This window comes from Ammospiza nelsoni, chromosome Z, assembly GCF_027579445.1.
Source record: "Ammospiza nelsoni isolate bAmmNel1 chromosome Z, bAmmNel1.pri, whole genome shotgun sequence".
NCBI classification, from domain to species: Eukaryota; Metazoa; Chordata; class Aves; order Passeriformes; family Passerellidae; genus Ammospiza; species Ammospiza nelsoni.
Genome location: NC_080669.1, coordinates 78,029,540 through 78,101,628, shown reverse-complemented (window position 1 = coordinate 78,101,628; position 72,089 = coordinate 78,029,540). Strand labels below are relative to the sequence as shown.

General features: G+C 42.5%; 1 protein-coding gene across 1 annotated transcript; it reads right to left on the bottom strand.

The window, feature by feature from the left end:
• Positions 1 to 39,124: 39,124 nt before the first annotated feature.
• GOLPH3 (golgi phosphoprotein 3) lies at positions 39,125 to 69,956 on the bottom strand. Its single transcript, XM_059492211.1, has 4 exons — positions 69,605 to 69,956; positions 50,150 to 50,281; positions 46,281 to 46,395; positions 39,125 to 42,903 (listed from the first exon to the last, which is right to left on the bottom strand). Exons 1-4 carry the CDS (start codon positions 69,818 to 69,820, stop codon positions 42,479 to 42,481), a joined length of 888 nt encoding a protein of 295 aa, XP_059348194.1. The 5' UTR covers positions 69,821 to 69,956; the 3' UTR covers positions 39,125 to 42,478.
• Between the last annotated feature and the right edge of the window lie 2,133 nt (positions 69,957 to 72,089).

Here is a 72,089-nt window from a genome sequence, read left to right as displayed (position 1 = left end):
GAAACCTGTTTAGAAACTGTTTAGAACTACAAACCTCTGAAACCTGTTTAGAAAAGCCACTCTGGAGCAGGAGGTAAGGAATGGCCACAGCCAGCCAGTGACAGACTGACATGCAGCAGGGTCCCATCTGGCAGCATGAATTTTATTTCTGATTACAAAAAACACAGCCCAGAGGCGCAGCAGCTGGACGACGATCTGGAGCTCAGACTGTGACCCCCCACTAACATGACAGCTCCCAGCTCCTGGGATAGAGGTCTGAAGCTGGTACCCTGCCCTGGTCCCAGCAACACCACAAAACGGAGAACAGAGCACTGAGCTGAATTTAGGGGAGATTAAAGCACAAGACACAACTTTACATGAGCCTGACCATTCTCAGATCTTCACTTGTATCATGAAATCAGGAGCAGGGGGGAATCCTTCCCTGACATGCAGTACGAGCACAAACAAGTTATTATTTGAAAGGCTGTACAAAGGTTAAGTCTTTAATCCCCTTAATCCAGACGACAAACAAACAAAACCCCAAGAATGGGATCCTGGAGCACAGCTGAGTGCTGCCAGGTCTCTTGTGGGGGGTCTCTATTCACATTGCTGCAGCCAGTTATGAGCCTCCAGCTAAAAAGTTGCTGCAATGAAAATAGATGCAGGCATGGTTTTATTCCCAGTTCTTTAAAGCTTATCACAGGCAATTTGGCAGCCTGGGCTCATGTTTCAGTGAGCAGGGTTTAATCCTGAGGTCAGTGGTACCAGGGTTACTGGATTTCCAGGTCTGGCTGCCGTTGCCCTCCTGCCAACTCTCAAGTGCAGTGACTTCTCCTGCTTGTTACTCCTGCACGGGGAAGATGCAGATTCTGCTGAATGAAATCAAGAGTGGTGAAGGCAGGGGAGGAACCACATAGTGAACAGAGCAGCATCAGAAGATTAACTGCAGTGTGTTTGGGGGCCAAGGAGAGCTCCTCTTTTCGTGCACCTTACGGAAAAAATTCGGGTCAATGCAATGCATGCCAGCATTTGTACCACTTCCAAACCATGACTCTGTGGTAAGCAGACAGCAGAGCAGGCACTCAAAGGGTTAAGCGGATTTAGGACCTGACCTGGGTTTATAGAATACTGGGAAATTCTTCCACTTATTTCAGCAGGAATTGGGTCAGCTGCAACCATGCATCCTAAATGAACCGCAGGAAGAGTGTTGCTAATTTCAGCAGTAGTATTCATGCAATTCAAAGTAGATGTGTGGTTATTTACCTTGCTGAATCAAGTCTGCAGGAAAGGTCTAAGCCAGTGAAATAAGCAGCACATTTAAAATGGCACCATCCTCTCTGCCTCTCTATCCTCTCTGCCATACAGCCCATCACAAGCTGATGAGCTACCAAAGCAGGAGGTGCAGGAGATTGTAATTAAAAACCACATTTCCTCTTAAAGTTTTTCTCATCTTTTCTGTATCTGTCTTACCAAGTATGAGCCATTCAGTGCAGAGTCTGTCAATTTAAAGAGAAGAATTGGTGCACATGATCTAAAAGATCAGAACTTCAGCAGTACTTAGATAAGCCAGAAGTAGAGTTAACGGCACTGGCTCAGCGCAACCCTTGACAAGAATTTCTAAGTGTCTTTTTGGAAATAAAATGTCCCCTTTCTCCTCATTTTGAAGACTCTTCAGATTGCTGCAACAGCTCCCTCGGCCTCTCCCCACATTGCTAGAAGTTGAATTGGACCCAATGTCTCACTCTGAGCAGAGGTCAGCCCAGTCTCACTGGCAGAGCAGCAGAGCACATGGAGGCTGGAGGCCTGTGAATGTTCTCTGGTTGTTGAGCAGTCGCTCTGGTGAGTATCAAGCACACCAGATCCACATCATCCCTGCAGTCCTGCTCACTGTGTCCCCACCGCAGACAGAGCTGCAGGTCACACACAGAAAAGAAAATGCAAAAGGCAATTGCACGATGCAGACAGAAATTATGGGATCCAGACTCCAAATGCCAGCACACAGGGCTAGAAAAAGAACACAAAGGCCCCTACCTGAGCTGATGAGACCAACACTAACCAGATCCAAAGGGATGTGCAATGACACAGCTGTTCTCCGCACAACTCTCTGTCTCTGGTCCAGCAAATTCTACTAAAGCATGTTATCCATTTGAGATTATATGTGCAGTGAGAGGAAAAACTAGATGGGAGGAGGTAAAGAAAAAGATACTCAGCACAGATCCCAGTTTGTAACTGGGCCCTGAATTACTGTTGGAACAAGGCTCTGTCTGCCATGAGGATGGCAAGTGTCTGATCTCATTTTGTAAAACTGCAAAGGTCACTGTGAAATTACAGTTCAGTTCTGGTTTCATTTGGAAAGAAAAAAATTCCATGGCTCATTTAGATCATTTGGGAGCAGTCAGTCTTCTCCCAGCACAGAATCCCATCTGCCCAGTGTTTCACCCCACTTTTGCAGAGCCCAGCAGTTGTGTTTCAAGATGCATTACAAAATCGAAAGGAAAGGGGCAATGACTGTAGAGCCCAGAAGGGGTGAAAAGGACTATGAAGGGCAATAAAACCCCTTATTTACAGGGATACTGCTCATGCCATCCACTATCAGGCTGGCAGGCCCCCTGCCTGCCTGAGTGCTGACAGCGTTTCCATCCCTGACAGTTCACAAGGTCGTGGTCCCTGCTGACATTTCATTCCACTCACCAGCCTGGTTTTCCTTAGCCCCACCAATTCCAGGTCTGATCTCATAGCCAGTAGCTCAAGAATATGACAATTAAAGATTAATGTTATAAGTGCATGGGAAGTTGAAAAATCCAGATTTTTTCAATGTCAGGCCAGACCTATTCGCTTTTAAACCTTACCCTCGTGATTCAAGACACCAGGCCAGGAGTGTCACTTTTCCCCAGCAGACTGCAAATGCATTCTTCCTTTCAGCTGCCAACTAGTTTTGTGAGCTAATATATTTTTCTTTATTTAATTATTCACTGCAACACATGAAACATTAAGCAGCTTCTTTCCATGAAGAAATGAGTGCTGTTTCCCAATGACAATATGCTAAGTATCCTTAATAACAGGAATAAGGAAATGAGTTTACTAGAACAAAGGGGGAAAGGGCAGGGAAAGCTCAGAGCAACTAGAACTTACTAAAATTTAAAAAAAACACTAAGACTTCGTTTCTAAGAAAATGGTCACAATTAGCTGATCTGGGAAATGAAAGCAAAAAGAAACAGACCTTTAAAGTGCAAAAAAAAAAATGTTTTCTGATATGAATTCTGGGCTACAATTCTTCTCTTTCTCAACACTGGTGGCGACGGGTCAGTGAGAAAGAAGCCACAGATGCGATGTTACAATATGTAACAGTTGTGTTTTCTTAATGGCGCTAAACTCCTGATAGCTGTGAGAAATGTGTGTTCTCCCAAAGAACAGAAAGTTAAAGGCTGAAGTCATCAACAAAAGCCTATCCAAGCCACAGTTTTTCCTGTGAAAGCAGGACTGCAAACACAACTTCCAGTCTGTGCCCTACTCATTTAATGTCTTTTGCAGCAGCAGCAGCAAAGAGATGGTCTTATCAGGTTACAGAGTATTGTGACCTCCTGAGAGCACCCCACACCACAGCACTGCCAGCTCACCATCGATCCAGGGTGGGACAAACCTGGACACCTTGGCACCTCCATGGGCTCTGATGAAACTCCTCACTCTGCCCTTGAAAGCCTGGGTAGGATTGTGTGGGCGAAAGGATTTTTCCTGATTCTGGTGTTTATTTGTTGGGTCACAGAGGTAAAATTATCTCTGTTTGATTACTTAAAGCTGTTGGCTGTGGAGATAATCTGTGCATTAGCAGCTGTACGGTGGGTGGTTTGCAGTTCTGAATCTGTGGCTGGAAGCAAAGAAGTCATTTTGCACAGCACTTTAAAACCTAAAATTGAGCACACAGGACAAAAAGCCCTCCACGGCACCATGCAGAAGCTGCTTTCTGCAAGGAGAAATCCTCTCATTTTCTGGAGATGAGGAAGGTGAGTGTCCAGCCGTGTCCTCCTGAACTCCCCCACCTCCCACGGCAGCACCCATGGAGAAAGAGCACCTCGAGCAAACACTCAGTGGAGCCTTAACTCCTGCATTGCAACATCTGTCTCTTTATGCTTTCACAAAAGCAGGCTGATTACCAGCAGCACAGCTTAAAACAGTCCTTCTCAGCAACTTTGTTTAAGAGCCACAAACTTGCTATCACAAATCTAAATCCCATTACCCTTGGGAGGAAGGGGGGCTCAAAGCTCCTACCTGAGCACAGCTTCTCTGGGAAAGGTGGAACAATGCTCCTGGGCACAGTGGATAAATATTTAGAGTGCAAACACTGCTGGAAACAATGATCTAAACTCTCCATCTGCTAATCCACCAAGCACTTGTGTCTGTAGGAGAACCATAGCAAGCTGCCCCTTCCCAAGGCATTACTTCCCAAGCATTACTTTGCTTTGCACATTTTTCTCCAAGGATTTGCAATTTTTCTCCTCTTACCTTCACTTTGTCTGCAGCTGCTGAGCTTTAGTCCTGCCAAGGAGGAGTGGGGGCAGTTCTGGGCAGATTTCAGGCTGGAAGATTTATAAAGAACAGACATCAAAACCAAAGAGCAGAAAACTGATAGAAGATAGCAAGGGACATGAAACTTCCCAGGGACAGGAATGACAAGAAGCAGAGATGCATACTTGTTTTATTAAAAATCTGCATATGAAAGCAGAGAGGAGCATCCTCACACACAACAGACCTGCTCTGTGCTATCTCTTCACTTTGGCATGGCCTGAGACAAAGCAGAGACACACAGCTCATGTTAAAGTTTAAAGTATCACCTACAGGGGGGTTTTGGTGGTTTGGGATTTTTTTTGGGTGGGAGGGGGCAGCAGTTTTGCCAGCACCCTATGCACAAGTGCCTTACTGTGGTACACAGACACGTGCAACCTCCACACAGCCACAAGTGCACCAAAGATCTGTAGGCACAACTGATAATATCTGGAACACATTAAAAAATTAGAATATATAGTTCCCTGAGCAGCTGTACTACTTTTCTCACAGTCTACTAATTAACATACATTGAGGAGCTCCCAACAATCACAGGCCCAAGGTCGTGTTTAGCTTCCTTTCTAAACAAGGCACAGAAAAATACCTTCAGCATTGGCAACGCTGCAGTCTCACATGTCACAGAAATAAAACTTCAAAGAGTTTCTTTGCCATAAGCCCCCATTTTTTTTTTGTTTGTTTTTAATTTTAAATCACATAAATTAATCAAATATGGCATATTCGTGGATTGGTCCACCACCTCTCTTTTTCCAACCTCACCCATTAAAATCCTGCCTGACTTTGTGAGCGAAACTGGAGTAAATTCATCCCTGTGTATTTTATAATGCAAATTATCACACTGAAAAATGCACCTCAAGGAAGACAGCCAACAGACAACTCATTTTTGTGAAAGGGGTGGGAATGGAGGACAGGGAGACAGCCAAGGCAAGAAACTGCTCAGGTTTGCAGATCCCAAAGGCAAGCATTAAAACACATTTTGATGCCCTCCCAACATTTCCACTGCCATCCTTCGCACACTTTAAAAGCTATCTCCACTGTGGCACCAATTTTTATCTTTTAGCAAATAATTTAAGATAGTTTTATCTGCTCATTACCATAAAGAGTTAAAAGCGACATGGTCTGTAGTGTCTCAGGATGAGAAAAGGGACAGACAAGGCAAATGTTTTATTTACGCTTTAAAATTGGATGTGGAAAGATTTATAAATGGATTAATTTTAATTAGTGTCCTCATTTTATTAACAAAAAAAAAAGCATGCCTTAAAATTAATGCATTGCTACCCTGAGTATTAACAAATATGTCAAGTCTTTGCTTCTTTTAAAGCTCCTTTGTTGCTTAGAGTTTTTTTTATTATTTATCTAAAGCAGCCTCTGATGAGGCTAATTTTCAAAAACCATGATGGAATACAGCATGGCACAAACACTTTTCTTGTTTTTTAACAAGGCAGACCAAATAACCATCATTCTTTGGGGTGAATGTTTGCACTGTGGCCTTTGTGCCCCTCCTCGCAGCCTGGTGGAGGCAGGTCCATCCCCCAAACTCATCCCAAAGAACCTCTTTGCTGTTTGAGAAGTTAAAACTACGTACCCACCCCAGAGCAGAGGCATTTGAACAATGGCTTTAACATTTGTGTTTCCTTGAACTGTTTCTCTGGTGGCTGCAGGAACTGGATTCCTTGCAGATAAAGCACAAGTGTGGTACCTGGGAAGAATTTTAGAAGCCCACATGAGATGCCTTGGCATTTGTGCTGTATTTCATTAAGGCACCAAGCAAAATGGAGTCACAGCAAGGCCAGAAGTAGACATTTCATTTCTCTGGGGCTCAATAACACAAACTCTGCCTACCTGAGTTTCTTCTGCAGATGCCAGGACCACAGACAGCAGAGATGCCAACCATCAGCCTTTGTGCCCACACTGACTTGTGACAAGCACAGGGAGGTGTCTGCCTTAGGGGGTTTACTTGCTGTACAAACCACATAAAAGATCTCAAGCCATTTGCTATCTCCATGATACCAAGGCTCAACCACCTCAGACACAAGTTCACTTGCAATATTCACTTGTAGTATTTTTCACATTTTAGGACCATGTCTGAAGGCATCCCTTCTCCTAAACACAGAGTCCTATGAGTAAGCTCTCTCATCTGAGCTGCTTCTTCTTGTGGAAGTTCCATCAGATTCAGCCTTCCCCCCACCCACACCACCTGCACCCAGCACTTAAGTTCTCTTCAATTCCCATTCGGTCACTGCAACCTCTTCCCTCCACACTGTTAATCTGACTTGCCTCCTCTACAGCCAGCACCACAAATGAATTAATTAATTTTAAAAATTAACACCGCTCTATTCCTGCTTTTTTTTCTTCTTCTTCAGCTCCTTGCTCCAAGAATCTTCCAGTGCTGAACTTGACATGTGCTTTGACTCTGCACACGAGGAGGGCTTGGCCCCCTCAGTCACTGCAGCCCTTTTCTCACTCAAGCCACTGAAATTATTTCCTGTGCTGGAAGGGGCTGGAGAGGAGCTCCCATCAAACATTCCTATATCTCCAATGCCTCCATGGCCACCATGAGCTGCCTATGTCCACACCAGGTGGAGGGGACCAGCACAATGACACAATGCCCACACCCACACAAACCGGGTCGTCTCTTCATTGTCTTCTTCTCTCCCACATTTATCCTGTCAGCACCCTGCCCTCTCTGCACTGCCCAAACATGTGGATGTGACTGCTCTCTAGCTCCTGGCAGCCTGTCTTCAGGCTCCTGCTCCTATTCTGGCAGTCCAAGAAGGAAGAACATGAAACCCTGGCTGTTCTGGAGGGCGTGCTGCTGTTTAACAGCCTCAACAGAACCCACCTGAGCATTTTAGGGTATCACAGCTGTGAATGACTGGCTTGTGAAGGATGGAGTCTGGCACCTTCCTGTGCTCCAGCCAAACAAAAGGGAGGAGGAAGAGAGAGAAGTGACACTTTCCCCTCCACTCAATGAAAGCAAAATCTGATGGAGGCGTGGAGGGGGGAGAAACAGTCTGGGGCACTAAGCCCCTTATTAATTAATGCATGTTTTGAATAAAAGAAATGCAACAGTGCACTCATTTCAGCTGGTTTCTAGGAGCTTTTGTGACCTTAATAATTCATGTTTATGCAAGCTGCTTATAATGTTAAGCAGTTGGGTTTTCTAGATTTTGTCCATTGCATTTAACTGAGATGAATATATCTAGCTGTGAAATGAGGTTGGTCATAATACTCACAGGGAAGCTTTAAAAAAAATTAGAGTGTTTTTAGAAGGGCTAACAAAATTCACAGCTTTGTCTGAAATAATTTTCCATCTATTAATATTACACACAATATAAGAAACAGAAAATAACTTTTTACCCAGACTTGTCCTTTCCCTTTGCTTTTCATGTTTTGGCAGCACTTCCAACACCATTTAATTGCTTCTTGAGCACATAATCAGCGTCTCCTGCCTGTTTTGCCTTTCTTCATAGCAACAGGAGCGTAAAAGGGGGGATTACAAATACTAAAGTGGTCAGGAAAACTAAGGGGCAGGTGGAACTCATATTTTGGATATCAGTTTGGGCTCCTGCAATGCAGAGCAATAAATAGCAAGAGCACTGCTAGCACAGGGAGAGGGTTTACTATTCCAGGCTTGTCATCTGCAGACACACAGCTCCTCTGGGACACCACTTCAGACAGTGGCCTGGACTGAGCAGCAGGTTACACCTGACACTCCAGGCAGTCAGAAAAAAGCATGCCAGCACCCAGAATAAGCAGCTGCTTATTGTCCTGAATATCTTCATAAGCCTTTCCCAACACACCAGGAATATGACTATTCCTACACACTCTTCACTGGAACAAGCAGGTTTCTGAAAAAAATCTGCATTCACTTTTTATCAACACAAGATAGGCCACTTTTCTCACTATCCCTTCAAAAATTTGGTGATATTTAAGGGAAATTGAGAACCTGCTCTTTCCTGAACACCTTCAACAAGGAGACAGGGACACTGCTGTAAGGGGTCACCTCTCTGAAATGCTGGCAGGTTTGTCCATGTCCCTGCCAGGCCATGTTTAAACTGGAAGCTCTTCCATAAAGACTCTTAGTTGGTTTTTAACCTGACTTTATTTAAACAAGTTCTTATTTAAAAGAAACAGTGTTCATTTAAACTGAAATCACAGCTTGCTCCCCAATGCAAACTGCCAAGGGCACCTCCCAGCAAACAGAAAGTTTCCGAGTGCAGCTGAGGAAGAGCAAACTGTCCCTGCAGTGCCAACAGCATCATGAAATAAATGGAAGTGGGAGCTAAAAGGAAAAGATGACTGCAAAAGACATGGGGTTTTGCTCCAGGATTGCTCTGGCTTTATAAGAAATGCGCCCCAATGGGTCTTCATTCCCCCCTGCCCCCAAATAAGGGATGTTGACTCTTGACACAACCTACACTCACTGACACTCAGAGCCCACACAATAGGCTTGAAATACCAACCATTTTCAGCAGTCAGGGCAGCCAGGTGAACTCCAGGCAATTACAGACCAAAATGAAACCTGGTGATTTTAAGGCAAGTATTAGGTTTTCCATAGAAAACCTCAAGTTCAGTTTTAACAGACTAACTAGTTTGTTAAAAATAAAAAAATAATACTGTAATCAGTTTTAGCAGCTTACAGTAAGCCTTGGAAGAGCCACCTTCCTCCTCCCCACAACAAAAAAACAATGGATCCAGAGATCCCTATGAGTATGAGCCCATGGCAGTAACATTGCCAATAGCTAATGTAATGTCCACTGTCTGGACTATCAAATAGTACATAAAGTTCAAAATATATTTCCTTGCATACCTACATGACTCAGACTAATAGTTTTACTCATTATAGATTAGATACCTAAATCAGTTGTCATCTAATCCAAGCTCCATCAAATTTAAGGCCGTCCCTAACCCCAAGGTAGGATTAGCCCCTATGAACACTGAAGGGAGGCATTAAAGATGTCATATCATGCCTTCCAAACAGCAGGACCTCCTGCCTCCCATCAGAGGGATCAGTCCTGAGCTATCCTCCCATCTACAGGAGGTATTAAAAGGCCACAGATAAAATCATTAATCTCAAAGCAGGCTTTCTCCAGTCAAGGCTTCCTACTCACAGGCTCCATTTTTCCAGTGTCTGTATGTACTGAAAAGCTCTTCCCTTAGAGGATCACTCCAAACAAGAAACACCAATTCTGAACAGTTTCCCCATGTTTCTCAAGCTGAGCTACCATTTCTGATGCTTGCCCACACCCACAAAAGTCACGTAGGACAGACTGCTCTTCAGACAGACAAACTTGAAAAAGCATTTAAGAAACTTGCAACTGTGACACCTAAACCTTTCCCTACCTCCCAACCCTAGATGCACATGAAAAGAGGGCAGCTACCCCCTCTTTGGCTGTGATTCCACAGTGATCACAACCAGTGATTTCACATCTATCAGATGGCAGACTGGAGCACTCAGGCTGCCTCCATGCTGGGAGCGCCACAGCCAGCCAGAAGACTCTGACAATGAATGTTCTTTCTGCAACTGCAACTACAGGCCATTACCTTTCACATGGAATACATCTAAATGTAAATAAATATACAAAGTACCAAATTATTTACTGGGATGCTCTGCAGACAAACAATGCTACCTACCCCTAAGAATCAAAATTAATTGGAGGAGGAAGAATCTTTTAATTGATACAGCTCTATATTGTAAAATGGCATTTGAGTGACAGGCAATTACACTTTAAGCAATTTCTATGATATAGTGTCTAACAGAACAGATACAGGAGGAAGTAAAAAAACCAGCAAGCCTAAATACCGCAAGAAATAAAATTTGTGTGCACTCTCTGTGTGATCAATGCAAACATAACCACAAACATTTGCATTACAATAGTGCAGTAAATAACAGCCTCACAGCTGAGACATTTACAGGCACATTAGTAAATACACTTTCACATCTCACAGAGAGGACAGCAATTTATTCAACCACCCAAATAAGACACCTTGCATCACAAGTCAGCTTTAATTAGGACGGATCCTCCTGAAAGTAAAGCACAGGTGACCCAGCAGGTCCTTTCCACCCTACACCTCCAGGAGCTGTGATTCACCACACTTCAGACTACTCACGGCACAGAGGTTTAAATCCTTTGATGAGCATGTGGACGTGGCCTGAAAGACAAGGCTGCAGGCCAAGCTGAGCCCATCACAGCCTGCTCCCCAGAGCCCACACCTCTCAGCAGCCACGGCACACCAACCTGAATAACTGTGCATTCTGGAATGGTGCCACCCATTTGTTTGCTGCATTTATTAATTTCCAGCTGAGCTACAAGACATAGCTCGTTTTCCCATACAGGAATGCTCGTAGTTTTATTCAGAAGATAAACAGGAGGATGTTTTCTACTCCATAATGGATTCCTGCTGGAATAGGATGTGTCACATGTCATCTTGCAGCCCAAACTCCATCATAGCAATGAAGACATTTCTCTGCTCAGTTCCTCAACCCAAGATGTCGAAGATTGAAATACAACCCATGTGGAGGAAGGTTCCTCTGTGGTACAGAACAATAAAGGGTGGGGAAGATGATTAAGAGAAGGGGAATATAATCTATGCTGCTGAGAGCCTGGGAAGAAAACTGAAAGCTGGCCTGAATTCAGCATATTTGTATTCCCAGATAAACATGGTGAGCATGTTTCCAGCAGAAACACCTGTGAGGAAGGCTTGAAAATTGGAAACAGACACTGCAGATCTGGGATGACCACAAGACAGGCAGCCATCACTTGTGAAACTCCTTCAAACCCAGGCACACTGGGAAAACAGGTAAGAGCATAAGAACAGGATTAATATTTTAAAGATGAACAGCTGGTTAAAGTTTAATACCTGCACCACTTGTCATCTGAAATCCTTCATGAAGGGAACTGAGTTCAGATGAGACAGGGACTTTACTCTTTAACATGAGGTCAGTTGCCACTGAGGCTCCTGCCAGCCTTGATTAAAGCTGATGTGCCGACAGCCAGGCACAACAATGAGCAGAGGTGGCTGCCAGGGTCCCATCCTCCCTCCTCCCCAGCACAGGGGACACAGAGGAGCTGCACCGTGTGCCTCAGAGCATTGGGGTGGCATCAAGAAAGCAGAGCCTTTGGGGGTTGTGCTCTGCTGCAGACTCTGGGCAGAAGCTTTCTCAAAATCCATGGATGCCAAGTGTCTCTTCGATCTTTGTATTGAGAAATGCACACCCCAACAGACCGCAGTCATCAGTTTTCATTGGCAACTTATCTTCCCACATCCCTCAAGTGGATGGACAGCAGGATGGAGACTGTGGGGGACCAAACACACTCCCGCTCTAAGTAGAGATCAGGTCTATGACCACCTGAATACATAATGTAAATAAGGCACCACCACATGTGTAAGCTCACAGGACCAGTGAGGTGCATCCCTGAGAGAGCTGACTGATGTGGTTTGCAAGACACTCTCCATGATATTTGAAAAGTCATGGCAGCCAGGTGAAATCCCAGGTGACAGGGAAAGAGGAAACATTGTACCCATCTTTAAAAGGGGAAGAAAAGAGAACTGCAGGAATCACCTGCCACCCTCACCTCTGTGCCTGGGAAGATCATGGAAGACATTCTCCCGGAGACTGTGCCAAGACACTTGGAGGACACGGAGATGATTTGGGACACCAGCACAGCTTCACCAAGGGTAAGTCCTGCCTGACCAGCCCAGTGACCTTCTGTGATGGAATGACCACATCAGCAGAAAAGGGAAGGACTACAGATGTCATTTATCTGGACTTCTGTAAAGCCTTTGACATGATCCCCCCCAACATCCTGCTCTTTAAATTGGAGAGACATGGGTTGATGAGTGGACTGTTAGATGGATAAGCTGGTTAAAAGGTCGCATCCAGAGAGTATTGGTCAGTGGCTCAGAGTCCTGATGAACATCAGTGACAAGCGGAGTCCCTCAGTGGTCTGTACTGGGACCAGTGTGATTTATTATCTTTATTTATCACACAGATGAAGCGATCAAGTACATCCTCACCAAGTTTGCAGATGACACCAAGCTGAGGTGTTTGACACACCTGAAGGACAGGATGCCATCCAGAGGGACCCAGACACACTCAAGGAGTGGCCCATGGGAACATCATGGGGTTTAACAAGGCCAAGTGCTGGTGCTGCCCCTGGGTCAGGGCAGCCCCTGGTACCAGCCCAGGCTGGGCATGAGCAGCCCCAGAGCAGCCGTGCCCAGAAGGGCTTGGGGGTGCTGTGGGTGAGAGGCTGCACATGGCCCAGCCATGGCACTCCCAGCCCAGAGAGCCAAACGTGTCCTGGGCTGCACCCAGAGCCCCGTGGGCAGCAGGGCAGGGAGGGGATTCTGCCCCTCTGCTCTGCTCTGCTGAGACCCACCTGGAGCCCTGCATCCAGCCCTGGGCTCCCAGCACAGGAACCACAGGGACCTGCTGGAGCCAGCATAGAGGAGCCACCAAGGTGATCAGAGGGATGGAACAGCTCTCCTACAAGGAAAGACAGAAAGACTTGGAATTGTTCAGCCTGGGAAAGAGAAGGCTTTGGGGTGGGACCTAATTGTGGCCTTCCAGGACCTGCAAGAAAGATTGAGTGAGACTTTAGTGGCATCCTGTAGTGACAGGACAAGGGGGAATTCCATCAAACTGAAAGAGAAAAGATTTAGATTACGTATTAGGAAAAAATTCTTTGCTGTGAGGTTGGCAAGGCACTAGAACAGTTTGCCCAGAGAAGCTGTGTTCAGGGCCAGGTTAGATGGAATTGGGAGCAACCTAATCTAGTGAAAGATGTCCCTATCCATAGCAGGCAGGTTGGAATTCCATGACCTTTAATGTTCCTTCCAAACCTGGCCATTCTATGATACTAAGACTATCAGTAAAAGACATAGCTCAGTATTAAAGCCAGACTTTCCCCACACCACCAGGCAACTGCTTTTGCCCCGTAAGCAGAGAGAGAAGCAGGAGTGTGTTTCTTCAGTCATATCACAGTTAGTGATTTATACAGGTGTTGCATTTGCATACAGCTGGGGGAGTGGAAAAGCCCTGCTCCAGCAGGAAACAAGCTGTTTTTCACCCATCTGGGAGGAGGAGAGCATGGCTGAACTTACAGACAACATGCAACAGGACGGCGGCACGGGTGAGAGGACACCTAGGGAAGTCCAAAGCACTTACAGGAGACCAAGCAGCTGGGTCTCATGCAGATCTGCTCTCATGCAGATCTGTAATACCAGGAGGCAAAAGCAGGATGTTTTCCCTGGAAGGTAACAGTGAACACAGTGGGTTTGGCATCAGCATCAGGAGGTCCTACCTCTGTTGAAATTCTGGACAAAGCCTGTTTGTCTGAGAATTTGCAAAGAGTGGAGGAAGCATCAAAGGTCTCCTTCGTTTTGTAGGTCAGGAAGGCTTCGGGTTTGGCAGGGTGTCAGCTCGTGTATTCTGTAAAGTGCACTTTAATTTTTCATTGTAGCAGCACCTACAGACTTTGATTGAAATAAATAATGAACAAATTTGTATCATGAATCTAGGAATCACTCTCTTCTGGTCCCCATCATGGAGAAGATTTTCTTCCCAGTGACAAGTGTTAATGCATTTATGCCCTAGTTTCCCACAGTGGGTGTCACTATTGAAGTGTCAGGAAGGAAGGTTAGAGCTGCTTTTTCAGACTTTCCTGTCAGCCTCAGCAGTCCGTTTTGGATGAAAACATCCCGGCAGAACACAGCCTGAAAGAAAGCTGGATTTTAAACAGCACAGCAAAAGTCTTTGTGTTGTATATGATTAAAATGTAACATTGAATAGGTCTTTTTCCCTCTCTGAGTCAGGGAGGACAGCTCCACTGTGTAAAAATTACAGGGTTTTTTTGCAGCATGACAGAAGTTTCACAAGTGTTTAATGTAGTTAAGAGACCATTTTCCATGGTTTTCTCATTTTTCAATGCTGTTCTTTCTGACAAGTCCCCCAGCACAAATCCTGGCAGGTACTGTTCCACTTGTGAGAGCTGACAGGGGACAGCTGGCCATCCACCATGATGAGGCCCCAAAGCAGTGCCTACCTTCACCTCTCACATAGCAAAAATGGTCAGAACCAAAACCCAGTAGGATCCAGACACTCTGTTTGATTTGAACCGTTCTGTGTGAGGTCATGACAATTTTAATAAACACAGTTAGTTGCGGGGGGGGGGGGGATGACTCAATTATCAAAAGCAGCCTGTAATTTCAAAGTTTTACTGAATTACTTTAATACAATTCAATTTTGAGAGAAATTTAGATTAAGTGCACACAGTAAGTGCTGTTACCCACCCAGATACTAACTCCCTTTGCAAATTGTCTAACACTGCAGAGAAAGTGAATAAAATGCTGGCCAAATCGAACAATAATGAAATTAAAGCTCAACAGCATGGCTTACGACAACACTCCAGCAGCATCCTTGGGAGGCTGCACTGAAGAGGAGGTGCCATTAGGCAGGTATCAGAGGAGAAGTATTGGATTGCAGCATTACAGCTGCTCCCACCTCCCTTGCCGAGCTTTACAATGTCACAGCAAGGCAGCAATATCAGTATGCTGATACTGATTAGGAGCCCTTTTTAGACAGAAAAGGATAATTGTTTTCTCCTGGAGAGGACCTGTAAATTAATTTTATTCACCCAGACCACCTCTGTCATTGCTGGAAGCTGCTGCTGAAGGACCACAGACTCTGCCCTAGATGACACTGCAACGCATGCAAATCTCCAGCTCAGAGCAGTGGTAACTGCACAAGATATAATGTCTTGTGACATGGTGAAGGTCATATTAGACTATTTGACCTTCAGGCTAAATTTATCAATTCAGTGAAATATATTAATAACACAGTCTTTAATTAAGACAACATCATAGAAAGAGCAATACTGCTTGGTCCATTGCAGATCTGTATTAAAGTACAATATTCATTTAATCACTTTGGTACATGATCTAGTTAAAATTAGCCGGGAGAGCTGTTACTATAACACGTGGGTAATAGAAGCAGAAAGCTGAGGTTCACCAAAGCAAAGCCACTGCATCCATTACAACCACAGCAGCCTCAGCAGGGCCAGGCACGCCAGTGGGGAGAGGCACAAGGGGAACGCTCAAGCATCATACATGCTGCAACTCAGACCTTAAAGAACAAAATGCATTACCCTGCTATTGTTTTGACAGAAACAGGCCCCAAATTACTCATTTGCTGCTGCTATTCTCACCCCAGCAGCAGTCGGGTATGCCTGAGTCAGCGATGGACACGCTGCCCAGCCTGGTGTGAGGCAGTGCCAGGCTTTCCCAGGCTCTGTGCAAGACCCAGCTGTCACAGGGACAAGGGGGGCAAATCCATAAAAACACTCTTTTCTTTTCATAAAAGCACTCCTTCTCTGCATACGTTAATCTACGTGTTTATTCCTGTTTACATTATGAGGTGTATGTCTTGAAAGAGCTTACAGGATGTGTACTGCAGCCAAGTTAATAGTGCTGCTGGAGCCTCAGCCTCTGTATTTCCTGACTTAACATGGCCAAGTTAAAACTACTTTTTTTCTTTTTTGTTTTTTAAATTCTACACTTGTCTAATGGAGTTTATGAGGGCTTGGAATTCATTTCAGGTAAGAATGCTACATAGAGCACTCAGAAACACCTGCAGGAAACCCAGCAAGAGAGCAAGTTCCATACTGGAGGCAATAATGATATACAGAAATAATAGCTATTATAGAAACGTGTACAAATATAGTAAAGAAGCTACTTTTAGCAACAACATTCAGAGCAGTTTAGAAATGTGTCTGCACTGTAAGACCTTTTCACATATTACTGCGGTGAAACCCAGACCTTTTAATTTAGGGCAACTCAGCTGTCCTTTCAGGACACAAAGTGTGCAGTGTACAAGAACTATAATTCTTTTTTTAAAGAGTTTTTCTCTACAGATGTAATGACTTGGATTTTAAAGGCAGGAAGCATTTCCCAATGCTTGTGCAGATGAGCTAAGGCAGATGGACCTCATATTAAAGCCTTCCCTACCTCCCAACACAAGCGTGCACTCTTGCACCCAGCCAAAATCCTGCCCAGAGATGTTCCCTATTTCACAAAGCTACTGAAAAGCTAGTAAAACACGCATGGCAATAGCATGAAGATATGCAATAGCTTTTAAATTTGACCCTTACAACATTAAGATTTGATGTCACCAGCATTGCCAAACAACCCTGCAGCGGATACCTGCCACACAAGACAGCTGCAGCTCTCCACATTCCTAGGAAATCCTTTGCAATACCACTTAGACTCCAACCTTCTCTCCCCACTTCCAACTCATTTGAGACAATCAGTGCCTTGATTTCCACCCTGGGAAGCCTGGGCATCCCTGGCTGGACCCAGCTCTGCTGTGCTGCTGGCAGAGCTGCTGGCAGCTGCATTTGCCAGCTCAGGAGCTGGTACACCAGACTAAACATCTACTCACACGTCAAGATTTTAAGACCAGCATTCCCCTGTCAACATTTCAGAGGGAACATATAAAAGACCTCATGCCATGAAAACCAAAATACTTAAAAAAAAAAAAAATAAAAAAAAGAAAAGAAAATAAAAGAAAAATAAATCCTTCCCACTTCTGTAAGTTTTATAAAAGTTTAAAAAATAGGTTTCCTCCAGGTTAGGCACTGAATAAATTTAAAGAAAAAAAAAACTTCAAAGACACATTTTCCATTCTATTTGCGTTCAGGCATTTTGTTTTTCAGAAAATTATTAACTCAGTAATATCGGTAATATCACAGGCTGTTCTTCACTTGGCATGAGCTTTGGCTACCCAGATAATTCATCGAGTGCAAAGACCCATCATGCAAGAGAGGGAGAAAGCACTCTACAAAAGTTTGTGAGTCATCCCAAGGGCTTAGCACGGTATTTGCAAGGACAGGCACCCTGCACACGAAGGTGAGAGCTGCAGAGGGTGTACAGGCATTGCAGTGTGCCTTAAAATGAAGGCAGAGGAACCTGCACCAAGGTGGCTGAGCACTCTGGTAACAGCTGCTCACAGCCACTCTGCCAGCAGTAAAACGGAGCCCCAGCCCTGATGTCTCCACTAAAACCATGAGACTGGAGCAGGGACAGTGCTTGAACGTGCTGCCCCTGCTCTGGCCAGAGCGCACCAGCATCTTGTGCCAGTGCCCCACAAAGTCCCGCAGCACTGGGGAGGAGGGACTGAAGGCGGTTCTGGGACCATTCCTCTCCCAAGGCTCCACAGCGCTCTTTCCCAGCCAGAAGCAGAGAAGGTTTGACAGCCCGTTGAGAGAAATTCACGAGCATTGCTGTTCATTAAAAGGATACCGAGGGAAAGCACTGAGGTTAACGGGATAGGCTATATTAAGCGCATTTGCAGCTTTATGGCGCCTTCAAAGGGGCATCAGAGCTTTTTACGGCCACGTGGAATGGTCAGATAGTTACAAACGGAGACAGGTTTAATAGAGTACCCCAGGCCACCCGAAGGAGAGGCAGCACAGTTAACTTCAGAGTTTGAGGTCAGCTCTTGATGTTTTCCTGTTACATATCTCATCCTCAACTGCTCCCCGGCTTACAATACTGCATATATCACAGCCCGCTTTGTGCCAACAGGAGTATTTAATGACACAGAGAACCACCTTCTGATGATTGGGGGGGAAAAAATCGGCCACATGCTTCATGCTGTCTGATTTTATTAAACTGCTCTGTACATGGAAGTGGGGGGTGGTTGCTGTTTTTTCTGCAACAGCAGCCCCTCTTCCTCACATCCCCGGGTCCTGTGCACTGCAAGACAGTAACAGGCACTGTCACAACATGACCTAATCCACGCCAGGAGATAGGACAAAGTGTCACAGCAGGCGATGGAGCTGCCCCTCGCCCCCCCAGGGCAGGCAAATCGGGAATAGCAGAGCGAGGGCTGGTCAGAGACCCTACAAGCACCCCCAGATCAGGGGATATGGCCCACTAACCCCCAGAGGAATGAAACCCCACCAACCCCGGCAGGATGGACCCTATCAACACCTGTCCCATTGACCTACAGAGCGATGCACCCCGGAGGCCCTGGGCATGGACTCCAGCAACTTACCAGCCCCGTGGGGATGGAGCCCCCAGCATGACGGGGTGTGCATTCCCGAGGGGATGCGACCCTCAGCCCCCCTGGGCATGGAGCACGGGGGAGGCATCCCACTGACACACGGAGGAGGGGCTGCTAACCCGCACAAACAACTCTGGGTAAGATGAAGAGCCTTAGCCCCGGGGTGGGGAGATGCACCTTGCCCTCCCGCAGGACACAGAGCCCCCACGCAACCGGGGCAGGCACCCACGACCCCCGGCAGACGCAGCCCCGGTGGCAGCGGCGAGGAGGCTGCACCTCACGGTCCGCCGGGGCACGCAGCCCCCGGTGCCGATGCCGGGATGACCACAGCGACCGCCGGGCGATGCAGCCTCCGCGTCCCGCTGCGGCAGCGCGGGGGGAGCACCCAGTCCGGCCCGGCCCGGCCCGGCCCGGCCCCGCGGGAGCGAAGCCGCCGCCGGGGCAACCCCGGCCCCGCCGCTCCCGCCGCCCCCGCCGCCCCCGCGCCGCGCTCCCCACTCACCTCGGCGGGACGGGGCCCGACACCTGCCCGGCGTGCCCGGGGCAGGCGCTCCCGGCCCGGCGCCGCTGCCTCGCCCGTGGAGCGCCCGGCCCGGCCCGCGGAGCGCGGGGGCGGCCCCGGCGGGGCGGGAGCGGGGGATGCCGCGAGGGGCGGCCCGACGGGGCGGGCGGGGCTCCCTCCGCCCGCGGGGGCTCCCTCTGCCCGCGGGGCTCCTCTGCCCGCCCGCCCTGCGCGGGACACCCGGGCCGCGCACGGAGCGCGCTGCGGGAGCTGCCCGACATCTGCGGCCCCCGCCGAGCAGGCGTTGCTCTCTGCCAGGGTTTTAATGTTTTAGGGCACATCGGGATTTTTTCAAGTCTTTTAAACGTTTTCCTTGTATCGCTTTTATCTTCGGTTCTCGCTCAGCGGGCAGTGCTGGTTCCAAGGATGATTTAAATGAACAGTGAATTCACTTTTTTTTTTTTTTTTTAATCTAAGCTGATCCGTTCTAATATTTTTAATAAAGTTCTTTTTTTTTTTTCCCCTTAGTAGAAACCTCAAGATTATCCAAATGAAACTACATTCTAAAGTGTTTAGTTGCTTTTTCAGGTTCGCGTTCCTTAAGCACTGCAAAAGGGAATGGTCAGTGTCTCTGCTTTCTTTCAAGCCAGAATCCTCTCCTGACTCATGGCCCTGTACAAGGCTCAGGGAGTGTGTTTCTATCACTGCTGTTCTAAAATTAAATTTGGAAAAACAAAAAAAAGAAGAATTCAGATCAACCAAAGTGTCTCTAAAGTATTGTCTTTATTAAAGACTCTGTCAGGTAATCATGTTACAATTTGACCCAGATGCTCTGCCTATCACTTCTTTGAAGATGATTGCTCGTGATGGCAATGTCTGGGCTGATAACTAAATCAAGCTCAGCGTTTAGAGCAGAGGGTTGTCTACAGGCACTTGTTGCAGTGACAGGCTCACCACAAGATACCAGGCAGTGCCTTAGGACTCTTCAGCCCGGGAAGGACGCTGCGAGCTGAGCAGAATTGTCCTGTGAATGCATAATGCTTCCATGCAAACAATACTGCAGAGCACACCCCGAGCACCCTCCGTGCGGAGCAGCGAGCTTTGCCTGGTGGCGCCGAGCCCATGGCCTGCAGAGAGAGAAGAAACCCATTCCCTCTCACACGGATGAACTCCAGGATGAGGCGCAAAACACCAGGTGTGTGATTCCTGTGCGAGGGAATCCCAGGCACAGGAGCGAGCAATAACTGCTGGGACTGGCGCCAGAGCAGCTCCCAGCGAGGGGAGGATTTCCCACCAGCACTGCTGGCAAACAGGCTGACACCTCGCCAGACCCCACTAACCTACAGCACTCAGGAGGACCTCGTCCCACCCTGGTTTTCCCCTGCGTCTCCCCTCTGCAGTGTGAGCCCATTAGGTGGTTCCCTGTGGGGCCAGGGTTAATCCTACACACAATTCAATGAAATGACAGCAGCAACAGATTTGGGGCTGCAGCAACTTCTGCCGCTGCCCAAGACCCCATGTGGTTAATGCTGCCTTGTGCCCCTGCCAGTGTAAAGTCACAGGGTATGAAGGCCTCTCTAAAAGCACTGTAACAGGAAACTAATTCAGCCCCCATTTGTGACTTTTCCTCCCTGTTTCTAGGAACCTGCCTCTGAATGATGCTCAGTTCATTATTTATCCCCATGAGAACAGACATGCTTGCAAATCACTCCTCTGTGCTGCCAGGTAGCTCTCTGGAAATGGTGCTGGCTCACAACAGCAAGGTGGATGGTGAGGTGAAGGAGGGTAACTCTGAGAATTGTACCTTTTGGCTCTCCCGTCCAAAACTGTGATTATATCCCAGTGGGACATGAAAAATTCCCAGAGGGCCCATGGCAGCCAGAGTGCTGACCCCTTATTTCAGAGTACAACTTTTCCTTGTGATCAGTTCTTCTGCAAAATAATATCCAGTAGCCATGCAGATGTTATGATTAACTTTAGCAGCAGTGTATGGATCAGAATCACCAATATACACATGCACTAAATTCTGATGACTCATTATCTTCATTTTTTAAAGATACACAAGTCCAGCCTATTTGTACAGCTCACTAAGGCAAAAGAGCAGATTATGCCTGAATCACTTCTTATTCAATCAGAGGAATTCTGTTCATTTCAGGGGTTACACCAATAGAGAAATGGCATGGAAAGGGACTGCTTTATCTTTCTTTCCTCCCATATAACAGTATCATTTAAATCTCTCTAAAGTCAGTTGTGTCCGTTTTCCCCATTTTCTGCATCAATTACAAAACAACAATATAAAGCACTGAAGGCTGGGTGCTCCTGCTGCAGGGCATTTGGCCTCTGGCAGGATTACACACTGGAGTCAAAACTAATGCTCATAAACAATGTCTTTTACTAAGCTTTCATAGGCAACTGTTGGCCTTTGGCTTTGTGATGTAAATCAATCACCGCTTACATCTTCTGATTTCAGGACAAAAGGTGGAAAAAGATATTGTGCTATATGTGTTAGGTTTATTCTGCAGATCTCTATGGAAAGGTCAGCTTTATCTACCACCAGAATCAGTCATTCTGGAGGCTGACAGCAATATTTTACATTCTCCTGTTATACCTCTGAGAAACACTGCTTTTCCTGCTGCTCTTCCTGAAGGTTATGCACCTCTTATGCAATATAAGCATCAAAATCCTAATTAAATGGGGTTTCAGGAGTATGGATCTCCCAACACTGATATATAAGAATTGCAGTAATTGTATTTTGCAGCCTGGTCAGATGTTGATAGCATCAGTAGCATTCTGTGTTCTTCTCAGACACCAGCTGAGTAGAGATTTAATATATCCCTCAATGTCTTTCATACTTCACCTCCCAGAGAGTGCCCAAAGTCCCATTTTGAATTGCTTTAGATAAGGGAAGAATGCTGAAAGTAAAACAGTTATCTGGAAGCCAGAGGAACCTTAAAGAGGTTCTAGAGCCCAAGGAAAAAGAGAGAACTCAGAAAGCAGAGAGTAAGATCAGATTAGGCCAATTGAGTAATATTCAGCTTTTGAGATCCAAATGATCCTGAGATCATATAAGGTTGTGTGGCTGTATCAGCAGGACTAAACTTCAGTAGCATATTTTCAGAAACATGGAGTACTTTCAGAGTGGCTACACAGCAAAATTTCGTCATCCTAACAACATTTTATCCCAATGCCATCTTCAGCAATCTGTAATTTTGTCACATTTTCCAAGACCAAGCAGGATTTTTCTGCCCTGACCAAGCAGGATTTTTCTGCCCTGACCCATGCCACCCTGGCAGTGTCCATCTTCTGCCAAGCTCTGGGGATGGCTGGACAGCATCCAGCAATTCAGGCAGATCAGCTGAGCTGTGACCTGCCCTCAGCTCTCCCTGAAGTCCCCAGATGTGAGGGGTTTACATTATTCTGAAGTTTTCCTGTGGCTGACTTGATAGGGCTTTTTTAGAGGCTTGGGGACAGACTGTCTAGCAGTAGGTACAGAATAAGGTGTAAATGAAAAAGCACAGCCTCATCATATCCAGGTAGGGTGTACATAATGCTGCCACTACTGACAGCAAAAAGTGGGGCAATAAGTATCTGGGACTGACTAACCTGAATTATGACTTTCCCCCAGCAGCTTCCAAATTTCAGGCTGTGATTTAAAAACCTCAGCATGAGTCCTGACACATTGTGAGCTCCACTGGCAAGACTTGGGTTTGCTGTGTTTACAGAACAAAACTGGTACCCTTCATTTTTATTATGATATAATAATATTCTCTCTCATCTTATATCTGCCCTTTACACAAACTCCCCCATGGACATAGCTGGTATGAAATAGACCAAGGATGAGCCACCACTGGCTGTGCTATTGTAAATTCCATTCACAAGGAGGCTGAAATGAACTATTCTACACGGAAAAATTAACCAGCATGATTACAGTAATAACCCAGAGTTATCATGGTCCTCAGGAGGGCACACTGTTCCAATTTTATTTGGAAATAATTGCTTCAAAAGCAGAGCAATTTTTCCAGGATGCTGTCTTACTTTGAAGGAATGTATCCGTGCTGCTTCCTCTGCAGCAGCAGTGACAGTGATTTTCTTTGCATAAGCAAAGCCCAAGAGAGGGAACACATTACATATGTCTCCTCCATAATGTGCTGGAGTAAATATGAGACTAAAAGGGCTGAAAAAGAGAAATCTTGGAAGTTGGATAGAGCCTTGCACAGAAAATGAAGAGTCACACCAGGCTGGGAGCCACAGCCTTGTGTCACTTGTAGCAGTGACATTCCACTTTGTTCCAGCTTTGATTTGGATTATCAACCACAAACAGGAACAGCAATAATGAAAAAACAAGGATCCTGCTCCAAAATTTTTTCACTCCTTTCTGAAACCCTACATCTTTACAGCAAGGGGGAAAAACAAGCAAAGAGCTGTGAATCCATCAGCAGGGATTTCTCTCCATTTATGCCTCCCCTGGGTTTTCATAGACAAACCACAAGCCTAACTAGGATGTAAAATTCTGCAGATACAATGAGTTTCCCTCACAGCACAAAAGTGGTCAACCCCTAAGAAGTATTTAGTTTTGATTAGTGTGAAACAAAAGCATAACTGCCCTGAACATATGGGATGGAGAGGTAAAGGCAGGAAGCAAAAGGGCCATTATCAACAAGCTTTAAAATTTAAAATGGGAAAATATACACTAGATACACTTGCTATATATTGTTTGTGGATATCATACATTAAATTTTCATTTTCTGCAAAACTCTAAGATATGTATTCTATATAAATACTTTAAGGGACCAAAGTCAATATTACTACTCAGAGAGTCTCAGATTCAAACATGCAGCTACAACTTTTCATAGAAATATTATTTTTCCAAGCCCCTGAGGGTAAAAGCCTTAGATTATTTTGGTATACATAAGACATAGTTCTCTAAAGACCTTCTTCCATGGAATTCCAAGACCAATACTTCTTCATGTTCAGAGGACAAAAGAACCCACTGGATGATCTTGACTGTAGACAAGAGACCAAAGAAATAGATAAATCCTAAGGTTAAAATAAATCAGTCACTAGAGATCTTAGAGCTTCTCATCAAGGTAAGACTTTTTGCTAATTCCTTCAACAAATTAGTCATGCCCCTCTTTGTATGGTGCAGTGTTTATCAAGTCTGCTGTGACACTGTGTTTGTTTTCCTTTGATTTCTGTTATTAGGTAATCAATTCCTCCCTTTGCCTACAGCAATGCCTCTGTGTGTCACAGAATTCACTAGATTTCATGGTTAAATATATGGTCACATATATAAAACCATCTACCATTTCAAAAGCACCTTCTTCAATTTGAACTTCATCTTTGCACAAAAATCTTTATCTGCTCATACCTATAGGAGAAAGCAGAATGTTTTATTTACAATAGTTGAGTGTGTGCTGTCTCGACAGGATGATAAGAAAAGCCCTGATTGAAGCCTTTCTGCAGAGCTCCGGCACCAAGGAGTTATCAAATAACTCTGCAATAGATACCAAGCCTTGCTTAAACATTTCCAAAGGAATCCGTCAGCAGGGAATGTCCACAGCCTTAATGCACAAATAGCAGAGGCAGTGCCTAGTCAGTATCACATTAATCAGGGGCTGTGCAAAGAGAAGTGTTTCAAGAGATTAAGGAGTTCTGGAGAGGCACTGCCCCAAGGGTACCCGGCTGCCAGCACTTCCCTGCTCCTGGGTATTGGCACTGCTCCTGCTTTCCCCCTGCTTTATCCAACACGGGCCACAGTCCACCAGAACCAAAGGGATCATCCTGATTTCATAACACAAACAACCAGTCTGATGTCCTCTCCTTGCAGGAAGCACTTGCTGCAGACAAATCCCTTAAACAGTCTGCCCGTTGTTCAATAAAATGCTTGTCACACATGTTCATCATTATAATCCTTTGCAGTCAGATAGTACCATTCTTCTGATGAGCTCAGCCTACAAATTTAGCTTGAATCTGGTTTGACATCTGCCTCCAAGTATGCTTTGATTTGAAAAATCACATTAAAACCCAGCCTAGAATTGTCTCTGCTCATGCATGTGGGTCTCTGTGTGCCTGGACACATGGATAGAAATTCCTAATATTTCAGTGCTGTTTGAATGAGTGCTGAGCACTGCAGGCCATCTGCCAGTAACTATTTTTCTAAACTTGGAAAAAAATAAGAAAGGAAGAGATATTTTAAAGCTTTTGCTCATAACAGCAGTGATTTTTCTGGAAATTCAAGCAGATCTGAAAGGGATGTACCATTTCCAAAGGCAGCTCTCACTCAACAGGTTTTTTTGAGTTCTCCATATCTATATGTCTTCATCTTCTACCATGTCAAATAAGGACAAAAAATTACATCTTCATCCCCAGGGTCCATATGGCAGATGCCTGTCCAAGGCATTTGGAATCTCAGATGTAAAGTGTTGAAGAAAGGAAAAATCATCTTGTTAAATGAGGGCAAGGCAGAAATTAGGTGCACTGTCAGATTGTCTGAGTGGATCAGGAAGGTCTCTGTAATATTGCATATAGATGTTCAATATTCACGAGAGACTTTTTAGTTTAATCTGTCAGTTTTTAACAGTATAGTATATGCAGTTTCTTTTTTTGTTTATATTTTTTGTTCCTACAGGTTTGTCCCCAAATTTCATTAGTTACAGTTAGAAATCCTTCATCACAAAACTTTTCTGGGAAAGAAACAATACAAAACACCCAGAAGAGCAAGAATATCACTAACTGCGTGGGCTGCATTAGTATTTATCAGACTCCCATTGCACAGGCACAGCAACCTTTCTGAATATCTTTTAATTGAGGCATTTGCACCGTAACATTTTGCTTTTGTATTTATTCTACGTCATTGTTAAAAAACAAACAAACAAACAAAATCCCTAAAAATAAACACGGGGGAAAAAAAGAGAGATCCAAGGCTAGCAAAATACTAACTGGCTAATGAAAAAAACTGCACGTCAGAGTTCTGTAGTCCTCAGAGCATATGATATGGAGACCTGTGAAGCAGCAAAAATCTCTCAGAGCTCCCAGATCTTCCCTCAGTGGTCATTTCTAGCAACCAATATTTGGTTTCCTTTTTTGGGGTCAAACATGTTGTTATTCAGCTTGAACTACCTGGGGTCTAGCATTCTGAAAAAGTTAATAAAAAATGTTTTCTATACAGTTCTATTTTTGTATCATATCCAAAGCCCTTCAAGCCAGAGCTGTTACTTCAAATAAATGTTTTTCTGTGCCATTGGGACACAGGTGTGTTGTAACAAGCATAAGAAATCCAAAGGACCTGTGAATCAAATAAATCTGCAGAAATCCTGATAGAGAGGAAGAGACAAAAAGACAGCCCTAGAAAATTAAACTGCTACACTGCTCCTGAAGGAGTGCAATTTGCAGTGATGAAAAATGTCCTTGCAAATAACGTCATCAAAAAACTTCCAAGAGATGAAATGTCAAATACTAATGCAATATTGCTAAATATCCCCCATACAAATCTCATTTCAGTCACATTAAAGAGTCAGAAGGCAGAGAATTACCATCCAGAGAAGGGTGGAGTGAAGATATGCCTGAACAGAGACGGGTCCAGCTGTGGGCCAGAATCAGCAGCACATTAGGCTCGCCAGCCTGGTGAATTCCCACATGGAAATGAATCAGCACAAAAGATGTTTATATGCCTATTTCTTTCTGAGAGTGGGAAATGAACAAGCCTTGTCCTTATCACGAATCTGCCAGGTTAATGGAAGGCTTAGACTGATTTTGAGTTAATTTGCTTGGAGTAAAGGAGCGTAAGTGCCATAAACACCATGAGTATCAAAGGCGTCTAAGTGACACTTGTGTGATCCAAGTGGCTGTTATGCAGGCAGCCAAAGGTCTTGCATCAGCTCATTTCTTTTTTTTTTTTTTTTTGAAGATTTCCTTGCCAATGTCAATCTGAGCAAGTATCTGGTGCCAAAGGGATCCAGGGACACCCAGGTACAAAGCCATCACTCCCCACAGCAGCTCAGTGAGCAGCTGCTCCTGCCCCACTCCTTTAGGGAGCTGCAGCACCACAGATCTGCCCACAGAGGAGGAAGAGGCAGCACAGCAATGTGTTGGTAACTCCCAGGTTATGTCCCATGTACCCAGTCTGCAAGCTGGTAATGGGGCAGAGGCACAGGAGCCTCCTGCATCTCACTTGGTCTCCCAGTTGGAGGCCAGCAGAGAAATAGTTCCCATCAGGTCTTTATTTCAAGGGGCCAGGCCTGCTTGGGAACACCTACAGCCTTGGCCTCTGGGGTCTTGCATGACAGTCCGGGCTCTGCCAAGTTTCTGTCTTACAAACCAGACAGGTTCCTGTCTGCATGCAGACCACTGGACCATGGGCCATGTCTGGGTACAGATACAACTTTTAAAAATAATATTGACTGCAGTCTTTTTCATGTCGTAATTACAGGGCTGGTGGAAGGTCATTGAGCAAATGCCATTTCTGATGGTGCCAGATTACATACTGGTAGACCTCCTTCTGACAACTTCCATCAGTCACTTTTATATTCCTCCCTAGCTCAAGATGTAAAGTGCCAGAGTCCTTCACATTCCCTCCTGGCCTGGCATGCTGTCTACTCTGGGGCACCTGTGTGGCTGGGGCTGCTGAGCACACATATCTGCCCAACCTCATCTCATCCTTTTCCTGTGCAGAAACTCCTGCCTGTACCCATCTGGATGGTGGTGGGGAAAGCTCACACAGCCCCAGGACCATGGTTCACCAGCTTAGATCAACACAGGTACAGCAATGAGGACAGCTGGCATTCATTCACAGCACCACAGAATCATTAGGGTTGGAAAGACCCACAGTGTCATCAAAGACAGCCTTTGGCAAACACCATCACACCAACCAAGCACCAAGTGCCACAACCAGTCATTAAATATTGTACCTGTGAGTGTAAACTTCCAAAGTCACAGAGCTGCAAACCACATCTGTCTAGGAGATCAATAAGGGTTTTCCACTCTGCATTTCTGCATGGTGCCCAGACATAGAGGACAAGGCATCAAGGCAAGGAGCCTGCTGTGGGCCACCATCCTGACTGAAATGCCAACCCAACTGTGATTCAGAACTCTTGTTCTGCTGTCATGAAAAAGTGAGGCTTTTGCTGAGAAAAATCTCATTGAGAGCAACACCAAAGCTATTGCTGGGGGCAGAGCCCACCTGCTGTGGCAGGTACAAGGCTTCCCAGCTGAAGTGGAGGAGCCCACATCTGCTTCACTTTTCTCTACAGCTCTCCCTGTAATGCAGAAAGGAAGAATATGCCATGTTGCTTCTTGGACAGAGAACTTCAATAGGAATTCACAGCTTGACAGCCGAGCACTACCCATCGTCTGTTTCTGCTGGCATTTCTTTGAGCTGCTGCAGCTCTGTGTAGACTAAGTGGGGACTGTGAAGCCCTGACAAAGAAGAGGGAACCAGTGGGATATTTCTATTTCTGGAATTGCCCATTAGAGAAGCTATTCTATGGTACACAGCATGCCAGCACACTTTAAAAAAATAAATAGGAAGAAGAATACTAGCAGAGGAGAGGAAGCATATGAGGCCTCAAGACCATGACTCATCAGGTTAAATCAACCAGCTGAGGTCAGTGCTTCTACTTATCAGCTTTTAGTTGCAAGAATGGCAATGGGGACAGTGATTCTATTACTTAAAATTTTACATGCTGTGAAAAATACGGCAGTGATTAATGTCTGTAACAGGCAGCTAGATGTGCTGCTTTTAGAATCTAGAAGCTATTTCAAGGTCAAGAGTTTTAGTTTTCTTTCTAAAGTGGGTTTTCAGCTGGTAAAGGGAACTTCCCACAGATTTCAGGGTCTGTATTTATGGGCAATAAAAGTATTTTTTGATCTCATCATCATCCAAAAACAGCTGAACTACAGCTTGATAAGAAAAGCCCCACTAATTGCACTTCTGGAGTCACCCATCCCTCGTGAGCTGTGGGACCATGAAAGCATTGACTGTAAAAAGATTGACAAACATGAGGCTATCTTAACAAATACAGAAAACATTTCTGTGGTGTGCTGTTGAATTTCTCAATGATGCCCCAGAATTTGGCTACCTAGAATCCTCACCTTAGCTAGTCTGTACCCTGGTATTTATACCATAATGTGGGGGGCTCTGGACTCAATGCTGCAGGGACAGAGGCCCTCGCCTTGGTTTGCTCATGGGCTGCTGCATCAGGGCACGCTGAAACTCAGGCTTGAATAGCTGGGGGAAAAACCGCCTGTCTGAGGAAGGTCCATTGTTGCTGCCCGGATATTGCATACAGATCATCATGATAGGTGCAAACAGCCTTACATTCCTGCTGTCTTATATGTGAGCTGTTACCATTTTCGCTGTGAAATTATCCCATTCTGGTCCTTAGTGTGAATTTAAAGAAAATAAAACAGAGGTATTGTTGATAGGAGGACAGAAGTCTGTAGACATGTCTGGGTATCATGTGATTGTGCAGGAGGAGAAATGTCCTGCTCTCTTCCCTTTCACCATGAAAGCACAGGACGATGAGAGGGCAAGCCCAGAGCTGGAGAGTAACTGCATTATCTGCAGTTATCTCCGATTCCCAGCAGAGAAGCAGAGGTAAGTTAAAACCAAGTGACTCATGACTCTGATTCACCTCCCGCTGCCACTGCCCTTCATCCAAGCCGCTGCCGCACAGGCAAACAGGAGCTGGGCAGATCTGCCCAGTGAAACCCAGACGGATTTGGCAGGGGAGCTCACCTCAGGCTGGCGTGGCAGCCAGAGACTGGGGCTTGGTCTGGTGTCTGTGGGAAAAGCCCAGAGCAGCAGCCCAGGGAGCCCAGCCCAGCAGCTGTGCAGAGCAGCCGGAGGCAGGCCGGGCCTGGCCCTGGGCAGCATGGCCAGGCAAACACCGATGGAAACACACCAGGATGCAAACACACCAGTGGAAACACACCAATGGAAACACACTGGGATGCAAACACACCAGTGGAAACACCCCAGTACGGACAGGCCAGTGTGGGCCCAAGGCCTGGCCCACACATGGCGGAGCTCCCTGGCTGCCAGCCCAGCAAGGAGCAGCCTGAGGGGTCTTTTGGCTTATTAGCCAGGCATTTGGGATGGTGCTCATATGTCCCCCTTCCCAGGCAGGTGTTGGAACACCAGGAGTCAGAGCTCCAGCAGGCATTCCTGTTGGAACACCAGGAGTCAGAGCTCCAGCAGGCATTCCTGTTGGAACACCAGGAGTCAGAGCTCCAGCAGGCATTCCTGTTGGAACACCAGGAGTCAGAGCTCCAGCAGGCATTCCTGTTGGAACACCAGGAGTCAGAGCTCCAGCAGGCATTCTCCTCACTGGAGCCCTGCTCCTGCAGGGCTGCTCCGGGGACAAGCCCCATCCCTGCAGCGCTGCCCAGCCCCGCACACCCATGGCTGTGTCTGCCCACAGCCTCCCAGCAGCCAGACACAGCCACTGGAACAGAAACCTTCCACGGTAATTACAGCAAACGGTGGGGCCGGTTGGGCCTGTGCTGCAATTGCCAGCAGCAGAGATAAAACTTCAGTGCAGGCTCTCAGAGCAGCTTGGATGATAACCCCACTCAGCTCAGGGCTCTGTGCAGCAACATCCCTCTTTCAGCAATGTCAGCTGGTGTCCGTGCAGGGATTCATGCAGAGCTACCTGCTCTCTCATTCTTCAGGTGCTTTGTTTGTTTGTTGAATTTTTCTTTCTGTTTTCTCTTGAGGCTAACTTCCAAATGAGGTACTTTGGTAAGATTTTGTCCCATAAAACTCTCACTAGGCGCCACTTCCAAGGTTCACACTCATGAATTTCATTATTTCTGATGGAAACTGCATGCATCCCAGGTCCCTGGAGCATTGAGAGGAGGTGATTTAACTACTAATGTCAGTCTGATAATTTTCTACCTGGGTTTGGAGGCATACTCTGTGGCTGGCTCTCCACTAAGTGCTTGGTGTGTTGAATTTTTCATGGGTAAGACATCTATGACTAAGGCATCCAGAAAGATTATTCTTTTTAAATACAGGTTAGCTACTCTTTTATTTGATTTGTGTGGGTGTTATTTCACTCAGCACTTGTGTCTTGTGACCCACTTACAGGCTGAAACAGGCTCTAGTGAACTTTCATGGTTTTATATTCCTATTGCTCTTAACTTACCTCAAAAAAACCCCCAAAACAAACAAAAAACCCCACCCAAAACCAAAAACAACCCAACAACCTAAACCAACCTCTGAGGCAACTATCTTTGAGGTATAAATCAGAAGTGGCTCTTCTGTATAAGTGGTTGTAAAAGTGTTCAACCTGTGTGTCTCTTGGGCTGTGACAGTGAAGTGGGGTCCCAGCAGGTCTTGGGGTGTTGGGCTTTTCTAGAAGGATAACTAGTGGCAGGGACTGTCATGAGCTTTTGTCAGCCCTTGTAAAAACTCATTTCCCACATCCAAGAGGATCCATGGACCCAGGGCATCTCCTGATTTGCCTGTGGCATTTGGGGTGAAGCCATGGCAAAGGCTCAGGTGCTCCTCACCTACCTCCAAATCTTCCCCCAGGCAGAAGAGAGCCCTGAGAGAGCTTCCAAGATCACTTTGGAAGGAGTTTAAAAGAAAAGGAAAAGAAAGCCTATTTCTACTCCAAAACAACAGTGCCCTTGTGGGGAGCTGTGTTGGTGCCTAGCACTTTATTTTACTGGTATAATTGTGCCAGGAGAATGTGTGTGCTCTTCTGCACAGACATGTTCTTAAGCAGTTCAGTCTGTCTTTGAAGATGTTCTGAATTTACTTCATTTCAATGTCAGTAAATCTTCAGAGGGAAAATATCTCAATATAATGGCTGGAAGTTACAGTCAGGATACTTGCCTTGGAAATGTAGAGCCCTTGCCCAGTATCAGCACCACAATAATCTAATCCAAATGAAGTTAGTGAAGCATGAAAAAGAAGTGTAAGGCTCTCAGTTTCCAGCCATCTCCTTTTCTCACGGCAGGATGTCTCACCAGAAAATCTGATGTAGCCAAGACCCATGATACACAGTGGGTAACAGATACAGGGTTTGGTGAGGAGATGGGACTTGATTTACTGACAGTCTCTGCTCACCTTCAAAGTAACATTCTTAACAGCCATGGCACAAGCTGCTGGAGCTTCAATGAGAGGCTTATCCATTTCAGAGCATGCCGAGTGATGATGTAGATATGTAATGACTCTTTACAACTTGGAGTACCTGACTTGTGTGGAATACTGTACATTTTACTTTGGTTTGGGTTGGGTTTTTAGGAACCACGTGATACAGCAGATCATGAAGGAAAGCTAACAAGAAAGCAAAGTGACTCATTTAGAGAAAACAGAGTGGAGACTAAGAATTGTCCCTTCAGTCCCAAAAGTAAGAAGCACCTAAGTAAGGTGCATTTAATGTAAAAATTTGAGAAGTTCAGCTCATGCATTAGAGAACGCAGAAACTTAAATGTTGGGTGTTTACTGAAACATCCACATGGTCTGTCCTGTGATAAAAGCTGGAGACATCACATCCACATAAACAGAGGCAACAAGGATAAGAATTGAACCAACATAACATTTTTATAATCACTTACAAATAGAGGCAACAAGAACAAGAATTGTCATGGTGTAACATTTTTACAGTCACACAGAACACACTGTTTTCCAAAGGCAACAAATGCTTTCAGAGCCACTGATTTCCCTGGGCACTGGGCTCAGCCTGTGGTTCCAGTGAGTTCAGTTCAAAGCTCTACCCCTTCCTTTCTGTTCCATCCTGTCTCTGGCACATCCCACTGTGTAGCCAGGGATCCAGTTTCCAGTGGCTGCTGTAAAACACTCTTTTAGAAAACTTGGAGCACCTGTTTTAAAACTTCCCCTTCCTTTTCCCAAAGATTTGGAAAAGTTGGTTCACATGCCCTGTGGCTTAAAGCGGACAGTAAGACTGAAAGTGGTGGGTAGTTTCTAAAGAAATCTGGAACGCCTACATGCTTTTTAATTATATAGCTATGTGCACTCTTAATTTAATTAAAAAACAATTACCACAATTTATGATATGAGTACAACTGTTTAGCAAACCAGAATTGCAGCTGAGTTTGCTTTTTAAGTCTTCTTTTTTTTTTGTTTTTGAGTGTAAGTGATCCTGGCTGATGTTTCTCCTTATGGAATAATAAAAGTTTGTTAGGACAGGTGCTCTGGCTGCTAATTTCTGAAGTGGCATTAGACTTTTTCTCTTCCTGAGGCAGGTTGGACAGAGGTGGCAATTTGCTTATTGGACTTCAATTATGTTGAATTGAAAAACAGGAGACTACAAGAACTTGTGCTGAACATTATGCTGTAAATGAAAGAGTCTCTTACTGTGCAGAGCAGAACAGCAGGAGTGATCCCTGCAGGGAATACAAGCTCATGCTACACCACTAAATTCCTTGATATTCATTCATAGAAATGAATGTGCAATAATTAGGAAAGAAAAGTATTTCACCAGTGCAGATATGCTATTCTGTCTTTGAAGAAAGCAATAGGTGCATGTATTTCCTGAAAATACTCCAGAAATTCATGTTTTGAAAAATAGTTTCTCACCTCCCTTTATTTAACAGAAGTATCCACAACAATTTTCTTCATGAAGAAGTGAAAATAACTATAAACAACACCCATGGATTTGAAGGACATTGCAAAAGCTCAAAAAACTTCTCAGCTCTGCTGTTCTGACAGTAGTGGGCAGAGGTGCAGCGTTTCTGCCTCTCCCCACATACTTCATGCCAAACCACAGTCAGGTACCTTCCTTGGGGTTTGCTGCCTGGATGAGACCTCTTGGTGCATTACTTGCCTGATGCTGTCACCATCTTGCAAAAGAAGTATTTATTGTGGCAGTTTAGCTGGCAATAACTCCAGCTTATCTGTCAAATTAGACATTGAAAATCTGCATCTAAATCCAGTCCCATGAAAGAACTGAGCAAAGCTTCTGGCACATGTGAAAAATTGGGGCATTCAGGACAAAGCTGAATAATATTGTGAGGACTGAATTTCTGCTGCTCTAAGAAAATGAGCAGACCACCCTCTGTTTCCCTGCTATCTGACCAACCTTTTGAGCAGGAAGCTTGTTGGAGTATCCAATTCAGCAGCCACAGTCCAAGCAATGAAACTGATCACAGGATTACAGAAATATTAGCTGAGAAGGACCTTTGGAGGTCATCCAGCTCAACCTCCCACTTGGAGAAGGGTTTTTGCCAGCACCGAATCCGGTCAGCTGTGGCTTTGTCTAGACCAGTGCACAAGACCTCCAAGGATGGAGCTACCACAGCACCTCTGGTTAGTCTATTTCAGGGCTGTAGCACCCTCCCAGGGAGGAAATTTTCCTGAAATTCAATCTGAAACTCTAAAAGTGCAGTTTGATGTTATCACCCACTAGTGTATTATCTGCTGCTACTACTAGTTGTGGACCCCTAGTCCTTCTCTTCCCTAGACTAAAATATCCCAGCTCTTTCTACCTCTTCTTGTAACCATGTCCCCCAGGCCCAGGATCATCCTGACTGCCCCTTGCTGGACCTTATTTCCGCAATTTTCTTTCTGAACCAGGGTACCCCAAGCCACACCTCACATGGTATTGCTAATGTTGATAAGCTCTTCCACAACTTCCTTCCAAAAAATGATGAGATGGTGTCGAAAGCCTCTCTGAAGCCAAACATCCATTGTTACTCCTCTCCCAGTCCACACAAGAGGCATTTCATCACAAAAGACAATTTTGTCAGTCAGGCCAAGCTGGATTTAATGAATCTTGGACCATTCTGCATGGATCTGTACACCCAACCTCCCTGAGCAGTCCCTGATGCTGGCTGCCCGCATCCATCCCAAGCTCTTGGGGCACACCCTGAGCTCTGGGGCAGGCAGAGGACAGCACACATCAGCGTTTCCTCATCTCTCATGCCATTTGGTTGTCTCCCTCACTTTCAGACTCATAGTGCTCACTATGGGCTGCTTCATCTGGGAACACCACACGTGGTGCTGCCTTGTGAACCTGACAGATCCCCAAGGCTGCAAGATGGAAGCCCAGGGACATGAGGCTTCTAGTCTTGCAGAGAGGAAGAGCCTGGGAGCAGAGTAGCTCCCACGGCAGCCTTGACAGTTGGCTGCAGATCTGAAACAGGCAAGTGGCAAATCTGCAGAGCCCTGGGCAGCTCAGAGACATTGACATGGGAGAGCTGGGACTCATTTGACTGTATAAGCGAAGAGCTGAGGACCAAGCAGAACTAAACCTCATTCATTACTGCAACCCCACAGGGTTTCTGAACTCCTTTCTATGCTGCTGATGAACAGAGCCTGCAAGACACCAAGAGGAGCACAGTCACCAAACTGCTTGTACCTCTAGTTATCTCTGAAGCAATTACCTTCAGAGGACATACTTCAATTAAGGCTGCTGCTTCTCTCTATCGCTGTGCAGAGAAATTGAAAATGTGCCAGACATATCTGCTGTGTGTGGCTCACAAATCCTTAACCCTTGTGCTGACTGTTAGCCATATATGATCTTGGCAGAAAGTCCTATCCAAGAAGAAAAAACTTAAAATTTTAAGAAAAGGATACTTCAGTACAATCAAAAGACAACTTTGTCTCCTCTTAAAAGATAATGCTAGAAGGTGGTTCAAATGCTGTGTGCAAATTTCTTTGCATATCAGTACTGCTTGTACATTCTGATGTTTTTTGATGAGCATCTCAGATTTGGGTATTTTAAAATGGGTGCAAATCTTCAGCTGGATCTCAGAAGGAAGCTCTCAATAGCTAGAGCCTAACATCAGGCAACATCCTTGCAGTGAGGCATCTACTAACGCAGCGAATTTAGCTCCGTTTCCTGTTTGCAATGTATCCAACTAACAGACCCCAGCTGTTATTACGTGTTTATAATTGCATTTTATTTCAGGCCTGTTTTATTTGTACGTATTCCAGGTTGGGGAAGGTCACATGCACTCCCTTGTTTCAGGCAGAGCCACTCGCCCGCGTGGCGCGGCGCTTTCCGGGCTGCGTGGGACCTTGGTGAGCAGCTGCTGCTCCCTCCCACGCAGGCACAGGCGCAGCCCCAGACACATCTGCAGCACACTCACTGGTGGGCACAGCCAGACTCTCACTGCACAGCTCTCCCGCCTCCTCTGCTGTGCTCCAGGATAAACCCCTGCTGCAGATGTCTCCCTGGCACACGGAGTGGGACCGCTGCGGGAGCAGGCTCCAGGGGAGGATGCTCAGGTCTGCCATGGATGTGCAGCTCACGGCCTGCCTGGATGGAGACCAGCTGCCACATCACCTGAGAGAGTGCTCCCAGCCTCTGGCCCACAGCCAACGCCAAATGCACTGAGAGTGAAGAGAAATGAAGCATGTATCCATGCAAGATCTTAGGAACACTGAGGGAGGGTAATGACCAGAGGAATCCTGAATCTTTCCAGGACAGGAAGCTCCCTTGGACCAGTTTTTGTTCAGTCAACAGTGTGACTTCTCTGCAAAGGACTTGGCTTACTGTCACTGCTGAGTGGGTTACCATAAAATTCCTGCTTGGAAAAATGATCTGGCTTTGATAAATTTCTTCTGCAAGTTCTCAGAAAACATAAGGTTTGAGATTTTTAATAGTGTGCAGAAGTTGCTCTGTTTAGCACTGCAAAACCTATTCATGACTTAAAGTGTATTTTTCAGAAGTGTCTGAAGTCCTGAGAAGTTTAAGGAGTCAAAGCGAGTGATTTGGTTTCATTTGAACAGTCAGGAAACAAAGAAAGACCTATAAAGATGCCAGGGCAGTAGCAAAGAAAGCTTATAAACTGCCTGTCATTGCACTTTACAACCACCAAAGCCTTCTTTAACATCTACCTTCAAGATCAATCCCATGTCAAAGGGACAAAAAGCCAAGATTTGAATAAATGTAAACAAGAAAGGGGCAGCAGAATACAAATCTTGAAGGACTAGTGCATTAGATGATGGCAAACCCTTTTTGAGCAGATACCAGATTCACTAGATGAGAATTAACTGAATGATGAATTGGTAATCAAGAAAACAAATGGAAGACCAAAATATTTCAATTCGTTGTGCCACAGAAATTACTCATTCCACCATACTGTTAGTGTAATTATACCTTTTTCTTCTCCCACTTAACCCTTTTAATCACATAATATACACATAAAGTAACCTTGTAAAAATGTGTGTCTACACCTTTGGAAAAATAAATACCCAAACAGAGCTGCTTCTTTGCCCTGCAGCACACACTCAACTCTTTTAATAAGCAGAGAGCCCAAAAGAGAAAATTACCATTGTATAGAATTCTCTCACTGTAGAAAAAGCTTGAGTGAGAGATAGCAAGTCCTTGAAGCGCTGGCTCACAAAATCTACTTATATTAGAGAACTAGTAAAATCATTACTCTCGGCTGCAAGTTCTCCCTGCTGCATGGACTATAACTCGCTTTAGAAGCTGGCAAAGAGAAGTTTCAAGGTAAATTAGCACCAGGTTGTGCTCACCTTAACAAACCAGGTGTTATGAGTTGTAGCAGGCCACCAGCTGCTTCCGTTCAGCCATCAAGGCTTTTTGACAAACTCATTTGCTGAAAAAGAGGAGGCTCCTTGAGGCTTTGATGGGCAATCAACTCAGGTCCTTTAATTAAGCTAGGACCTACCAATTTACTAGACAGATGGGCTTTGACCCCATGACACTATAGTTAACCGCTATATGCCCTAACCATCAGGCCTCTAACGCACACCAATGAACTTGCAACTCACTACGAACCCAAAACACAGGACTAAGTGCCACATCCAGGTGTTTCTTGAAAACTTCCAGGAATGGTGACTCCACCACCTCCCAGGCAGCCCATTCCAGTGCTTAACCACCCTTTCAATAAAAAAATTCTTCCTGATGTCCAACTTGAACCTCCCATGGCACAACTTGAGGCCATTTCCCCTTGTTCTGTCACTTTTTCCCTGGGAGAAGAGCCTGATGCCCACCTGGCTACACTCTCCTTTCAGGGACTTGCAGAGTGACAAGGTGCCCCCCTGAGCCTCCTTTTCTCCAGGATAAACCTCCCCAGCTCCCTCAGAGAATTTATGTCCCAGACGCTTCCCCAGCTGTGTTCCCCTCCTCTGGACACACTCCAGCACCTCAAATGGCCCCACTGAATTACAGGGTCCAGAACCGGACACACAACTCCAGGTGTGGTTTCACCAAGGCTGAGTACAGGGGGACAATCACTGCCCTGGTCCTTCTGGCCACACTTGCTGAAGTCACCAAGCAACAAGACAAGAAACAGAAACCAGAGTCCAGAGTCAGGGGAGAAAAAGTTGAAACAGCAAATTATCTGGAAGAACAGAAAGGTGGAGGTTAGGAGGAAAGCCAAAGGCTACTATTTATCAGCATTTCTTTCCCTAGTTTTGTCTGCTGTCCTGGGAGCCAGGTTTTCCTGTGTTTCTACAGCAGCTTTCTTCAGGGTCAGAAGACATTTCTTACCATCAGCTTTCCACAGGCTTCATGCTGCTGTTCTGTGGGCAGGAGAAAGCAAGACCCACTGTGAGGAAACTCCAGATCTTATTCAGAGATTAACAAGGACAGCAGCTTCAACCAGGCTTCTTCCCAACCACTGCCCCAAGGCAGTCACCCCATACACACACCTGAGATCTCACTTTATATTTAATACTTACAAAGCACCTGACAGCATCTCATTTCCTAAGTAATTAAATTGTTAAATGCATTAAGCATTTCCACAGAATAAACTTACTTTTTCCAAAATTATTTTCAAAAATAAATTACTTTATAAAAAAATTCATACTTCTCTGAAGCTGGAAACCCCTCCTCCACAGAAAAAGGTGGACAATAGGGATAACTGGGACATAACAGAATCTGGCTGCCTGAATTGCCTAGAGCCCAGCTGAAGGAGAGCTAAGACTTTGATGAAAACCTTTAAAAAAAGGTGTTTCTTAAAGTGGTGAATAATGCAGCCTGAGGAAAAACTGGAAATTACTGACCAAATGAAAAAAAATATGTAATTTAGGTATTGCATGCATGCGATACGCAGTAACCATCTGCAGCTGATAGCATGAAAGAGTGCTTTATTTTGTTACAGTACAGATTCAGTCCAGTTCACAGAGAACACATCAGTTAATACATATCTTCACCTTGTAGGAGAAATGGGCATGAACACACGAGCACACAGTCAGCAGCCTTTTACCGCCACTTATGCAAATTTTGCCTCAAAAGCGTAATTTATGGTACACACGTTTCACTACCAGTCCATGTAACAGCACTGTAATGCCAGCTCTAGAAACACAGGAGAGGACAATGTCAATCTCAAGACTGAAAATATGTGTGTGTGTGTGTGTGTGTGTGCACACTTGAAAGTTTGTTTTAAAAGAATGTGTCCCTGAATAATACATGCTGTTCCTTGAGGCACGTGTTCAAGCTCAGGCTTTGGAAAGAGTCTTCACTTGAAGCAGCCACTGAGAGCCGAGGGTTTGGAGTAGACAGAACTGTCTGGAAACCAGGGAGGTCTCCGTGAGCTGCAGTAGCAGCCCACAGGTAGAAGGGGACCTGAATCTCATCAACACGGTCTCCCATGTTTAGCCATTTTTTAAAACCTGAAATTGCAACAAATGCAACAATGTCAGCCAAATCAGTTCCTGTTAACCGACCAAACTTACCTTGCTGGAGGGTTTTGGGCTTTTGGAAGCACAATTTTAGGACTCAGGACTCCAAAAGCTCATCTATTTCCCCTGCACATCCAGGCTTACACCAGGTGGTCCAGCAAAAGACACTGTTGTTCTTCCCAAACCTTTCCTCACTTACATCCAATTTCTTTGACATGTCCAGCACAGACTCCGCCCATCATGGTCAGAGGTACTATCTGAGCAAAATAAAGCTGATAAATACTGTGTGCAGTTATCCTCTGTGTAGAAAAAAAAACCCAACCAAAAAACCCCAAATAATCTTTCAAGGAGGGGATTAAAAAAGGATTCTAAACCACAGATTTCTTCTAAACCATGTAGACTATAAGGGTGATAAAACTCCAATATCCCCAACAACCAAACATGAAACCAGAAAATGGAAAATACTCACAGGATGAAGAGAGGCCAGAAAAAGGACTGTGAAGGATACTTTCAGTCTGAAGCATGCTTCAAGTAGCTTAGATTTTCAAAGCCATTTAAAAAGTTTTGTGCACATAACTTGCTCCTGCACACTCCACCATTTTTCTGACCTTTCTGCCTAATTACTTTCTCCTCCTCTCAAAGAGCAAAAGAAAATGAGAAAACAGATCACATGAGAGAGACAATGAAAGCTGTGAGCTGCATGTACTAGCATGTATACAGAAAGTATTCCATAAGCTGTCAAATATAAAAGCAACACAGCAATTTTCATTTTGCTTTCACTTAAAAGCAATCACAGCTTGAAACGTTTAAAAGACGATGTCCCAAGTTCATGCCCAAGCCACTCAACGTTTTCAACACAGCATCTTACAAGTGAGAGAATACTGTTTGTCTTTTTATTTGTAAACCAGAGTTTGAAATACTTTACAATATACTTTTAATTTCATTTGTCTAAAGAAATAGCATTAAGAACTGAAAGAACAGTGTGCCATTAAATGTCAAGGACCGTATTTTTAAAAACCTTTCTTAAAAAAGGTTCTAGAGGTACGATGAATTTAAGTTGCATTTTACAGTCAACTACTCAAGCATATCAATGATTGAAAATGAAGTGCAAAATTGGAAGTCCAGTCACAGATGAGGCTGTAGAGCTGTGCTCAAGACTGAAGAGGTCTACCTAGGGCAGGCACAGTTGCACACTCCCCACATTAATTCAGCCTGTCCCAGCAATGAATCCTGCAGATCTGAGCAACACCACTGATTAAGTCAGTTTGAACTACTTAATATAAATTCTCCCTTTCTAATAAGAAGGATATAAACTAAAGCTTTCAGTTAGGCAATAAAACCTTTCTAATTAGCAACAAAAAAGTATAAGTGACATGCTTACTCTGTTTCAGGCACTTTCAAGATCATAGTTTATTTACTGTAGGTAAAAAGCTAGTATACAGATTAAGGGATTTCTTAAATTTCAACTCTACAGTTATACACCATCTAGTATTCTTGTTCTGAATATTAACCAAAAGGTTTCTAAACACCTGTAAGCCCCACTATAAATCTGCATTGGTATGATGAAAAAAGTATAGAAATCAATGCTTAATTCTTTCAATGCATAATATTTACACTGAGAAATCAATGGGAAATAACAAGCAGCAGCAAAGAGGCAATAAATTTTAAAAAGCCAGGGTTTTACATAGGTTTTGGGTTTTTACAATAGTGTGCTAATCAGCATAATTGTATATATAAAAATTAAAATATAGCAGAGCATCCCATTACAGATATCTGAATTCTCTGAACTGCTGCCATTACTTGCTAACCATTTACATGCAACACCTGCTAGGACTTTTTGTTTTTGAAGTGTCAAATAGTTCAAGGTTTATGAGACAAACATTAATTTGTGAACAAAACAAAAAACTGCACTCAAGAATTGTACTGGTCATGAGTCTTTTCCATACAGAAGTGGAGGGAAAGAAAAAAGTACCAATGATAGAAAGCAGTCTCTTTCCATTCACTAATTTTTAAAGGCAATGCATAGACTGAGAATACCTGGATGGCAAACTCCAGAGACTCTGGAAACAAACAGCTTTCACACACAGGACCTCTGCAGGAGGCCTTTCTTTGCATCAGATGGCAATGGCTGACAGCAAATAAGGGGCACCAGGTGTACAAGTAAGTAGATCTTGCAAAATACTAAGATGGGGCAGTAGTTAATATACAATTTGAACTATATATACACAATATAATGGAATGTATCCCCTCCCAAAACTGGTTTATGAAACAATTGGACCTTTCTAAACTAGTGTTATGACTCAGCTATCATTCTAATGAAAATATAAGTACACAAGAGACCTGCATGAAAATTAAAATTTATGGGGCATTTTACAGGAACTATTGACAAAGCTGCTTAATGGCATTTCTGCTTTTTAAGTAATTTTGTTATATGTAATTGAAAATATCTGTGTATAAAATGTCCTGACAGACACTTCAACATGGAGCTTTGGTGACAAACCACTTCAATAACAATGAGGTGAAAAATTAAACAAAGTATTTAAGGTAACTCAAACTGAATAGGAAATGGAATGCCAATATGGCAGTTCACCCTTCTTCTGTTGTTTTAAACAGGAAAGTCTCTTGTACCAGCAAAATCCTGTATACAGATAGAGAAGTAGGGAATACACCACTTATAATTCCCATTAAACAAAAGCCGATTCATCATGTGAGAAGGTACAAATTACAGAAAACATGAATAGTCAATAAAAGAGAAAAAACTGGTTTACATGAAAGAAGAGAGAACGCTTCAGTCTGAATGCAGTTACTTTGTGAAAGCTGCTACAACAGCCCACAGAACCTCATTCGTGTTGGTTTTCATACATTCAACCTCGGGGTCTAAATCCAGGAGCTGCCGCACTCTCTTTGTGGCTAAATCATACTGCTCATCCAGGAGGGGGGCAAAAGCGTTCTCCAGGACGTCTGAGGCGTGGGCTAAGTACACGAGCGCCAGCAAGCGCTTGTCCATGCGGTGGGGGTCGTTCACCCACTTGTCAAGAACTGCCTCCTGGACCTTCTTGATGAGGCGCTGTTTGATGTTGTTGTTGGTGAGAGGGTGCGTGGTCATGTCAAAAAGAAGGAAGTTCTGTTTCTCTGTTGTCAGTACACCTTTTTCCACTAGATTTTTAGCTAGCCGCTCGCGGACATTTCGTAGTTGGTAGTGCAACTTGAGTGGGTTCCATGTTTCACCTAAAACAGCAAGAAAACCACACAGCAGTCAGACAAAGTTTAAGCTGCACTGCCGCAATGATTTTTTTTCCCCCCTCTGTGGTGCAGAATGAGCTGTCAAAATCACAGAGCAGACTACAAAACACTGTGCTCCTGTCAGCATTTCTCTGATCCCTGCCATGGAGGCAGAGACCAGGAGAACCTCCTTGGAGCAGCTCTGGGGTACACTGACAGTTTGGATGAAACGATAGCTAAGCCATGTCTTGATTACAGATACGAAAAATAAACAAAAAAATTGTATTGTAAAAAAAAAAAAAATCAGTTATGCAGTATTTATTTAAATAACAATAAAAATAAAGTAAAATTAAGCACCTTTCTACAGTCTTTTACCATGTCAGAGACCAGGAGAAGTGTTACTGCTTTTCTTCTGCCACAGAGACAAGCTAATGCATAGTTACCCAGTGTATTTCTTTATTTCTGCAGGTTTCCACTCCTCTCCCCCTTCCTGTCTCCGCCATATGAAACAGTGACCATGCACTGTGAGTGTGTGTGGGGCACAGGTGTGCCCACATGAACCATGTATTAGACAGAGTCTTTAATGCTTCTATATAAATTATTTCTAATGCCTTTTGTTACAGCAGCACAGCTGGGCCCTTCAGAGTGTGTGACTGTATGCATAGAGGAAACTGACAAAGGACAAAATCAGCATCAACAGCTCCAACTAAAACTGTTTACCACTGAAAATTCTACCTTTGCTTAATAGCTTATTTAACAGGCTAAAAATTTTAATTCCAGCTTACTTAAGAATTTATCATAATCTCTTCCTGATGTCAAAGACCTATGCATTTTAAGGGGCAAGAAAAGGAAAAGCTTTAAGTATTTCTTAAATAGATGGAGGTTTTCCATAAATGATATGAGAATTTCTGTACCAAACTTTAAAAAATTTATTGATGAGCATAAAATAATAACAACAACTGTAAGCCACAGGTGACTTTGAGGTTTCTCCCACTGTGATGGAGGGTGACACACACTGTATCCAAGTAACAGTCAAGATAAGCAAACAAATGAGGTGACTCCCACTGCAGAGTGAAAGGCAGAAAACCCAACCAGGCCTCAACTACACATCACTGAATGCGATTCCCCAGTTTGATCATAAATGAAGCTATCACACAAACACAAAAAAGTGGTTTCCTTATTACCTTCTACGGGGCAAAGGCTACTTCCTAGATTTTTGTGCAGTCGCCATGCGGCTGAAAGTCAGTGCTGTGGTGACACCTTGTGACCAAGCTCTTCAATTACACAGACACTTTGCAGACACGGAGATGCTTGCTACATCTGCAGGAAACCTGACATTTTGCTCCAAACGTCTATATTCCCTACCTTTGCTTTCTTTAGAGACTACCTTATAAACATCAGCCTGGAAACATCACCTTACATGTCCACATATTTATTCACATGACGGCTCTGAACTCACATGTACTGTAACTCCAAGCAGCACTCTGCATCATTGACAACCATGAGTAGATTTTTTTTCCAGGATCGACCTGGTCCCCAAAGGCACAATTCTAACAGAGTTTATGAATTTATTAAATAAAGCAAAATAAAGCAAAATAAAGCAAAACCAGTCAACCAATAAAAATAAAAACCCCCACCAAGACCCACTGAAATATTTTTCTTCAGAAGGACAGATCTCTAAACCACGGGAACCAAAGAACACTAATGCCATCCAAGAATTAGTAATTAATAAACATATGTTAGTAAAAATTATTGATTCAAGCCTTAGCCACAGCCCTGATTATAACTATCTTCACAGAGCCAAAGCTCAGCAGGGTCAGGAAAGCCTTAGCTTAACTCAAAGAAAACCTACAACACTAGTTCATTCATTAGCTGACCCTTTTTGAGCCAGTCCTAACTTGATGTGCACTGCACTGGGAAAGGAGGTGAAATGTCAGCACAAATTATGTATTTGGGACAAGAAAAATGAATTGTTTTTGCCGGCCGTAAGAGGCAAGGGGAGCTGAGTGAGAACTGAACTGCACGGCTCCACAGCAGCCTCGCCCCTGCCTGACAGCCAAGGAGCAGGAGAGGGGGGATGGCAAGGACCTGAGAATGAATGGTGTGCAAGGAAGGCTGTTTAAGGTGTGCAGAATGAATGGGAAGAACAAAGAAAACAGGAAAGCAGAGAAAGGCAAAGAGATTTTGCTCATTTCTGCAGCTTATCAGTTTTAAGAAGTAGCAGATTTTACACAGGCAACTTCCAAATCTCATTACCCCCAACCTCACAGCCACATTGTTGACAATGAGGGTCAACAGTGCAGGGTTTTTTCCTGTGCTGTTTGCACAAATGAAGCACAGCTCTGATCTACTCCAAGAAAGCTGCATTTATGTGCTTTGTGAAAACGGACGAAGGCTAGTGATCAATTCTGTCTGCAGCTCAGCCTGGAGAGGAGAAGGCTCTAAGGAAATCTTGCTGCAGCCTTTCTAGGCTTAAAGGGGGACTGCAGAAAAGATGGGGTCAGACACTTTAGCAGAGCCTGGGACATGAATAATGGTTTCAAAGTGAAGGAGAGCTGGCTGACATTGGATACAAGGAAGAAGTTTTTCACAATCAGACACCAGAATGGATTGCCCAGAGAGGTGGTGGATGCCTTGTCCCTGGAAGCATCCAATGTCCAGCTGGATGGTCCAGTGGAAGGTGTCCCAGGCAACTGCAGAGGGGCTGGACTAGATGGCCTGTGAAAGTCCCTTCCACCCAAACCTGTTCAAAATTCTATGATCACTGACACTTCATTCTTTCTCAACTATTTACTAGCTTGACAGGGAAAGCTGTGTGCAAAGTACTCATCCTGAAGACTTTGTTTTGATCAACAAGAAGTATCTAACATTTAAAAATATTTATTATGTTTCTTCAGTTAATGAAAAAATAAAACTCCTAACACTTTATTTTTTCTTTATGATTAATGGCCAAATCACCCTCAAGTTTTATGTGCGAGCTATGAGCTCTTCGCCTCCTTTCTTTATTGAAAGATCTGAATACTCAGTGCACACGCTCAGGCTCCAAACTTCCACCAACCCTCATTTCCAAACACAGGGAAAGGCAGTTACATCTCCAGAGTGCAGTCCTGATTTACTTCAGAGTCAGCAGAAGGCACCTCTTCCACTGAGCTGAGATGTCCTCTGACACTTCCATACAGATCCTCTCCGTACCAAGTTAAGTCAAAAGCAGTTACTTATATTTGATTAAAGGCTACAATCAACAAGAGACTACCCTAGAGGACAAACTAATTAACTTTTTTGCATATTTTCTCTCAAAAAATCTTGCAATATAATCTCTAGTGATGCCAGATAATTAGCTTTATTTGGGTAAAAAAAGCAAACACGTTACGTGCAAGGCTTACCACTAAGCAGTTCAATCCAATTTTGTACTGTTTCAGGAGGCTGGGTCTCTTTTATGTGTTTCAGAGCTTCATCAAGCAGAACATCCCCTGTAGGAGCATCTGACTTGCAAATCACCTAAGAATGAATAAAACACAGTCAGTATTTTGACATAATTCATATATGACAAACACACCCATCAATAAAAAACCTACCTGTTAGGAAAACCAAAATAATTTTTTTTTTAAAATAACAAACTCTCTCTTAAGAATAAGCAACATTGAAAAAGGCAAATTTTCATTATCAAAAAAAAGTAGTATGTGTTTTAATTCAAAATACCTTAAGTCTGAGGTTAATCTGTAACTTAAATTAACCTTAATGGGCTAAAATTAAAAGCTGTATTTTGAAGGAAAGTAACTCACTTATCTAGGTAGGTCCATTACTACCTCTCAAGAACAAAGTATATTGCACTAAATCAGTTTCTGAATACAGACTATTTTTCTGCTTCAAGTCAATTTATTCAAAATACTGAGTTACAATAAGGTTGCATGAAAATAACAACAAAAAAAGGTATAAAAACTAGTTTTCTTCAATATATGAAGAGATAAAAATAGGTTCATGACAACATCTGTAAGTTTTGCAGCTCTGAAGAACACACTGCCAACTAATAGAGTTTCATTTAATTACAGTTAAACCACATGTACCAGGGAAAATACATAGGTACTAATAAACCCCTTAACATACAACAATAAATGCAATACAATATAAGTTTCTTATTTAACTTCTAAAATTATTTGAGTTCTTCACTCAGGAAAGCACAACAAAAAAACTGATTCAGAGGAACATAATAAAATTCAAAAATATAACTGCTTGTTTACCAGTATAAGTAGTTACAGACACCATGCAAAAAAATACAATTTTTTTTCAGGAAACAAAATCAAGAACACCAAATGATAACTTACAGATTAAACTAGCTCAAGTTAGTATGTTTAAATAAAATCCACCTCTATTTATAGAAGAATTACTACAGCTAATAATAATACTACTACAGTTAATAGTAATAATAATAGTTTTTATTATTGTTGTTGTTACTATTATATCTGGCAATTTAAATAGTTTACAAACTAGCACTTTACAAGCATCAGGGAAAAGTACCGGGTGATTGACAGAAAAATGAATACATCAACACAATTCCATACATATATATATATATATATATATATATATATATATATATACACACATATTTCCTACATACAGCAGGAAATGAAAGCTCTTATTTTTCTTAACACTTTAGAGTACTCAGAAAGGTGTTCTGGAAATGTCATACTGTTCCATAGTTCAGGGAACATCCTGTTTCTTCAAAGATGCTGGTCCTTAGCCTGATTGTAAAAAAATATTCTTTATTCCAATTTTTCAGTGATGAATCAGGTACTAGATTTGCCTGGTACTTATCAACTAAGGAAATTTCAATTATACAGAATATTTAATTTGCATTTTTCAGAATACAGCTCTGTAATTAAGCAAAGCTAAAAGATTAAGCACAGATTTTTAAGTAAACTTCATTTTCTAGTTTTAATACAAAAATTCATTCTTGCATGAATTGCTCAGAATTGTTAGCAATAAAATACTGAAGAAAATCTGCCAAGGATTTTTTGGGATTCCTTTTGATTCTAATAACTATCGATTTGGTTTGCACTCTGAGCCTGTAAGGCAATGTAGAGTACCATCTTCTATTTTCAATAACCATTTACAAACCTCAAAATTCATTTATTTGTCTCTAATATTGATGCCAGTAGACAGAACTCCAAAATGGTGTGAAAATTACATATTCTTAAGCCAAATTTACAAGGATGTTGCCATGTGTAACACATCATATCCACTTACAAAGTCTCACTAAGGTCCATCAAGTCCCTGTCCACTCTTTTCTCAGTCTCATTTGACTCTCTAGGGCATTCAGTCATAGATTTAATGCATCTTGACCCATTCTGAAGTACAAAATACTATCAGCAGAGATCAACCTGATTTAAGGCTTTAAGTGAAAATCATAGTAGCTATCATTCTTTCGAGTTAATTACATTAAAGCCACACTTAGCTGGTTATAAATCTGTGCTACTGCCCAAAAAACTTGAGTTTACTCTCCCTTCACCTCACCTTATCACTTGTGCCCCACCTGATGACAAGATCAAGAGAGTGGTTCCATTAAAAACTAAACTGATCAAAGTAAATTATTTCACCACAGAATTACAACCTTGGATGTATTATTAGACAGCTCTTTCCACTTATTAGGCACAGTATTTATTTCACAGCCAAAGCTAAGGGCATGGGGAGCAAAGCCTGCAGAAGCAGGACAAGGAGGACAATTGACAGAGTAGAGACTTAAATCTGGCTAACACAGAAACAAAACTGAACTTTAGTGTTAATGGAAAACTTCAAATGAGGTGCAAAATAACACAAGTCATTCACAAGACTGATTTCTAAACTGATGGAGGTGCTGTGTTTACGGATTTTATTTGCAGGGAAGTACTTAAGCAGAAAACAACCTTCATCTAAGTTTAAAATTAATGTCTATTTTTATAGAACCCTCCTGCCCGAAAACTGAAAAGTATCTCAAATACCTTACAACAGCAGAATAAGAAAACCTCTAAATTGCGTAGATTTTAGATCACTTTAAACAAACCACATGATAAAATTTAACAAAAAACATGCAACCACGATCAAACAAAACCCAATCACAACTCAGACCAATAATTTTGCTTGTATTCTTTAGTGAATATACATACAGGTTATTTTTCCATTTTCTTAAAAAACCCAGCAACCTCACAGTTAATATTTCAAGTACACAGAACTGACAAGGTTTTCACAGAATGAAAATAACTCCTGACTGAATGCCTAAGAAGATTACTGAATGCCTAAGGAGCCAAAAGCTCTGGAGGAAAAAAAAATGTGCGAACTAATCAATGCTGAATATGCTTAAAGGAGGCTAAAAGAAGCAGGGACTGTTTGTCGGAACAGAGGTTCGATTTTTCTGAAGTGAAGGGAGCTGGGAGAAGGTTAGGGAATTCACAAGCTTGCCTTAAAATTTAGAAAAGATAATATTGACAGAGAAATGTGCCATAAGAGAATTTATCTGGGGTGGACAGACAACATTTGACCAGGTTTTCAATAGGCTTATTTTACAAGTGTCCTCTAACGCTGCTGAAGTAAAAATTCTTCCAAGAGCATGACTTTGCACATTTTGTACAAAGGGAAAATTCAATGGTAAAAGTAAAAAATTAGGCCCTCAAATCTTCAGCCCACTTCTATAAAGGACCGTGGAAATGTGGCCATCTTGAAGGTCAGAGAGCACAACCAATTTAACACACCAGCCTCATGCTTGAACTAGACAGTTTTATTTTCTCAGGGGTCCCAAGAACAACGATGGTTTCCTTCCCATGCAATGCAAGCAAAACTGCAACATTGTGTGCACCAGAAGTAAACTGGTGGCTTGCAGGACACATCTGATGTCTGGCAGTTATCTGCTCCTTTCAGCGTGAGCCCACATCCCACCGGCATTGCAAAATCCAGTTCCTTTGGCACTGTGGCAGGCAGTAACTGCTGCCACCACGCCCCAGCCAGAGCCACTGCCAACGGCTGGTCAGCAACAGCACCAGAAACACATCCAGGGAACAAAACACGGGCACAGAACAGGTACCAGAGATGTTCCAAGGCACTTCATCTCACCGCCGAAACAACTTTTAACTTAGCACATCTGCCTTAGGTCATTACTCAGAATCATCATCTTCACATAAAGAAAAAAAAACCCAGGCTTTTTCTTAGAACCAGCTGTAATTTATAGCTCCTGTATTGCGTGGAGCCTGACAAGTGAATGTGACCATTCTCCTGCACTTACCTTTCTCGTTAGCAGACTTTTGCGCCTCATTCCACAGGCCTCCAGCTGGAGACGCCCCCGCAATGCCAATTCAATTAACATACAGCCACGCAATCCCGAGGAGATACAATCATTCCAGAACGATGTGTAACCCTGTGAAGAAGGAAAGACAGTAAGATATCTCCATCTCCACCTGAAAGAGAACAGAAAAAGGGCCTTGCTGTGTTCTCTAAGCAGTTCTGCTTTCACGCTTTTGAAGTAGCGTCACTAGTCACTATCATTCCCGCCCTGAAAACATGAAAGAGAAACAGTCCCATCCTCTGTTAGTTTTGACACTCAGTCTCTGCCTTTTGAAGAACTGGGAATCCTCAGGAAAATGATACAGAATGAAAGAGGGCAATATCAAGAACCGTGAGGTATAAAGTGTAGTTTTATACACAGTCAAAATAAACTTAAGATACCTTTAAGACATCAAGCATTTGGCATTACTGACACCACATGGCTTTATGAGTGACCAAGAAACATTAATGTGATTTTACATGCATAAACAATGTAGCACTGAGAAAGCAATAATAAACTAAAAGTGGATATTAAGTTTTAACTATGGAGTACACTGGAAAACATAAACATGGCAATCAACACAAATCACAGAACAAATTATTTTGGCTTGAACATAATAAACTAAAAGAAAAAAGCTTTCAAATAAATATTTATAACAGCTACTACTTTGTCATTTAAATCCCTTGAAAATATGTGCTTTTACAGCTTGAAGCATAGTTCTTATACAAACTGCAAAACTGCAAACCACATTTATTCCACCAAGCGCATCTCACCTACTGTGATTTCTCTATACTTCTGCATTGACAGCTGTCTGCTTAAACGGTAGAAGAGACCACTTGACCCAACACATTTACTCATCAGTATCTAGAAACAACTATTGACTTTTGTACTCCATTGTTCAACAATTATGACCAAAAAAAATTTTACAAAAGTAATTATTTTACATGGAGTAGCCAACAATGTTCTTGCATATTTTTTTTAATATTTGAGTATCTAAGATAAAAGTAAAATCATTGAGAAATGTTCTGAGAAATGTTTGATATGATTCATAAAGATCTTTCCAATGTCCTCTAGTGAAGCACTTCTGGAAATACCAACTTTGGGATACTTTATAGAAAGACGCTGTACACAAGACAAGGTGGGGGAAGAGCAGAAGAATGTTCTGCTTTTCATAAAATTGTCATAACCAAGAACCAAGACTAGCTTAAAACAAGAGCAAGCCAATTTTATTATTTTTGCAGATGAAAGCTGCCAACATATAAAGATATAAGGGGCATATACTTTAAGTCTACTAAATTTACAAACCAGTCCCTAACTAATGACATAAATTACAGCTTTCCATGAATGTGAGAATACTTGTTTCAATTTTGCACTCAGGTACTTTCAAGAGCGGTATTACATAGATGACCAATACTTATGAAAAGACTACAAAAGCCCTGAATCTCTAAGGTAATTACCAAAATAGGTCCCATATATTTATTTAAAACACCATAAATATGAGTTTGGAAAGGCATGTGAGAAGTTATCTAATCAGCCTTCTACTCTAGAGCTGATACTTTGCAGGTATCAGCTACTCATATAATGCCATTCTGTAATTAAGATTTTGGTTGGCACCAGACATTTTTTGCCAAATAACACACACGATAAAGTGCAGTATTTGCTTGAGCGGGAAGAGATATGACTCCTACATTCTATTTCCAGTCAGTCTCTTTACGTGATAATTTTTGAAGTCAGACAATACATACGCAAACTAAAAATCTACAGCACAAACTCACAGGCACAATAAATTTACACTTCTTTATATTCATAGAAAGTTTCAGATTATTATGCAAACAATTAAAGTGCTGATGCTTGTTCTCTTTTTTTAGCAATGAAAGCTGAATTTATTTTTTAAATTACTATTTTTCAATGAAGTGACTTTTCACCACTCCCAGCACCAATTACCAGATGTAAACTCCTCTGTTCCAGTAGTTAACATGGATGGCCATAGGCTGAGGGTTGCAGAGAAATGCAGGCTCACTCATGAGACAAGTCAGGTCAAAAATGACCACCTGAGTCTCTAGTCCAACCTCCTGATGCAAGCAGGTTCAGCTATGAAGTCAGGTCGAGTTGCTCAGGGCGCTATTTAAGCATGTCTCAAAAGCCTCCAAGGATGGAGACTGCACAACCACCCAGAAGTTTTTAACCAACTAGCCCTGAAAGCCAGTTGAAAAATATTACATCCTTCACAAATGGAGCTGCTTGTTTTGGTGGGGTAGATGACAGTGAAGCCATGAGAATGGATCCTGTTGTCACCAACTTCTTATTTTCCTTCTGCCCCCCAGACTCAGAGCTCACAGGTGATCCTCTAGAGAAGGAACATTATATTTCCACACACAGAAATTGTACACCTATTAACAGAGTCAGGAAAGGGATTCTTTTCAATCCAATTACCTGATCTTTCCAGATCATTCTGGTAGATGAATGAGTTGGTTTTGACACCTAATGCAAAGATACCAGACAATCAAAGGAACTTTCACAGAATATCAGTTCAGCACACAACAGTCTAACTAAATCATCCTTTAAATTAACTCCGTCTGCCTGGAGTAACTAGAAATTAATGAGAAGCCCTTATCTTTGATATTCCAAACACACTCTTGACACCTACTTTAATTGGTATATAGCATAACTAGAAAAGATGCTCAAAAGAGAAACAAAGGGGTGGAGATTAATAATTTATGGGGAGGTGGAATAGCGAAATAGAAAAATGCACTATTTGTAAGGAAACAAGGGCTAAAAGATGATAAACCAAGCTAGCTCACAGATTAAGAGTCAGTACCCAATTTCTTTTCTGTTTTTCCACTCAATTGCTTTAACAGGAAGGCAGAAGTTTTAAAAGAAATTTTAAAACTTCTTTAAAAAACAACAACAATAATGAAGTTTGACAGACAGCAACCAATCTGTAAACCACACACAGACCAGGATGAAGTCAATGCTCACTGGGGGAATTGTCATCCTCCCACCCTCTCCCTGAATGCAACCTGTCCACTGCTCATTACAGCACACAGAACAAGACAAGGACATGGTTTTTAAAACTGTTCATTTATTCCAATTCCTAGCAGTCTCAAAACACTTGATTGAAGATCAAACACCACTATGCAGAAATGCAACTCATTCTATTGTTTAATGCTCTTAAACAATGCTAGTTTTCTCACAAATACAATACCAAGTATTTTTATTTCATCCCTCTTCCTGCAAACTCTCTAACTCAAAGAAATACTTATTTCATTAAAGTTGCTAAGCAGCAGGGGGTAAGACTTACAAAGCAGATTATTTTTATCTGACAGCAATCACACTAGAATAGCACTTTAAGCTATGAATAGCTTGCAAGACAAAATTTTAAATCTACAATGACTCAAAGATCAAAAAACTGTTTACAACTGTCATGTTTATTTACACAAACACAGCACAAAAGCATTTTTCGTCAGACCTGACCTAGAAACTTTCAGCTAAAAACTAGTTTTGCTAGACAAGCAAAAAGGAAAATTAGAATAAAGTTTACATCAAACACTTGTTTCCATACTAACTTTGAAAGTTCGACTTTCCACCAGGATGTGGCAAAGCACAGAGCTGAGACTAAGATCCTCTTTCCACTTTGAGAATAAGTTATTTAAAATCCATGTTCATTAGGCCATTTCTTTCCCACCAGCTCCTGTGGCATTTATTCACTTTCTCCTATTCACTTGGCCTTCTACCAACTTCTAGCTCACACCGGTATTCCCCTTTAGTTTTTTATTAATCACTTGAAACTGCCAACTATTAAACAGTCCATTGTATAACAGAGGCCAGTTCCCAAAACTACCTTACTTTCCACTTCCTGCTTCTACTTAGTCTCTTTAGAGACATTGTTACCCGAGATTTTAAAATTCATAAGGTTGTTTGTAATTTTTCATTTCTTTAAAGAAGATTGCTAACACCTTTTCTGTGATCCAACAGGGCACTGCACCCAGGACCACTATCATTTCGTAAGTATGTAAAAAAATCAGTGAGAAGACAAAAAATGATCAGATGTGTCTCAAGATACTTGGTGCCATGTTAGTGATTTCTATACAATTAAGGCTGCTTTAAGACTTGCACAAAACTTCAAAATAATTTCACTTAAGCACAAAACAGCCAACCTTCACAGATCAACGACTCTCACAGCTTCCAGGCTACTGTCACACTAACTCTATTTGAAACAAACAAACAAAAAATAACTAAAAAAAACCCAAACAGAAAGACCCCACTGAATCAACATCACTATTTTCTGTTTCCTAAGTGCAATTTGAAGTAACCCAGCAGTAACAGTGCAAAAAATGCAATTAAGCTGTAGATGTCATCTCACGTTTATGTAGAAGTACTCCCTAAAGGATTAAAAAGTTAAAAAAAAAAAAAAAACTTTCTTAATACAACATAGAACAAAGGACTCAGAAAGGACTGGGTAATCTTTTACTCAAGAATTTTTTTATTTATCAGAGCTGTTAAAAATCTCTTCCCACTACAAGAATATATATTCTTTCTTCACTTCTTCAGGTAACTCGGAATAGGTGACCAGCAGTTCTACCATACCAGGCACAGACAAGAAAGGAGCAGGGCACAGCAACAAATCCATGAAAATATCTCAGATTCAAGAGAACGAAAGCAAAATGCTTGCAGAATTACAACTCTGAGGCTTCAAAACACACACATGGTAATATAAATAAATATGATGTGTTTAACTCATGTGGTTAAGGGCAGCGGTCTACCGAACACAGACCGCAGCTGCCAATGCATTCTAATCCACAGAGTCTCAAGCTATTGCAGATTACTTTGCAGATCACAGAGCCATTGCAATTGGAAATCAGCAGCTTTTAAAAAAGCATAATAAAGTCATCTAACAGTATGTGAAGGTAAATTGTGGGTTACTAACGCCTACTCTCCAAAAACATAAAGCATTTCTTTATTTTAACTTAACAGGTCCCTCAGGCCTATCCTCAGATCCACACAGCCTCATATTTATTATCACAGGTCAGTGTTAGGTCAAAGTTTTGGCTCTGACTCAGACTCAATTTACATTTATGAGGAACCACAACAGAAGTTTCTCTGGGATAATGCACATAATACCACCCAGTCTATACTTCTCTTACTAAAAGCCTTTTCATTTTAAATTCAAACTAAATAGTATTCCTTAGACCCTCACCTAGCACCCTTTATGAAAACATAAACTAAAACATCGATAATAAATAACCAAAATAAACCAAACAATCAAGGGAACCTTCTAAAGGAGAAACACCACTACAGCTACCCAAACCCTTGAATTCCTGTTCTCAGGAAACTCCAAATTTTTCTATTGTGAAAGACACAAACAAAAAGACTTTGAAATTTGGTAAACAATGCAATTTCTGAAACTTCATGTACAGACAAAACAAATAAAATATTGATTAAACTCTTTCCAGCCATGGCAGCTCAATCAGAAGGGAAGCTGGCCAACTAACAGCAGAAGTGAAAAACTACAACTCCTGAGGATTTTGGGAGTCCCAGCTCTGAGGTAATACACCTTACAGTCTTGTCAGAAAACATCAAATCCTTAGATTCTGGGTTTCTCAGCTAGGAGGCACAATCTAGGTTAAAGAAAGCTTTCACATTAGTAAACGGTAAATTCTGAATTTACAGGTACCCTGCTCTCTATTAGAATAGTATTTCAGCCAAAAAAAAGTGCAAAAAACTCTACCTAGATTATAAAAAATAAAAATCAGACTTCCCAAGCTTGTTGGAGTTTGCTGTTACTTTCCTTTCCTCTGCATAGATGGCACTCAAACACTCTGTTGGGGGCAGCAACATAAAAGCTCTGAGACACAAAACTGTGGGTTTGTTTATATACAAACAAGTGTTGAGCTTTCCTAAACAGGTGTTTCTTCTTTGCTTTCTATTCTTTCCAATGTGCAGCAAACTATTTTTATGTTCTCACAAATCACAGATGACAAACACACTGGAAAATTACTTGCAGGTTCAATTAGGGGCTCTTGCCAAATGCACATGCCAGAATAATAAATATATAGTTTGGGGACAGATAAAACCACAGTGTTCAGTTCTACCGTTCAGATGAGCATAAGAGGAAACAGTCGTCAAGAAATCTAAGCCTGAGATGGACTATCTAAAGTGAATGTGGAACTTGGAAAAAAAAACTTCTCAAAGTCAGTTCAGATCACCTGTAGGACTGGAAAAGGTAAATTAAGTCATCTGCTGGTCTAAATTTTATATGAGCTGGTTTTCATTTTGAATACCACAATTAGCAAAGAGTCTACTTACATCTAGCATTTATACAGCAGTGTCATGGAAGAAAAATGTACCTGCATGCTCACTGTGTGTAGTTAATTCTGAGAAAGATTAATATTTTATATTTATATATATATAAATAAATGTATATGTATATTCAAATTTCTTTTCTTAGAGGTACTAAGAGTGGCAGGGAGAAACACCAGGGGAAAAACAGCAGGAAAAGAAACAGAACAAAATGAATCCCCAGAGTTCAATTACTTCCCCAGCACAAGCAACCCTTGTGAATCACTACTTTTTACCTTGGAGAGATTAATTGTGGTTTTACTGACCTTTCAAATCAATGCCACCACATCACATTTTAGCCTGGCATAAAACCTTGCATGTAACTGGAGAAGGTACGTCCTTCCTCATATCTTCATTTTTAGCCATTTGAGGACTAAGCCAAGGAAGAAGTCCAAAGCCTGAACTGCTGTTGAAGACAAAAGCAGTTCTTCACTCCATGCTGTTCTATCGCCTGAGCCCACAGCAGCATTTTTGTAGTCAGCCAGATGAGCAAGTGGTCTTTCTGAGAGCTAATTGACATTCTCACCAGATTCACCATGCAGGTGAGCAAACTTCAGAGACAGCACAGAGAAGGGAAAGAATGTGGTTGGGACAGACAGCAAAATGTAACAGCATCCCATTCCGTGACAACCCACACTTCAATAGATGAACTGCATTCAAACCCTGAATAGCTTTTATAATCTGAATTGTTTCAGCTAGAACTTAGTCTTTGGGATGAAGAACAGAGGAAAAAAAATTATCTATTATTGGGATACCTGTGCTAAAGGCACTTATGACCAAAATATGCTCAGAAAAGACAAAACTTGCAGCTCCCCATTTCGGACTTCAGCAATGACTACCCTGATGATCATAAACTGGAAGTTACATTATTTAAATCTGGCAAGGCAGCAATAGCATGCCTTTCTGATTCTCTGAAGAAAGAGCAAGTTCTTTCAGAGGCACCTACTAGACTATTATTAACCAACACAAAGCACAGAGAGAACATAATAATATTAATAAAATCATCATCTGTCACCCACTTGAAACCCACTGCAAAAGACAAGCAAAGAAAATTTATCTTGAAATACAACTGTGGCAAGTTGTATTTCATAATGGACTTAATCACAATTGTGACAGAATTTTCACTCTTTCAGTCAACAAGTTCCTCACTCAAGTAGTAGTTTTGTGATGACAGAAAGACAGCTGGGGAGAAAAGAAGGGAAAGGATTAACAGCACACACTGTCCAGGTGGTCTGCAGCAGGTGAAGAGTTATTAGGAAGTTTGGTCTGCAACAATTTTCATGTCAGATGTCTGCTTCCTTCTCCCTACATCCTATCTCCCAAGTAAGAATTGGTCACAAGCAACTTAACAATTTTAATCTGCTTCACAGCTATGACTGCTTATGAAACAAACACTGCCTAAAAGTATTTTGATTTTTAATGAAGAGTACAAGTGGAATGAAAGGCATTGTGCTATCATAGTCTCAAAAGAGACAACCACCATCTTAATACACGGTTTCCCTTAAGTAGTCTCTCAACAACTACTAATACTACTTTGAATTTTCAAAAGCAGTTACATCCCCTGAAGAACTTCTACAACACATCTCCTTAGAGCTGCTCCCAAATCCAAATAGACAAAGTACAAAATATAAGCAGAACATAGAGAAAAAGGGTAACAACAGCACTTGGTTTATTATAAATAATGTTTTAGCATAGAATTTCAACTCATTCTGGTGACCCAAAAGCCTAATTTTAAGCATTCCAAATGCATCTATCACCAGCATTCTTCTGTAACAGAAACACTATGTTCTCTTGGATTAAATGGAGATACCATCTGACAGCACTAGGAGAGGACAAAGAACAGTATGGAGCATTGTCTTCTAACACCTGTACATGATTCTGTTCCTATCCTTTCTAGCTGAAGGTGAAACTGCTGACTGGAACTGCTGATTGCAGAAACATAAATGGTCTGACAGTGCTGCAGGTAAGCAAACCTCTTCTTTGTGATAACACAAATGCAAGAAGAAACCTCAGGCAAATCAAAGTCAGTAACTGAGTTACTGGGCAATAAAACAGCAATAAGTTTATGTATTCTTTAGCTATGAAAAGCTGTTAAAAGTTAGTAATTTATTTAGGAATGTCATCACTCTATAAGGAACAACTGATACAGTTTTGCATCTCTTGAACGGGGTCAGAGTCAGCAAGACTGATGCTATAGATGCTTAACTTAATCCCAAGTGTGTTTTATAGTGTCCAACAAATCTGACACCTGACTTTTTCAGTCAAAAACTTCAATTACATAAATTTTAGATTATCCCTTAGAAATAAGGAACCCTTTTAAAAAGCAAACAAAAAAAAAAGGAAGCCTTTCCTTCCAGCATGCTGTTACAACAAGCTTCACAGCCTAATAGAGGCAAACTGGTCTTGGAATGCAAGAACACAAAATTCAAAAAAGTCCACAAACTTTTCCAAGTTTTCAATGACAAACAGAAATGTTGGTCAATGCTAGAACTCCTCTTCTGCAGCCAGCCACCATTTGTTCCACCTCAGCTAGGTCCTTATACAGACCTCTGTGAACCTCTGACTTAGCTTCAGAAGCCTTAGATGGTATAAACATATAAAGCACCTCAAAGTCCAGCAAGAACCAATTAAAAGTCATTCTGCCACTCTAACTAAACATAGTTATTGGAATGTGGGGAAAATGCAAAACAGAAAACAATTACAGAAGATGAGGAAAAGGAAAAACTATTGCAACATTCGTTGAATATAGGCTGTAATGTCCAAAATTGAATTCTCAAGGCAAAGGAAGATGCTGTCAGCAAAGGTATCTCATGTGAACTGATCCATTTTCATCTTCAGGGAACCAAAAAGATATGTTCTTTTCTTTCCAATGCAGGTTACTGTAATTTATTTCAACCTGAATGTAATCACAGCACAGAAGCTGCAGCAGGCAGTAAGTCTCAAACAATACAAGCTGACATAGTCAAATTATGCATATGCTTTAATGACCCAGCACTTCTTACTTTCTAATATACATTAAAATACATATTTCAGTTTATTAGCTCTTAATAGCTATCAACTTATTACCTCTAAGAAAATCTCATACTCCATGACACTACAGTACTGCACAATGGCAGACAGATTTAAACAGAAAACCAATTCCAGCTTCTCTGGCAGCATTCTTTGGCAACTTCCAAATCAAGTTATTTTGGCAAGGAACTGTATGGCTTAGCCCAAAATAAAATAAAATGTTCAGGGTTAGGGTGTCTTGCTTGAACAACTCTTCAATAATAGCTTCAATCTTTTCCCCCACCAATGGACTTATCAAAAAGGACAGACAAAAAACATCCTGCACAAAACAATTCTGGAATACAAGAATGATAGTTAAGCTGAGAACACATTCATTTTTGCCCCCTGCTTAGATTCCAAGCCACTAAGCAATCCTGAAACACAAAACTAAAGCTTGGTTCAGACAACAATATGTGTCAATAAAATTCTTAATTATTAGCAAATTCTAAAAGACTAACCCTCCATCTTCCTTACTAAATGGTTTTTACACCTACTGTCTATCATATATTGATTTTCACTGTTTCTACAGACAAACCTGTTTTAAAACATTTGGTTAAATACATGACCCAGATTCACTTGATATGGGTGCATTCAGAGAAGGCTATTTTATATGTATTATATAGACAAACAATAGATTTAATTACCAAAAGTATGAGTTTCATTTTTCAGATATCCCTAAAATGGGTAACAAAGGAATTTCAGATACAGTAAAAGAAATAGCTGGAAAAAACATTTTGAAGACATTCTGAAAACAAAATAATTTTAGGAGACATTAATCCCTTTTACCAGTCATCCCTCAGAAATCACAGCATCATAATCTATCATATCCTGTATCCATAACCTTAGGGGGAAGCGAATCACAAAGATCACCAAGCCCAACTCCTGGCCCTGCACAGGACACCCCAAACAATCCTGCCACATGCCTGAGGCATCTCCAGAATCTCACTCCTCCCCACATCCGGGGTTGCCCCATCCCAGCTGCAGAATCTGGCTGGTGGTATCAAACTCTCTCATTTGTCAAGGTCTCTCTGCTGGGCCTCTATGACTTCAAGGGGTCAACAGCTCCTCTCAAGTTGGTGCCGTCAGGAAACATAGTAAAAATACTAAAAAGATAAAAACAAGATGCCCAAAATGTGTAAATATTAAAAAAATATTCAAGTAAGACACTTATAGGAATACTCTGGATTTTCTCATACGTCAAATGAAAAATATTCCAACTTCAATCATGTGCACTTTAAATAAACTGGATTCCTCTTCACATTACATTAGGTCTTTTTCAACCTATACTAGATAGCTCTTTCCTGCAGTCTGACCTTTCAAGGAAGCCACCACCTTCTCAACCCAGAAATTTGCAGGAACATCTAATGGTACATCCTAACCCATGAAACTTTTGAAAATTAAGGAGAGAAGTCAAGCTAGAGTGCAGGAGTGCTTATTACTGGAATATTACAAGGCAAGGACTTTGATGTTTTACTCCAGTCCCTCTTGATTACCTCTTTTAATGCAAATGAAATCATTAGCCATTTACTGGAACATAAATTGTACTCTAGTACAATTTATAGAAGATAAGTTAGTGGGGGAAATCTCTGAAATGTTCTGACAGTCAAACATGGAAATACTTTAGGAAAGCATGCTTACATATACTACAAAGCACAGTATTCTTCACAAGTAACTTGTCAGGTATTTGATTAACCTGCCACTGCATTTAATAAGGAATAAGCAACACACAGCCGCTGCTGTCAGGCACTGAAAGCACTAAAGCCAGATGTTACTGCCATGTTTCCAAGCACGTACACACTCACATTACACAGGCACATCTCTCATTAAAATGGAGATAATAAAAAAACATAAATTTTCTAAAGAGGAGGCAACTAGCACACACACACACTGCTGAACCCTTATGAGACCTCTGATTAAATCAACATTTAAGAGTCTGACTGCTCATTTAGAAATGAAAAGACAAACTTAGAAGCCTAACTTTCTTCATGATTAACTGTATACACACGCAGATAATGACTTCAAATATTTGCATGACTCTTGTAAAGCCACCTTCCATCAGTGTCCAATCTCTATTCTCCATACTGGTGCAAAATTAAGATGTAATTAGTTTGTTCAATAACCTTTGATTTCAAAAAATTGATTTCTACTCTACCTCCTATTGTCACTGAACATAACATCTAACATTTATATGAAAGAAATATTTAATTAGAATTTAGTGTCCCCTAGTGCTGGGCTGAGCCTGGGTGGCAGCAAAGTCCCATAAAACTCCCATAAAAAACCCTCAGTCACTTTGACATGGGGGGAGAGATAAGGAAGACCCTAAGTGAAAAAACAAAAGTAAGTGATGCCAAATACTTACTATCTACCACAAGCAGACTGATGCCCAGGTGGTCCCTTGGCTGTGACCACCCACCCTGCTCTCTCCACTCTCTTTTTATGGCTGACCATGGCACTGCACAGCCTGAGGTACCCCTCTGCTCAGCTGGGGTCTGCCGTTCTGGCTGTGCCCCCTCCCAGCCTCTTGCACCCCCTCAATGAAGGGCAGGGCAGAGTGAGAAACAGAGGTGGCCTGGACCCTGTGCAAACACTGCTCAGCAACAGAAAGCACAGGGTGTGTGTTATCACCACTGTTTTCTGTTATCAACATTGTTCTGATCAAAACCAAAAACCATAGCACCATATTGGCTGCTGTGATGAAAATTAACTCTACTGCAGACAGGTCCAGTACACTTCTCCTAAAAACAAAAGGAAAAACCTGCATCTAGTATTCTTACTGATACAGACAAAGCAGGCCCCTTATAGGCCAACTAAATAAGAGGTGGAGGTTTCATTAACTTTGACTAAGCAGGCCACATTTATTAAAATTACAATTCGGTACTTAGAGTGTATCAGCACCCAAATAAAATACCTACACCTCCCTCTCTTCTACCTTTTCTTTTACAGCAGCCACAATTAAAAACACTGTGTAAAACACTGTATTATTTCAAACTGGGGAGGTGCACAATGCTTAATTTTTATTAATATGCATCTGGTCATTAGTGTGGATGGAATTCTAGAGTTGTGTTTGGGTCCTTAAAAAAGCATGTACATAATGGAGAGAGATCCTTCTATTCTTAGTCTAAATATCATCCATCTTCCTTTCAGTTCTTTTCAGAACAAGCTTCTAGTTCCTCACTTGTTTCACTTCTCCAGGTGCAAGCAATCTTCAAGAAACAGAGTAACTCATAATAATGCCATGTCAACATCTTTGTTATGAAGTTAAATAAAAAGTACACCCACTGCACTGGTCTCACACTAAAAGGAACAAGTTCCTTCATTTAGTATTTAACATATACTAACTGAGAGTCCCAGGCATAGTTTGCAGAAGCTCCTAAAGCAGGAGTTCCATTTAAATATCCAGCTCAAGCAGTGTAGCTGCAGTTAGCCCTCCCTGAGTGATTCCTACTGACAGAATATCCACCTGACATTTACTTCAAGCTACACAATGTGTGTCACACACTTGCCTGGTCACTGTGCACTGCAGGAGATAGAATACTGAAATTACAACACAATACATACAGAATGCTTCTCTCATGGTAGAGACTGCCCAGTGTGGAAGTGCCACAGTAAAATCAAGTGTCTATTGAAACAAAAAAAATGGAAGTGCAATGTGCTGTGCTGTACAAGAATGACAAGCTAAACACAAACCTCCCAGTATAAACCATGTACAAAAGACTGGCAGCTAAGGACTCTAAATAACACAACTACATCATGCTATTTAGTAAGACCATAAAGGCAGACGACTGGAAAGTATGTAGCAAAAAGCAGCTTACAAGTGCTTAAAAGAGTATCAGCAACGGAAAGATATGCAAAAACCCTGACAACTAATTTCCCAGTGTGATGAATAAATCCTGTAACATCCACAAATAAAAAGAGAGCTTTGAAAATAACTCCTCTCCCTTTATAAAGACCTCGCTTATAGAGTGTATTATCTCAACAGTCCACCACAAACATGGGAAGAAAAAAGAAAAAAAAAGGGTGAAACATGGTAGTTTAGTACAGGTTTTACTGGGGCAGGTGGGAAAGACTTGGCATGCACAATGCTGGCCCACACTCAGAGCAACAGCGCAGTGATTTTGTGGGCTACTCACTTGTGCTTCTACTCATCCAGGCTTACAGACAGTGTACTTGAGGAAAAGCGTAGTTGAGAACTATTTTATGTGCAATCTCATAATTCTTAGGTCTGAAAAGCACATGTGAAATCATTCTGCATTAACATTTTATCAATATTTCTGAGAGAAAGCAAGTTACTGAAATTGATCTAAGACCTGCTTGAAAACCAGAAAAAAACCCAAACAGTTAAAAGTGGCACATGGCTAGTTAACTAATTCTTTTATTCTTTTGCTAAAACTTATTAAAAAATGGACTGAAAATGTTGTTCAGAGGAAACCAAGGGCATTTACTCCAGACTAGTTTCCCCTCTTTCCAGTAATGCAACACAGAGATGAGTATGTGCTGTAGTAATTATTTGATCTGTAAGAAAGTAATTCTAAAATATACTATTTACAATACTTAGTCGGGTCAATTTATCCTCGCAAATAAGTCCATTACATGGGCTTCGACTAATTTAAATAAATGCTATTTATGTAGCACTAAATGTTAGCTACATTAGGATTAAAGAATACCTGAAAAAAACAGTACTTCTTTAATATAAAATATTATTTTCAGTTTCATCATTATTTATCTTCTAGCAGTAAAGAGCAAACTTTTCTTTTATATATATACTTTATTCAAAATGTTTAATAAAAGCAGCTTGCTAAAGGGAGAGGAAGAATAGATATGGTATGTTTTTAAGAGCACTTAAGTTAAAGCTCTGTTTGAGAGCACTTAAACTGGAAAGCACTACCAAAAATGCCCAGACAATGTTTTTGTCTTTGCCCTACACCAGACACCTTGTCATAAAAAAGGGACTTTCCACACTCAAAGTTATCCACAGAAAAATAATATCAATTACAGATTAACCATGCTATGAAAGCAGGGATAACCACACCAACTGCATGCAAATGATTCAAAATCAGCATATCCTCAAAGGAGCCCAAAAGCAGGATTTACTCAGCAGCATGGTAAAGAGGCACTTTACTCATCTTGTAGCAAAGAGAATTGGGATACTCCTCCTCCCACACCTCCTATCTTCTTCTCCTAGTCTGTCATTTATCTATAGACATGAAATACAAAAATAAAAAAGACCAAAAAGGTAGGCAACTATGAAAGAAAGAATTTTTCACCACAGACATTACACACTTTGTTGTTATTAGGCCCTGAACATTTGAGAAAAAGCACTCCTTTGTCCAAGTTTCAACACATTCATACATCACTCTTCAACTGCAATGCGAATGAATTCCCAGGGGACGCCTCTTCGAGTTACACTTGTTTGTCTCAGAAATTTTCCAGCAAAACTTGGGCGCTTCCAAGTTGACATTCAGCCTCTTGCTGAAACCGTTTTCATGAGACAAAAAAAGACTAAAAGGATACAAAGAAGACTTTTTAAAACCTGTTAATTTCTTACAAAGGCAAATCCTCCCAAGACTTCTGCATCACAGTATCCATTTCACTAAGTCAAATCTTAAGAGCAGGAAAAACACCACCCACGCTTTGAATGCTTTCAAAATTCCTATGCCACTTTTCACAAAAGTACTTTTAGGATTAAAATATAAAATTCAGAAACCAACTGAGACACTCATATTTGTAAGAATAATAAGCAACCTACATTTTAATACTAATCTGGTCAATACAAAATAGTCCATCTGAAGCAGGAACACTACTTCCCTAAAAGCTTACTTCAATACAATGAAAAATATCATAAGCTGGAGACCTTCGTGCGACCTATCTGCTCACAAAGCTGTGATGTGAAACCAAATTTTCAGCAATGAATGAAATTTTTGAAGGCCAAACATAAATAACAAAGATCCAAGATAATTTCTGTACCTAATGAAGTGATTTAACATTACTTCATTCCCACAAATGACATTTTAGTCTTCAGCTAAGAAAGGGTAAAAAATCTAAGAAATATTTAATGTTGCAGTAGACTGCAGTAGCCAGGTATTTTTCAGCATACTTAACATGAGTATTCTCTCAGCAAGAGAGGAATTAGTTACAGACCAAATAAATATTTTATCTTGGTGGGTGCTAGGTCTCTCTCTCTGGTTAAATTTGCTCAGTTGTGGCAATTGTATAGAGGATAAAAGCAGTTGAGTGCACTGCTATATTTGACTAGATTCCCAACAACTACCAAAGGAAAATTTCAAAAAGCGGGAAAAAAGAAAAGACAAGCCAAACCCATAACCAGAAGAAACCCTACAAGGATTAAATTAATGGAGCAAGTTACATAGCAGGACCACCTCACAACCTCTCCGTTTTTATGAGACGGAATTACAAGATGCTGGGAGGACCTGTCATGAAACAGCTACCCTGTACTCATCTCTTAGCTATCATTTTAAAATAAGTTATAATATAACTTCCAATATTTATTACTCCCTTCCTTTGCTTCAGTAGTTCTACACTGTAACTCCCTTTTGCTGTGGCTTTAACCCATCCTATCACAATACTGGTTTTTTACCTAATTCAGCACTGGTTAACTTCAGTGCATGCTTTTCATTCCTATAGCAACTGGCTATTGCTCTGCTTTAAATGGATGAACCTGTCTCTCTTTTCCAGATACGTTTCTGAAGGATTTCCAAATACATGCAGGTATTGTGATGGCTCCCTGAAAAATTTTAGTAATGTATTTTCTTCCAGTTTATTACCTGCTCCTCCAAGGACACCGCATCTGTCGTGTTATGCAAGCATGCACATATTTCAGCTCATATCCCTTATAACCCATCATGACTTTGGAATACAAAAATAGTTATGTGTACACAGAAAATACAGATTGAAGGAGAGCTGTTGGTGGAAAAGAGCAATTAGAAGACAAGCATTAGGTACAACTTAATTAGGCTAAGCTGGTGGGGGATGCAACATTAACAAACAAAAAGGCCATGTCCAAGAAGCATGTACAAATACAGGTAATTGTGTTCAGATGTCAGGAATAGGATTGAGGGGTGGTGTGTTTGTTCTACAGCTGCCAGAAATTCCCATCACTGGATCCATACTGCAGCAGCAACCAGACAACAACTCAAAAGTCTTGTTGTGGTTGTTTACAACCCTCACATCACCTTAGAAACAAGATTCACATGAGTATCTAACAATCTCCTGGAAACACTGAACTCATCAATGCACCACTAAATATCTTCCTATCACTAAAAACTGTCTCCTAGTAGCAAAGACTCTTCCATGTACACTTAGAAATTATAAAAGTAGCTCTGTACATGTAAGCTATTTTGTATACAGTTCATATGAAATTAAGTCACATCACTATTGTTTAAAATTACCTAAAAATCTGAAAGCTATGTTATCAATACATGTATCAGTAAGTGTTCTGAAAAAGCATCTATTTATAGGGAAATATGTTCTTTGGCCAAAACAGAGTTCTTGTTTTTATATTTTTTATTTATATGTTCTTTGGTCAATCCAGTCTACTTCTTGCATTTTTTTAAAGTAAACATTAAATTGTTTTCTCCTGTTGGAATAAACAGGAAGGATATTCTCAGCTTTAAATTTACAGACTTTCAATCAAGCTTGTATATCAGAAACTTGCCTTTGCCTGTCCCTTAGACTTCATATAGTTTCAAAATTACACTTTACAGACTCTATGTTGTTCTGCTTTGCTTGCTCTCTAGAGAAAGTCTCACTCAAATGCTACAGTAAATCAGTTCTACTGGAAGTAAAGACTTTGTAAAAAAACATTTCCAGATGTGTAAAGTAAGCTGGTTCTGCTTACTTACCATTAGAACAACAGAGAACAAAAAACATTCACACTGGAAAATGAGCCTGTAGTTTTATTTCCAGTTTTGGAAAGAAAACACATGACAAATGGTTTAAATGGTGTACCCTGTACACAAGGGCACAAGCAGGCCCAAAACCAAAGTCTAAACCCCAATGCTTCACGTCTAACAAAGTTCACAAAGAAGGTATGCTACAGCTCCTGCATTTATACCCCCTGTCCTAGAGCTGAAATTACAATTCTTTGTGTCTGATGTCTCAACTGCAAAATCTCAAGGGACTTAGGGATATCCATGCCACTGTAACCATTCAGTTCCTTTTTCTCTACGAAGGAATAACAGATCCCTTTCAATGTATGTCACTGCTGTGCTTAGCAAAGTCAGGTAATTTATAACTTTGATGCACACCATTGCAAAGGCAGACTTTTAGACCCAATATTAACTCTGATGCACCACAAAGACTTGTGCCACATATTCCTCCTGGCAGACACAATGCTCCCTACCCTGAGATCTTTACAGCGTAATGCCCACTAATTCAGCAGATTTAGCACACAATCCTGGTCAAAAAACAGGCTGAAAAATCACCCAGTTTATACCGCCTTCTTCAAGATAAGGTATATCCTAAGCCAGTCCTGCCAGCAATTGCTCCTGCCACTCCTAACTTACTTTCCCCCAACTATTCAGGCATGTAGAAAGAAAAATGCTCATATGCATTCAATTCAACAAGCCCTCAACTTCACAGGTAGAAGCAGAGATCACTATCTACTGAGGTTATCAAGACACCATGGCAAGGTCCACCTGAAATGACAGGAGTATAAGAATATGCTCTGAAACACATAGTCTGAGAGAGAAACACAATGCTCCTGTAGCAGGTACATACACAGATCGCAGAGTTACAGAATAAGATGGGTTGGAAGGGACCCACAAGGATCATTGAGTCCAACTCCTGGCCCTGCAAAGCATCATCCCCAAGAGTCACACCCTGTGCCCAAGAGTACTGTCCAAACACTGCTTGAAGTCAGACAGCTTTGGTGCAGTGATATGGGCTAAAAAGTGAACATTAATCAAGAAAACCACTCTTTATTCACTATCAGCCAGTAAATTTATGGCAGATGCAATGCCCTGTCAAAGAACATATAACTTACCAGCTTCTCTCCCATACTGAAAAGGCAGAGTTTCAAGAGACTTCCATTCAAATCAGTGAACTGGATGAAATTATTTACTTGTCACACAAATTAAAAAACAAAAGCAAGTTTACTTGACAAAAAAAAAAAGAAAAGCTAGTCGCTTAATCAAATCCATACTGTATCTCACTCATATCTAAAATAAGGGTGTATCACCCTTTAATCAAATACACCGCATGAAATTAAACTGCTTCCCGGATAGAACTCTCATTCCACAGTTCATGTGCTTTCTATATTGACTGCTTTTTTCAAATGAAAAAGAAATCCCACACAGTGGAGGAAGTACACCTTCCTCAATGACTTACTTACAGTATCATGGCAAACTATTAAGCAATGAAATCAGTAAAAACACAGAATTATATAATAATGCCATTTCTTCATTTTGACACGCTTCTCATTACCCACAGCCATTTCTGTCATATAGCCTCCCCCCAATTTTAAGATATTTTTCTCATGCATTACTCTGCAAAGTCTAAGTAGAAAAGAGCTGCTCAGCACCCTAGAGCACTTGAGGACCTCGTAAGTACCACAGTTTTGAGTGACAAAACCCACAGGAGTAGAGCTACCTCCCTCCCACATTAGAGGCACGGATAAGCCGAAGGAGGATAAATGTGCCAGGCTCACCCAGGCCCTCAAGTCCAACGCTGGCCTGAAGCCCTGGCCCCCATATCCATGTCCTCCCGGGTCCTCTATATTCCCTCTCATGTGTACTCATATGACAGCCCCTCTGCGAACCCCGCAACCAAACGGCAGCGCCACAAACTCTGCCGGGCTCCCCCTCCCCAAAATCCGTGCAGCTTTTTCCCACCTCCTCCAAAACACCAAGCCTGCTCCAGGCACATCACGTCCCCCATTCCCTCTGCCCCACGCCCCCAGCCACACTCTGCAGCGCCCTTGACCCCATCCCACCACCAGGCTCCTGCTCCCCACAGCACCCCCAAAAGCCGGCGTCCCCTCGGGCACCTCCTGCCCAGCGCCCCCGGCCGCACCTCACGGTCCTTGAGGCCCAGCAGCAGCACCTCCTCCATGAGAGTGAGCCGCGTTTCCTTGGAATCGCCCTTCTCGTCGTCACCGGATTCGTCCCGGCGCCCTTCATCCTCGGGGCCGCCGCCGGCGCCCCGCTCCTTATCGGCGGCGGCGGCGCTGCGGGAGGCCTCGGTCCGGCGCTGCACCAGCCCGGAGCTGCGCTGGGTCAGGGAAGTCATGGCGGCGGGGAGAGAGCGGGGCTCGGCGGCGGCTCGGGGAGGGGATGGGCCGGGCTGGGCTGGGCTGGAGCCGCTCCGCCCTACGCGCCCCGGCCGGGGGCAGTCATGGGCAGCGGGCCGTTCCCGGGGCGGCCGCGCTGGCGGCGGCGGCGGCGGCGGCTCAATATGGCGGCGCGGGCTGATGTCAGCGGAGGATGTGGCAGCGCCGGGCGGGGCGGCGCCGGAAAGGGACCCGCGGCTGAGGGAGCGCGGCCGTGACCCGGGGCGGGCACTGCGCTGCCTTCGGGATCGGGGTGTCCTTCCACGAGTGCCTCGTTTGCACAGCCGCAAGTCTGTTTGGTTTCATACAATCATTAAAGTTGGGAGACCTTCGAGACAATCCAGTACAACCGTCCGCCCAGAACTGCCCCTGTAACCCCTAAACCACATCACCGGCGCCGGATCCAGACGGCTCTTGACCCCCAGGGATAGTGACACCAGCACGTCCCGGGGCAGCCTGTTCCCATGACTGAGCATACGAGTTCAGCCAGAAAACGGGGTCCGACTGCTGGGGTGGATGTGGCGACCTGTGAGCTGCCCGGGCTGTGGAAGGTGTGTGGGCCCAGGACCGTGTGGGGCAGTGACCGTACCCGTGGGTTCGGCACTGGTGAGGCCACACTTGGAGTGTCCCGTCCTGGGCCCCTCACAAAACACTGAGGAGTTTAGAGAAGGGCAATGGAGCTGGGGAAGGGTCTGGAGCACAAGGCTGATAAGGAGCAGCTGGGGGTGTCTGGAGAAAAGGAGGTTCAAGGGGAGCCTTGGCACTCTTGGCTATCTCCCTGAAAGGAGGGTGTAGCCCGGTGGGGTTTGGCCTCTTGGCAGGACAAGAGGATACAGCCTCAAGCTGTGCCAGAGAAGATTCAGGCTGAACATTAGGAAGCATTTCTTCACAGAAGGGGTGATTACACATTAGACTGGACTGCCCAGGAGGTGGGGGAGTCACCATCCCTGGAGGTGCCTGAGGAAAGACTGGATGTGGCACTCAGTGCCATGATCTGGTTGACACAGAACACTGGTGTTCTGTCACAGGCTGGACTCAAAGATCTCAGAGGTCTTTCCCAGCCTGGTTGATTCTGTGATTCTGTGTCCCTGTCCATAGCAGAGGTTGGAACGAGATGATCTCTTCCAACCCAAATGCCATGATTCCATTATTCAATCTATATATATATGTACCGGAGCTGCGCTGGGTCAGGGAAGTCATGGCGGCGGGGAGAGAGCGGGGCTCGGCGCCACTTGGGTACAGACACCTGTCAGGTGAACTCACGTGAGCTCTCAACAGTTTTCACTTCAGATTTTGGAGATGGAGTCCCTCAGTTCTGCTGTTGATGAGCACCTTTTCAAACCTTGAGCCCTTTTGCATGTGGCACACCAAAAAGTAAAAAAATTCCTATCAAGGATAAATCCCATGTAAGTTTTCAGGCAGTGTAATTTATTGCAGAAGAAATGTGGTCATGCTGTTGGCAAGGATGGCTTACACTTTTTAGTTCACAGTTAGAATATTGCATTTAACCGATATTGTATTTATGAGATACATAAATATAAAGATATGTAAAATAGGTATTTAATGTATCAATAAAATACATTAATAAATAGAGTGTTGGTTTTAATGAGTTGTTTGTTTGGTATTTTAATTTGTTGGGGTTTTTTGATTTTTTTTTCTTACTGGACCCTGTTTAGCAAGAGCTCTGAGTCACTCTGAAAGTGACTTTAGCTTTCATTATTCTTCACACCCCCAGTTCTTGCACCCCTTCCTATTGTGACTTGATGACAATTTGGTGCAGCATAAGAAAGAATAGCAGATGGACAATCCTGATCCCCAGAGGATCTGGATCACTCACACAAATGTTTGCTGATTGTTCCTCTTCTGGTTTTTGAGGCCTGCTGATTATTCATAGTTCACTTACAGTGCAACATTCTGATTTTTTTTTTTATCTTTCTGGGTTTTTTGTTAATTAAAATGTTCTGCTGTACCAACTCAAATGCCAAACCAAAGCTGAAGGATATAGCATCACTGTTATTTTTATCAAATTAACGTTTGCTCAAAGAAGAGATACAACAATAGCACTACTAGATGTGTTTCCTGGAAATGTCATATCTGAGTTGTAATTAAACTCAAATGTTTATTCATTTAGTCCTCTCTGAGCAACTTGGATATTTTCCTGTGGATTACAGTCCAGATGACAGTCATGTAATTAACCTAGGTCATTCCCTTTGCCTTCTTTTAACATAG

What these genes read in the sequence shown, in the direction of transcription:
- GOLPH3 (XM_059492211.1), bottom strand. Translation starts at nt 69,820, where the DNA reads ATGACTTCCCTGACCCAGCGCAGCTCCGGGCTGGTGCAGCGCCGGACC. An exon ending in TGGGCCTCAAGGACCGTGAG is followed by an intron (nt 50,282 to 69,604) that starts GTGCGGCCGGGG and finishes CCTTCTTCACAG; the next exon opens with GGTTACACATCGTTCTGGAA. An exon ending in TTGGATTGAACTGCTTAGTG is followed by an intron (nt 42,904 to 46,280) that starts GTAAGCCTTGCA and finishes TTGCTGTTTTAG; the next exon opens with GTGAAACATGGAACCCACTC.